The sequence below is a fragment of the Rhipicephalus microplus genome, chromosome 2, assembly GCF_043290135.1.
Source record: "Rhipicephalus microplus isolate Deutch F79 chromosome 2, USDA_Rmic, whole genome shotgun sequence".
Taxonomy (NCBI): domain Eukaryota; kingdom Metazoa; phylum Arthropoda; class Arachnida; order Ixodida; family Ixodidae; genus Rhipicephalus; species Rhipicephalus microplus.
Genome location: NC_134701.1, coordinates 79,452,285 through 79,524,373, shown reverse-complemented (window position 1 = coordinate 79,524,373; position 72,089 = coordinate 79,452,285). Strand labels below are relative to the sequence as shown.

General features: G+C 45.9%; 1 protein-coding gene across 1 annotated transcript; it reads right to left on the bottom strand.

Moving 5' to 3' along the window:
- Nucleotides 1–18,647: 18,647 nt before the first annotated feature.
- Nucleotides 18,648–64,127, bottom strand: LOC142790029 (uncharacterized). Its single transcript, XM_075885057.1, has 5 exons — nucleotides 64,121–64,127; nucleotides 63,885–64,028; nucleotides 48,904–49,071; nucleotides 33,741–33,963; nucleotides 18,648–18,972 (listed from the first exon to the last, which is right to left on the bottom strand). The coding sequence occupies exons 1-5, from the start codon at nucleotides 64,125–64,127 to the stop codon at nucleotides 18,648–18,650; spliced, it is 867 nt and encodes a 288-aa protein (XP_075741172.1).
- Nucleotides 64,128–72,089: the final 7,962 nt, after the last annotated feature.

The following is a 72,089-nucleotide window of genomic DNA, read 5'->3' as shown; positions in this document are numbered from 1 at the left end:
ATGTATTAAATGGTAGATGAGCTATGATCAAGTAAGTTTAACCACAGGGCAACGCAACAAATGCGATACCAACAAACTATTGTGTTACACGAAGTAAGGTTTACGGTTAACTTCGATTTAGACAACTGTCACTCCAAAAAAGGTGCGTTTTTACCCAGTTCCATTGTGGTGGGAGCGATGCTTATAGAAAGGTATACGAGCCGTTAGCAGGTACCTGCCGGCCAGTACACCGGGTGGGGTGCTGCTTCGCCTAAAGTTTTCTCGTTAGCCTAATGAACGTATCTTTGCCGTTAGTTTATGTATTAAATGGTAGATGAGCTATGATCAGGTAAGTTTAACCACAGGGCAACACAACAAATGCGATACCAACAAACTATTATGTTACACGAAGTAAGGTTTACGGTTAACTTCAATTTAGACAACGGTCGCTCCAAAGAAAGGTGCGTTTTTACCAAGTTCCATCGTGATGGGAGCGATCCTTATAGAAAGGTATACGAGCCGTCAGCAGGTACCTGCCGGCCAGTACACTGGGTGGGGTGCTGCTTCACCTAAAGTTCTCGTTAGCCTAATGAACGTATCTTTGCCGTTGGTTTATGTATTAAATCGTAGATGAGCTATGATAAAGTAAGTTTAACCACAGGGCAACGCAACAAATGCGATAACAACAAACTATTATGTTACACGAAGTAAGGTTTACGGTTAACTTCGATTTAGACAACGGTCACTCCAAAGAAAGGTGCGTTTTTACCCAGTTCCATCGCGGTGGGAGCGATGCTTATAGAAAGGTATACGAGCCGTCAGCAGGTACATGCCGGCCAGTATACTGGGTGGGGTGCTGCTTCGCCTAAAGTTTTCTCGTTAGCCTAATGAACGTATCTTTGCCGTTGGTTTATGTATTAAATGGTAGATGAGCTATGATCAAGTAAGTTTAACCACAGGGCCACGCAAGAAATGCGATACCAACTAACTATTATGTTACACGAAGTGAGGTTTACGGTTAACTTCGATTTAGACAACGGTCACTCCAAAGAAAGGTGCGTTTTTACCCAGTTCCATCGCGGTGGGAACGATGCTTATAGAAAGGTATACGACCTGTCAGCAGGTACCTGCCAGCTTGTACACTGGGTGGGGTGCTGCTTCGCCTAAAGTTTTGTCGTTAGCCCAATGAACGTATCTTTGCCGTTGGTTTATGTATTAAATGGTAGATGAGCTATGATCAAGTAGGTTTAACCACAGGGCAACGCAACAAATGCGATACGACTAACTATTATGTTACACGAAGTAAGGTTTACGGTTAACTTCGATTTAGACAACGGTCACTCCAAAGAAAGGTGCGTTTTTACCCAGCTCCATCGCGGTGGGAACGATGCTTATAGAAAGGTATACGACCTGTCAGCAGGTACCTGCCAGCTTGTACACTGGGTGGGGTGCTGCTTCGCCTAAAGTTTTGTCGTTAGCCTAACGATCGTATCTTTGCCACTGGTTTATGTATTAAATCGTAGATGAGCTATGATCAAGTAAGTTTAACCACAGGGCAACGCAACAAATGCGATACCAACAAACTATTATGTTACACGAAGTAAGGTTTACGGTTAACTTCGATTTAGACAATGGTCACTCCAAAGAAAGGTGAATTTTTACCCAGTTTCATCGCGGTGGGAGCGATGCTTATAGAAAGGTATACGAGCCGTCAGCAGGTACCTGCCGGCCAGTATACTGGGTGGGGTGCTGCTTCGCCTAAAGTTTTCTCGTTAGCCTAATGAACGTATTTTTGCCGTTGGTTTATGTATTAAATGGTAGATGAGCTATGATCAAGTAAGTTTAACCACAGGGCAACGCAACAAATGCGATACCAACAAACTATTGTGTTACACGAAGTAAGGTTTACGGTTAACTTCGATTTAGACAATGGTCACTCCAAAGAAAGGTGCATTTTTACCCAGTTTCATCGCGGTGGGAGCGATGCTTATAGAAAGGTATACGAGCCGTCAGCAGGTACCTGCCGGCCAGTATACTGGGTGGGGTGCTGCTTCGCCTAAAGTTTTCTCGTTAGCCTAATGAACGTACCTTTGCCGTTGGTTTATGTATTAAATGGTAGATGAGCTATGATCAAGTAAGTTTAACCACAGGGCAACGCAACAAATGCGATACCAACGAACTATTATGTTACACGAAGTAAGGTTTACGGTTAACTTCGATTTAGACAACGGTCACTCCAAAGAAAGGTGCGTTTTTGCCAAGTTCCATCGCGGTGGGAGCGATGCTTATAGAAAGGTATACGAGCCGTCAGCAGGTACCTGCCGGCCAGTATACTGGGTGGGGTGCTGCTTCGCCTAAAGTTTTCTCGTTAGCCTAATGAACGTATCTTTGCCATTAGTTTATGTATTAAATGGTAGATGAGCTATGATCAGGTAAGTTTAACCACAGGGCAACACAACAAATGCGATACCAAGAAACTATTATGTTACACGAAGTAAGGTTTACGGTTAACTTCAATTTAGACAACGGTCACTCCAAAGAAAGGTGCGTTTTTACCAAGTTCCATCGTGGTGGGAGCGATCCTTATAGAAAGGTATACGAGCCGTCAGCAGGTACCTGCCGGCCAGTACACTGGGTGGGGTGCTGCTTCGCCTAAAGTTCTCGTTAGCCTAATGAATGTATCTTTGCCTTTGGTTTATGTATTAAATCGTAGATGAGCTATGATCAAGTAAGTTTAACCACAGAACAACGCAACAAATGCGATACCAACTAACTATTATGTTACACGAAGTAAGGTTTACGGTTAACTTCGATTTAGACAACGGTCACTCCAAAGAAAGGTGCGTTTTTACCCAGTTCCATCGCGGTGGGAGCGATGCTTATAGAAAGGTATACGACCTGTCAGCAGGTACCTGCCAGCTTGTACGCTGGGTGGGGTGCTGCTTCGCCTAAAGTTTTGTCGTTAGCCTAACGATCGTATCTTTGCCACTGGTTTATGTATTAAATCGTAGATGAGCTATGATCAAGTAAGTTTAACCACAGGGCAACGCAACAAATGCGATACCAACAAACTATTATGTTACACGAAGTAAGGTTTACGGTTAACTTCGATTTAGACAACGGTCACTCCAAAGAAAGGTGCGTTTTTGCCAAGTTCCATCGCGGTGGGAGCGATGCTTATAGAAAGGTATACGAGCCGTCAGCAGGTACCTGCCGGCCAGTATACTGGGTGGGGTGCTGCTTCGGCTAAAGTTTTCTCGTTAGCCTAATGAACGTATCTTTGCCATTAGTTTATGTATTAAATGGTAGATGAGCTATGATCATGTAAGTTTAACCACAGGGCAACACAACAAATGCGATACCAAGAAACTATTATGTTACACGAAGTAAGGTTTACGGTTAACTTCAATTTAGACAACGGTCACTCCAAAGAAAGGTGCGTTTTTACCAAGTTCCATCGTGGTGGGAGCGATCCTTATAGAAAGGTATACGAGCCGTCAGCAGGTACCTGCCGGCCAGTACACTGGGTGGGGTGCTGCTTCGCCTAAAGTTCTCGTTAGCCTAATGAACGTATCTTTGCCTTTGGTTTATGTATTAAATCGTAGATGAGCTATGATCAAGTAAGTTTAACCACAGAACAACGCAACAAATGCGATACCAACTAACTATTATGTTACACGAAGTAAGGTTTACGGTTAACTTCGATTTAGACAACGGTCACTCCAAAGAAAGGTGCGTTTTTACCCAGTTCCATCGCAGTGGGAGCGATGCTTATAGAAAGGTATACGAGCCGTAAGCAGGTACCTGCCGGCCAGTATACTGGGTGGGGTGCTGCTTCACCTAAAGTTTTCTCGTTAGCCTAATGAACGTATCTTTGCCGTTGGTTTATGTATTAAATGGTAGATGAGCTATGATCAAGTAAGTTTAACAACAGGGCAACGCAACAAATGCGATACCAACTAACTATTATGTTACACGAAGTAAGGTTTACGGTTAACTTCGATTTAGACAACGGTCACTCCAAGGAAAGGTGCGTTTTTACCCAGTTCCATCGCGGTGGGAGCGATGCTTATAGAAAGGTATACGAGCCGTCAGCAGGTACCTGCCGGCCAGTATACTGGGTGGGGTGCTGCTTCGCCTAAAGTTTTCTCGTTAGCCTAATGAACGTATCTTTGCCGTTGGTTTATGTATTAAATGGTAGATGAGCTATGATCAAGTAAGTTTAACCACAGGGCAACGCAACAAATGCGATACCAACAAACTATTGTGTTACACGAAGTAAGGTTTACGGTTAACTTCGATTTAGACAACTGTCACTCCAAAAAAGGTGCGTTTTTACCCAGTTCCATTGTGGTGGGAGCGATGCTTATAGAAAGGTATACGAGCCGTTAGCAGGTACCTGCCGGCCAGTACACCGGGTGGGGTGCTGCTTCGCCTAAAGTTTTCTCGTTAGCCTAATGAACGTATCTTTGCCGTTAGTTTATGTATTAAATGGTAGATGAGCTATGATCAGGTAAGTTTAACCACAGGGCAACACAACAAATGCGATACCAACAAACTATTATGTTACACGAAGTAAGGTTTACGGTTAACTTCAATTTAGACAACGGTCGCTCCAAAGAAAGGTGCGTTTTTACCAAGTTCCATCGTGATGGGAGCGATCCTTATAGAAAGGTATACGAGCCGTCAGCAGGTACCTGCCGGCCAGTACACTGGGTGGGGTGCTGCTTCACCTAAAGTTCTCGTTAGCCTAATGAACGTATCTTTGCCGTTGGTTTATGTATTAAATCGTAGATGAGCTATGATAAAGTAAGTTTAACCACAGGGCAACGCAACAAATGCGATACCAACAAACTATTATGTTACACGAAGTAAGGTTTACGGTTAACTTCGATTTAGACAACGGTCACTCCAAAGAAAGGTGCGTTTTTACCCAGTTCCATCGCGGTGGGAGCGATGCTTATAGAAAGGTATACGAGCCGTCAGCAGGTACATGCCGGCCAGTATACTGGGTGGGGTGCTGCTTCGCCTAAAGTTTTCTCGTTAGCCTAATGAACGTATCTTTGCCGTTGGTTTATGTATTAAATGGTAGATGAGCTATGATCAAGTAAGTTTAACCACAGGGCCACGCAAGAAATGCGATACCAACTAACTATTATGTTACACGAAGTGAGGTTTACGGTTAACTTCGATTTAGACAACGGTCACTCCAAAGAAAGGTGCGTTTTTACCCAGTTCCATCGCGGTGGGAACGATGCTTATAGAAAGGTATACGACCTGTCAGCAGGTACCTGCCAGCTTGTACACTGGGTGGGGTGCTGCTTCGCCTAAAGTTTTGTCGTTAGCCCAATGAACGTATCTTTGCCGTTGGTTTATGTATTAAATGGTAGATGAGCTATGATCAAGTAGGTTTAACCACAGGGCAACGCAACAAATGCGATACGACTAACTATTATGTTACACGAAGTAAGGTTTACGGTTAACTTCGATTTAGACAACGGTCACTCCAAAGAAAGGTGCGTTTTTACCCAGCTCCATCGCGGTGGGAACGATGCTTATAGAAAGGTATACGACCTGTCAGCAGGTACCTGCCAGCTTGTACACTGGGTGGGGTGCTGCTTCGCCTAAAGTTTTGTCGTTAGCCTAACGATCGTATCTTTGCCACTGGTTTATGTATTAAATCGTAGATGAGCTATGATCAAGTAAGTTTAACCACAGGGCAACGCAACAAATGCGATACCAACAAACTATTATGTTACACGAAGTAAGGTTTACGGTTAACTTCGATTTAGACAATGGTCACTCCAAAGAAAGGTGCATTTTTACCCAGTTTCATCGCGGTGGGAGCGATGCTTATAGAAAGGTATACGAGCCGTCAGCAGGTACCTGCCGGCCAGTATACTGGGTGGGGTGCTGCTTCGCCTAAAGTTTTCTCGTTAGCCTAATGAACGTATTTTTGCCGTTGGTTTATGTATTAAATGGTAGATGAGCTATGATCAAGTAAGTTTAACCACAGGGCAACGCAACAAATGCGATACCAACAAACTATTGTGTTACACGAAGTAAGGTTTACGGTTAACTTCGATTTAGACAATGGTCACTCCAAAGAAAGGTGCATTTTTACCCAGTTTCATCGCGGTGGGAGCGATGCTTATAGAAAGGTATACGAGCCGTCAGCAGGTACCTGCCGGCCAGTATACTGGGTGGGGTGCTGCTTCGCCTAAAGTTTTCTCGTTAGCCTAATGAACGTACCTTTGCCGTTGGTTTATGTATTAAATGGTAGATGAGCTATGATCAAGTAAGTTTAACCACAGGGCAACGCAACAAATGCGATACCAACGAACTATTATGTTACACGAAGTAAGGTTTACGGTTAACTTCGATTTAGACAACGGTCACTCCAAAGAAAGGTGCGTTTTTGCCAAGTTCCATCGCGGTGGGAGCGATGCTTATAGAAAGGTATACGAGCCGTCAGCAGGTACCTGCCGGCCAGTATACTGGGTGGGGTGCTGCTTCGCCTAAAGTTTTCTCGTTAGCCTAATGAACGTATCTTTGCCATTAGTTTATGTATTAAATGGTAGATGAGCTATGATCAGGTAAGTTTAACCACAGGGCAACACAACAAATGCGATACCAAGAAACTATTATGTTACACGAAGTAAGGTTTACGGTTAACTTCAATTTAGACAACGGTCACTCCAAAGAAAGGTGCGTTTTTACCAAGTTCCATCGTGGTGGGAGCGATCCTTATAGAAAGGTATACGAGCCGTCAGCAGGTACCTGCCGGCCAGTACACTGGGTGGGGTGCTGCTTCGCCTAAAGTTCTCGTTAGCCTAATGAATGTATCTTTGCCTTTGGTTTATGTATTAAATCGTAGATGAGCTATGATCAAGTAAGTTTAACCACAGAACAACGCAACAAATGCGATACCAACTAACTATTATGTTACACGAAGTAAGGTTTACGGTTAACTTCGATTTAGACAACGGTCACTCCAAAGAAAGGTGCGTTTTTACCCAGTTCCATCGCGGTGGGAACGATGCTTATAGAAAGGTATACGACCTGTCAGCAGGTACCTGCCAGCTTGTACGCTGGGTGGGGTGCTGCTTCGCCTAAAGTTTTGTCGTTAGCCTAACGATCGTATCTTTGCCACTGGTTTATGTATTAAATCGTAGATGAGCTATGATCAAGTAAGTTTAACCACAGGGCAACGCAACAAATGCGATACCAACAAACTATTATGTTACACGAAGTAAGGTTTACGGTTAACTTCGATTTAGACAACGGTCACTCCAAAGAAAGGTGCGTTTTTGCCAAGTTCCATCGCGGTGGGAGCGATGCTTATAGAAAGGTATACGAGCCGTCAGCAGGTACCTGCCGGCCAGTATACTGGGTGGGGTGCTGCTTCGGCTAAAGTTTTCTCGTTAGCCTAATGAACGTATCTTTGCCATTAGTTTATGTATTAAATGGTAGATGAGCTATGATCATGTAAGTTTAACCACAGGGCAACACAACAAATGCGATACCAAGAAACTATTATGTTACACGAAGTAAGGTTTACGGTTAACTTCAATTTAGACAACGGTCACTCCAAAGAAAGGTGCGTTTTTACCAAGTTCCATCGTGGTGGGAGCGATCCTTATAGAAAGGTATACGAGCCGTCAGCAGGTACCTGCCGGCCAGTACACTGGGTGGGGTGCTGCTTCGCCTAAAGTTCTCGTTAGCCTAATGAACGTATCTTTGCCTTTGGTTTATGTATTAAATCGTAGATGAGCTATGATCAAGTAAGTTTAACCACAGAACAACGCAACAAATGCGATACCAACTAACTATTATGTTACACGAAGTAAGGTTTACGGTTAACTTCGATTTAGACAACGGTCACTCCAAAGAAAGGTGCGTTTTTACCCAGTTCCATCGCGGTGGGAACGATGCTTATAGAAAGGTATACGACCTGTCAGCAGGTACCTGCCAGCTTGTACGCTGGGTGGGGTGCTGCTTCGCCTAAAGTTTTGTCGTTAGCCTAACGATCGTATCTTTGCCACTGGTTTATGTATTAAATCGTAGATGAGCTATGATCAAGTAAGTTTAACCACAGGGCAACGCAACAAATGCGATACCAACAAACTATTATGTTACACGAAGTAAGGTTTACGGTTAACTTCGATTTAGACAACGGTCACTCCAAAGAAAGGTGCGTTTTTACCCAGTTCCATCGCAGTGGGAGCGATGCTTATAGAAAGGTATACGAGCCGTCAGCAGGTACCTGCCGGCCAGTATACTGGGTGGGGTGCTGCTTCACCTAAAGTTTTCTCGTTAGCCTAATGAACGTATCTTGGCCGTTGGTTTATGTATTAAATGGTAGATGAGCTATGATCAAGTAAGTTTAACAACAGGGCAACGCAACAAATGCGATACCAACTAACTATTATGTTACACGAAGTAAGGTTTACGGTTAACTTCTATTTAGACAACGGTCACTCCAAAGAAAGGTGCGTTTTTACCCAGTTCCATCGCGGTGGGAGCGATGCTTATAGAAAGGTATACGAGCCGTCAGCAGGTACCTGCCGGCCAGTATACTGGGTGGGGTGCTGCTTCGCCTAAAGTTTTCTCGTTAGCCTAATGAACGTATCTTTGCCGTTGGTTTACGTATTAAATGGTAGATGAGCTATGATCAAGTAAGTTTAACCACAGGGCAACGCAACAAATGCGATACCAACAAACTATTGTGTTACACGAAGTAAGGTTTACGGTTAACTTCGATTTAAACAACTGTCACTCCAAAAAAAGGTGCGTTTTTACCCAGTTCCATTGTGGTGGGAGCGATGCTTATAGAAAGGTATACGAGCCGTTAGCAGGTACCTGCCGGCCAGTACACTGGGTGGGGTGCTGCTTCGCCTAAAGTTTTCTCGTTAGCCTAATGAACGTATCTTTGCCGTTAGTTTATGTATTAATTGGTAGATGAGCTATGATCAGGTAAGTTTAACCACAGGGCAACACAACAAATGCGATACCAACAAACTATTATGTTAAACGAAGTAAGGTTTACGGTTAACTTCAATTTAGACAACGGTCACTCCAAAGAAAGGTGCGTTTCTACCCAGTTCCATCGCGGTGGGAGCGATGCTTATAGAAAGGTATACGAGCCGTCAGCAGGTACCTGCCGGCCAGTATACTGGGTGGGGTGCTGCTTCGCCTAAAGTTTTCTCGTTAGCCTAATGAACGTATCTTTGCCGTTGGTTTACGTATTAAATGGTAGATGAGCTATGATCAAGTAAGTTTAACCACAGGGCAACGCAACAAATGTGATACCAACAAACTATTGTGTTACACGAAGTAAGGTTTACGGTTAACTTCGATTTAGACAACTGTCACTCCAAAAAAGGTGCGTTTTTACCCAGTTCCATTGCGGTGGGAGCGATAATTATAGAAAGGTATACGAGCCGTTAGCAGGTACCTGCCGGCCAGTACACTGGGTGGGGTGCTGCTTCGCCTAAAGTTTTCTCGTTAGCCTAATGAACGTATCTTTGCCGTTAGTTTATGTATTAATTGGTAGATGAGCTATGATCAGGTAAGTTGAACCACAGGGCAACACAACAAATGCGATACCAACAAACTATTATGTTACACGAAGTAAGGTTTACGGTTAACTTCAATTTAGACAACGGTCGCTCCAAAGAAAGGTGCGTTTTTACCAAGTTCCATCGTGGTGGGAGCGATCCTTATAGAAAGGTATACGAGCCGTCAGCAGGTACCTGCCGGCCAGTACACTGGGTGGGGTGCTGCTTCGCCTAAAGTTCTCGTTAGCCTAATGAACGTATCTTTGCCGTTGGTTCATGTATTAAATCGTAGATGAGCTATGATCAAGTAAGTTTAACCACAGGGCAACGCAACAAATGCGATACCAACAAACTATTATGTTACACGAAGTAAGGTTTACGGTTAACTTCGATTTAGACAACGGTCACTACAAAGAAAGGTGCGTTTTTACCCAGTTCCATCGCGGTGGGAGCGATGCTTATAGAAAGGTATACGACCTGTCAGCAGGTACCTGCCAGCTTGTACGCTGGGTGGGGTGCTGCTTCGCCTAAAGTTCTCGTTAGCCTAATGAACGTATCTTTGCCGTTGGTTCATGTATTAAATCGTAGATGAGCTATGATCAAGTAAGTTTAACCACAGGGCAACGCAACAAATGCGATACCAACAAACTATTATGTTACACGAAGTAAGGTTTACGGTTAACTTCGATTTAGACAACGGTCACTACAAAGAAAGGTGCGTTTTTACCCAGTTCCATCGCGGTGGGAGCGATGCTTATAGAAAGGTATACGAGCCGTCAGCAGGTACATGCCGGCCAGTATACTGGGTGGGGTGCTGCTTCGCCTAAAGTTTTCTCGTTAGCCTAATGAACGTATCTTTGCCGTTGGTTTATGTATTAAATGGTAGATGAGCTATGATCAAGTAAGTTTAACCACAGGGCAACGCAAGAAATGCGATACCAACTAACTATTATGTTACACGAAGTAAGGTTTACGGTTAACTACGATTTAGACAACGGTCACTCCAAAGAAAGGTGCGTTTTTACCCAGTTCCATCGCGGTGGGAACGATGCTTATAGAAAGGTATACGACCTGTCAGCAGGTAGCTGCCAGCTTGTACACTGGGTGGGGTGCTGCTTCGCCTAAAGTTTTGTCGTTAGCCTAACGATCGTATCTTTGCCACTGGTTTATGTATTAAATCGTAGATGAGCTATGATCAAGTAAGTTTAACCACAGGGCAACGCAACAAATGCGATACCAACAAACTATTATGTTACACGAAGTAAGGTTTACGGTTAACTTCGATTTAGACAATGGTCACTCCAAAGAAAGGTGCATTTTTACCCAGTTTCATCGCGGTGGGAGCGATGCTTATAGAAAGGTATACGAGCCGTCAGCAGGTACCTGCCGGCCAGTATACTGGGTGGGGTGCTGCTTCGCCTAAAGTTTTCTCGTTAGCCTAATGAACGTATTTTTGCCGTTGGTTTATGTATTAAATGGTAGATGAGCTATGATCAAGTAAGTTTAACCACAGGGCAACGCAACAAATGCGATACCAACAAACTATTGTGTTACACGAAGTAAGGTTTACGGTTAACTTCGATTTAGACAATGGTCACTCCAAAGAAAGGTGCATTTTTACCCAGTTTCATCGCGGTGGGAGCGATGCTTATAGAAAGGTATACGAGCCGTCAGCAGGTACCTGCCGGCCAGTATACTGGGTGGGGTGCTGCTTCGCCTAAAGTTTTCTCGTTAGCCTAATGAACGTACCTTTGCCGTTGGTTTATGTATTAAATGGTAGATGAGCTATGATCAAGTAAGTTTAACCACAGGGCAACGCAACAAATGCGATACCAACGAACTATTATGTTACACGAAGTAAGGTTTACGGTTAACTTCGATTTAGACAACGGTCACTCCAAAGAAAGGTGCGTTTTTGCCAAGTTCCATCGCGGTGGGAGCGATGCTTATAGAAAGGTATACGAGCCGTCAGCAGGTACCTGCCGGCCAGTATACTGGGTGGGGTGCTGCTTCGCCTAAAGTTTTCTCGTTAGCCTAATGAACGTATCTTTGCCATTAGTTTATGTATTAAATGGTAGATGAGCTATGATCAGGTAAGTTTAACCACAGGGCAACACAACAAATGCGATACCAACAAACTATTATGTTACACGAAGTAAGGTTTACGGTTAACTTCGATTTAGACAACGGTCACTCCAAAGAAAGGTGCGTTTTTACCCAGTTCCATCGCAGTGGGAGCGATGCTTATAGAAAGGTATACGAGCCGTCAGCAGGTACCTGCCGGCCAGTATACTGGGTGGGGTGCTGCTTCACCTAAAGTTTTCTCGTTAGCCTAATGAACGTATCTTTGCCGTTGGTTTATGTATTAAATGGTAGATGAGCTATGATCAAGTAAGTTTAACAACAGGGCAACGCAACAAATGCGATACCAACTAACTATTATGTTACACGAAGTAAGGTTTACGGTTAACTTCGATTTAGACAACGGTCACTCCAAAGAAAGGTGCGTTTTTACCCAGTTCCATCGCGGTGGGAGCGATGCTTATAGAAAGGTATACGAGCCGTCAGCAGGTACCTGCCGGCCAGTATACTGGGTGGGGTGCTGCTTCGCCTAAAGTTTTCTCGTTAGCCTAATGAACGTATCTTTGCCGTTGGTTTACGTATTAAATGGTAGATGAGCTATGATCAAGTAAGTTTAACCACAGGGCAACGCAACAAATGCGATACCAACAAACTATTGTGTTACACGAAGTAAGGTTTACGGTTAACTTCGATTTAGACAACTGTCACTCCAAAAAAAGGTGCGTTTTTACCCAGTTCCATTGCGGTGGGAGCGATGCTTATAGAAAGGTATACGAGCCGTTAGCAGGTACCTGCCGGCCAGTACACTGGGTGGGGTGCTGCTTCGCCTAAAGTTTTCTCGTTAGCCTTATGAACGTATCTTTGCCGTTAGTTTATGTATTAATTGGTAGATGAGCTATGATCAGGTAAGTTTAACCACAGGGCAACACAACAAATGCGATACCAACAAACTATTATGTTACACGAAGTAAGGTTTACGGTTAACTTCAATTTAGACAACGGTCACTCCAAAGAAAGGTGCGTTTCTACCCAGTTCCATCGCGGTGGGAGCGATGCTTATAGAAAGGTATACGAGCCGTCAGCAGGTACCTGCCGGCCAGTATACTGGGTGGGGTGCTGCTTCGCCTAAAGTTTTCTCGTTAGCCTAATGAACGTATCTTTGCCGTTGGTTTACGTATTAAATGGTAGATGAGCTATGATCAAGTAAGTTTAACCACAGGGCAACGCAACAAATGCGATACCAACAAACTATTGTGTTACACGAAGTAAGGTTTACGGTTAACTTCGATTTAGACAACTGTCACTCCAAAAAAAGGTGCGTTTTTACCCAGTTCCATTGCGGTGGGAGCGATGCTTATAGAAAGGTATACGAGCCGTTAGCAGGTACCTGCCGGCCAGTACACTGGGTGGGGTGCTGCTTCGCCTAAAGTTTTCTCGTTAGCCTAATGAACGTATCTTTGCCGTTAGTTTATGTATTAATTGGTAGATGAGCTATGATCAGGTAAGTTTAACCACAGGGTAACACAACAAATGCGATACCAACAAACTATTATGTTACACGAAGTAAGGTTTACGGTTAACTTCAATTTGGACAACGGTCGCTCCAAAGAAAGGTGCGTTTTTACCAAGTTCCATCGTGGTGGGAGCGATCCTTATAGAAAGGTATACGAGCCGTCAGCAGGTACCTGCCGGCCAGTACACTGGGTGGGGTGCTGCTTCGCCTAAAGTTCTCGTTAGCCTAATGAACGTATCTTTGCCGTTGGTTCATGTATTAAATCGTATATGAGCTATGATCAAGTAAGTTTAACCACAGGGCAACGCAACAAATGCGATACCAACAAACTATTATGTTACACGAAGTAAGGTTTACGGTTAACTTCGATTTAGACAACGGTCACTCCAAAGAAAGGTGCGTTTTTACCCAGTTCCATCGCGGTGGGAGCGATGCTTATAGAAAGGTATACGAGCCGTCAGCAGGTACATGCCGGCCAGTACACTGGGTGGGGTGCTGCTTCGCCTAAAGTTCTCGTTAGCCTAATGAACGTATCTTTGCCTTTGGTTTATGTATTAAATCGTAGATGAGCTATGATCAAGTAAGTTTAACCACAGAACAACGCAACAAATGCGATACCAACTAACTATTATGTTACACGAAGTAAGGTTTACGGTTAACTTCGATTTAGACAACGGTCACTCCAAAGAAAGGTGCGTTTTTACCCAGTTCCGTCGCGGTGGGAACGATGCTTATAGAAAGGTATACGACCTGTCAGCAGGTACCTGCCAGCTTGTACGCTGGGTGGGGTGCTGCTTCGCCTAAAGTTTTGTCGTTTGCCTAACGATCGTATCTTTGCCACTGGTTTATGTATTAAATCGTAGATGAGCTATGATCAAGTAAGTTTAACCACAGGGCAACGCAACAAATGCGATACCAACAAACTATTATGTTACGCGAAGTAAGGTTTACGGTTAACTTCGATTTAGACAACGGTCACTCCAAAGAAAGGTGCGTTTTTACCCAGTTCCATCGCAGTGGGAGCGATGCTTATAGAAAGGTATACGAGCCGTCAGCAGGTACCTGCCGGCCAGTATACTGGGTGGGGTGCTGCTTCACCTAAAGTTTTCTCGTTAGCCTAATGAACGTATCTTTGCCGTTGGTTTATGTATTAAATGGTAGATGAGCTATGATCAAGTAAGTTTAACAACAGGGCAACGCAACAAATGCGATACCAACTAACTATTATGTTACACGAAGTAAGGTTTACGGTTAACTTCGATTTAGACAACGGTCACTCCAAAGAAAGGTGCGTTTTTACCCAGTTCCATCGCGGTGGGAGCGATGCTTATAGAAAGGTATACGAGCCGTCAGCAGGTACCTGCCGGCCAGTATACTGGGTGGGGTGCTGCTTCGCCTAAAGTTTTCTCGTTAGCCTAATGAACGTATCTTTGCCGTTGGTTTACGTATTAAATGGTAGATGAGCTATGATCAAGTAAGTTTAACCACAGGGCAACGCAACAAATGCGATACCAACAAACTATTGTGTTACACGAAGTAAGGTTTACGGTTAACTTCGATTTAGACAACTGTCACTCCAAAAAAAGGTGCGTTTTTACCCAGTTCCATTGCGGTGGGAGCGATGCTTATTGAAAGGTATACGAGCCGTTAGCAGGTACCTGCCGGCCAGTACACTGGGTGGGGTGCTGCTTCGCCTAAAGTTTTCTCGTTAGCCTAATGAACGTATCTTTGCCGTTAGTTTATGTATTAATTGGTAGATGAGCTATGATCAGGTAAGTTTAACCACAGGGCAACACAACAAATGCGATACCAACAAACTATTATGTTACACGAAGTAAGGTTTACGGTTAACTTCAATTTAGACAACGGTCACTCCAAAGAAAGGTGCGTTTCTACCCAGTTCCATCGCGGTGGGAGCGATGCTTATAGAAAGGTATACGAGCCGTCAGCAGCTACCTGCCGGCCAGTATACTGGGTGGGGTGCTGCTTCGCCTAAAGTTTTCTCGTTAGCCTAATGAACGTATCTTTGCCGTTGGTTTACGTATTAAATGGTAGATGAGCTATGATCAAGTAAGTTTAACCACAGGGCAACGCAACAAATGCGATACCAACAAACTATTGTGTTACACGAAGTAAGGTTTACGGTTAACTTCGATTTAGACAACTGTCACTCCAAAAAAAGGTGCGTTTTTACCCAGTTCCATTGCGGTGGGAGCGATGCTTATAGAAAGGTATACGAGCCGTTAGCAGGTACCTGCCGGCCAGTACACTGGGTGGGGTGCTGCTTCGCCTAAAGTTTTCTCGTTAGCCTAATGAACGTATCTTTGCCGTTAGTTTATGTATTAATTGGTAGATGAGCTATGATCAGGTAAGTTTAACCACAGGGCAACACAACAAATGCGATACCAACAAACTATTATGTTACACGAAGTAAGGTTTACGGTTAACTTCAATTTAGACAACGGTCGCTCCAAAGAAAGGTGCGTTTTTACCAAGTTCCATCGTGGTGGGAGCGATCCTTATAGAAAGGTATACGAGCCGTCAGCAGGTACCTGCCGGCCAGTACACTGGGTGGGGTGCTGCTTCGCCTAAAGTTCTCGTTAGCCTAATGAACGTATCTTTGCCGTTGGTTCATGTATTAAATCGTAGATAAGCTATGATCAAGTAAGTTTAACCACAGGGCAACGCAACAAATGCGATACCAACAAACTATTATGTTACACGAAGTAAGGTTTACGGTTAACTTCGATTTAGACAACGGTCACTCCAAAGAAAGGTGCGTTTTTACCCAGTTCCATCGCGGTGGGAGCGATGCTTATAGAAAGGTATACGAGCCGTCAGCAGGTACATGCCGGCCAGTATACTGGGTGGGGTGCTGCTTCGCCTAAAGTTTTCTCGTTAGCCTAATGAACGTATCTTTGCCGTTGGTTTATGTATTAAATGGTAGATGAGCTATGATCAAGTAAGTTTAACCACAGGGCAACGCAAGAAATGCGATACCAACTAACTATTATGTTACACGAAGTAAGGTTTACGGTTAACTACGATTTAGACAACGGTCACTCCAAAGAAAGGTGCGTTTTTACCCAGTTCCATCGCGGTGGGAACGATGCTTATAGAAAGGTATACGACCTGTCAGCAGGTACCTGCCAGCTTGTACACTGGGTGGGGTGCTGCTTCGCCTAAAGTTTTGTCGTTAGCCTAACGATCGTATCTTTGCCACTGGTTTATGTATTAAATCGTAGATGAGCTATGATCAAGTAAGTTTAACCACAGGGCAACGCAACAAATGCGATACCAACAAACTATTATGTTACACGAAGTAAGGTTTACGGTTAACTTCGATTTACACAACGTTCACTCCAAAGAAAGGTGCGTTTTTACCCAGTTCCATCGCGGTGGGAGCGATGCTTATAGAAAGGTATACGAGCCGTCAGCAGGTACCTGCCGGCCAGTATACTGGGTGGGGCGCTGCTTCGCCTAAAGTTTTCTCGTTAGCCTAATGAACGTATTTTTGCCGTTGGTTTATGTATTAAATGGTAGATGAGCTATGATCAAGTAAGTTTAACCACAGGGCAACGCAACAAATGCGATACCAACAAACTATTGTCTTACACGAAGTAAGGTTTACGGTTAACTTCGATTTAGACAATGGTCACTCCAAAGAAAGGTGCGTTTTTACCCAGTTCCATCGCGGTGGGAGCGATGCTTATAGAAAGGTATACGAGCCGTCAGCAGGTACCTGCCGGCCAGTATACTGGGTGGGGTGCTGCTTCGCCTAAAGTTTTCTCGTTAGCCTAATGAACGTACCTTTGCCGTTGGTTTATGTATTAAATGGTAGATGAGATATGATCAAGTAAGTTTAACCACAGGGCAACGCAACAAATGCGATACCAACAAGCTATTATGTTACACGAAGTAAGGTTTACGGTTAACTTCGATTTAGACAACGGTCACTCCAAAGAATGGTGCGTTTTTACCCAGTTCCATCGCGGCGGGAGCGATGCTTATAGAAAGGTATACGACCTGTCAGCAGGTACCTGCCAGCCTGTACACTGGGTGGGGTGCTGCTTCGCCTAAAGTTTTGTCGTTAGCCTAACGATCGTATCTTTGCCACTGGTTTATGTATTAAATGGCATATGAGCTATGATCAAGTAAGTTTAACTGCAGGGCAATGCAACAAATGCGATATCAACAAACTATTATGTTACACGAAGTAAGGTTTGCGGTTAACTTCGATTTAGACCACGATCACTCCAAAGAAAGGTGCGTTTTTACTCAGTTCCATCGCGGCGGGAACGATGCTTATAGAAAGGTATACGACCCGTCAGCAGGTACCTGACAGCCTGTACACTGGGTGGGGTGCTGCTTCGCCTAAAGTTTTGTCGTTAGCCTAACGATCGTATCTTTGCCACTGGTTTATGTATTAAATGGCAGATGAGCTATGATCAAGTAAGTTTAACTGCAGGGCAATGCAACAAATGCGATATCAACAAACTATTATGTTACACGAAGTAAGGTTTGCGGTTAACTTCGATTTAGACCACGATCACTCCAAAGAAAGGTGCGTTTTTACCCAATTCCATCGCGGCGGGAGCGATGCATATAGAAAGGTGTACGACCTGTCAGCAGGTACCTGCCAGCCTGTACACTGGGTGGGGTGCTGCTTCGCCTAAAGTTTTGTCGTTAGCCTAACGATCGTATCTTTGCCACTGGTTTATGTATTAAATGGCAGATGAGCTATGATCAAGTAAGTTTAACTGCAGGGCAATGCAACAAATGCGATATCAACAAACTATTATGTTACACGAAGTAAGGTTTGCGGTTAACTTCGATTTAGACCACGATCACTCCAAAGAAAGGTGCGTTTTTACTCAGTTCCATCGCGGCGGGAACGATGCTTATAGAAAGGTATACGACCCGTCAGCAGGTACCTGACAGCCTGTACACTGGGTGGGGTGCTGCTTCGCCTAAAGTTTTGTCGTTAGCCTAACGATCGTATCTTTGCCACTGGTTTATGTATTAAATGGCAGATGAGCTATGATCAAGTAAGTTTAACTGCAGGGCAATGCAACAAATGCGATATCAACAAACTATTATGTTACACGAAGTAAGGTTTGCGGTTAACTTCGATTTAGACCACGATCACTCCAAAGAAAGGTGCGTTTTTACCCAATTCCATCGCGGCGGGAGCGATGCATATAGAAAGGTATACGAGCCGCCAGCAGGTACCTGCCGAGATAGCAAGCGCCAGCGTTCGCGACCATGCCCTTTGAATCACAGTTAACTGCAAATGCTCGACTCCCCCCATCGCTTTGCCTGCGTCCTTCGCTTTAGCAGGCTCGTTGACGAGTATGCTCGTGCAAGGTGGGCAAGGCGTTTCCTCTCTCTTTGAGCTGCAGTTGAGGACAAGTTTACTGCGTGGGCAAACATTATCCAGTGTGTCTGAGGAGTTTACGAAGTTAGGTCGGTTTGTCCGGTCTCTGCTTCATTGGCCACATTCACATGCGCTTTTACGCGTTCCTTGGAAGGTACAATGCACGGTGGAAGTTACTAATTTGGAATTGATACGGAACATGATGGCAAAGGTTAAAATCTGTCGAGAGTGTGCACAGGATTGCTATCACAATAAAATGTTCTACAGCCGCAAAATAGGTACCCACCCGTAATGCATCAGCCACTGTTGCCACATATATTGAATGGTATCCTGGAAAGTCATGGGCCTCACCCACTAGGGCATAATGGTAGACCCTGTAGTCGTCCCACAGCTCGTGCAAGTATTTCTTCGTCGAAGGGTCGTTCAAAAATTCCGTGATTGCAGTAGCGTTGGCAATAATGCTATGAATGAAGCAATATGAACAATTCCCGTCTACTACAAAAACAAACACGTCAGACACACGGCATATTAAGAACTACTGCAATAATCAGTAATATTGAAAAAAAGACGGCTGATGCACTCACTATAGAGGGATGTGCTCGCGGTACAAAAGTTCAATAAGTTGCTCTTGGAGGTCGGGTCCTGGACCGTCATTAAAGTTATTCCTACCGAATTAATGTCTATGTTTTCGTCTAGCATTAACCGAGAATGCAGCTGTAAGAAATGACACTATTCCGTTATGTACGCTATTTCTTTGCAATAATGCCAAAAGTAAACCACTAACACAATAACTTCTTTGCGAAAATTTCGACAGACAGACCCTACGCATTGTTTAAAGTGTCTTCTTGCCCCCGCCCACATTTTTTTGCTTCACCCAAGCGTTACCGAGTGCGCAATCTGTGTAGTTTGAGTGCGGTGGGCTTATCAGGAAAGCTGAGTACACCTTAAGGAGTATGGTCAGCTGGTACAATGGTACGATGCAAGATAATGTGATGCATGCAATTTCAGCCCTCGCTACAGAAGAGAGAGGTATATAATGATTATTTTGGTTCCGTGTGGTCAAACTACAGCATGAGTGCCAAGCATACAGTAGTTGACGGCTTTATGAAATTAGACCACCTCAAATTTCTTAATATGCACTAACATCGTTAATGTGCGCCGACAGTTCTTCGGACGCTATCTTATCACCTCCATCAGGATGCGACCGCCACGGTAGGGATGAATCACGAGACTTTGGGTCTGTAGTCGAGCATTGTAAGCAGCCTGCTGCTGAGGCAGCCTCAATAGCAATTGTGATTTTAAGTGTGTAGCTCTGTATGGGCCTGGCTTGTTGTATCCAATAAAAGCAAACAATGCAGTGACATCACTACTGCCGCACCACCCCTTATGAGTATATATTGCGAAGCAAGATGCTGGGTTACCTGGTTAAACTTTTCGCCACGAAACGTGTTACAGCTGCCTTCTTGTTCCCGAGCTACAACAACTTGTGACGGAGATGTTGAAACGAATCTCCATTGAAAAGGGGCGGATCCCGTGAAGGACTGAAGCAGGGCAGAGCGCACTCACGGCATGGTCAAGATGCGGGAGACGGTGCTTCGTGTGTGGAAAGATGCGAGCACTGCGGCCAAGTAGCCAACGTACGTGTACAAGAGAAGTTCAAGAAGTTGGTTTTCAGAAAGGCTATTGGCAAGAACGCGTACAAGACGCTCAAAGATTTGCTTCTACCGGTGACCCCTGCGGAGAAGAGTCTCGTAGTCCTGATCAAGGTATTGAGTGACCATTACAATTCTGCAAGCTGAATCATCGCAGAGCGATTCATATTCAACAGGCGGTACCAAACGCAAGTTGAGTCAGTAGTGACGTTCGTAGTTGCACTGAAGCACAAGACCGTTAAATGCAAGTAGGACACATTCCTTGACGAAGCAGTGCGTGACCGGTTTGTCACTGGATTGCTAAATCCAGGAATTTAGACGGGTCTACTAAAAAAAAAGGAGCTGTCGTTTGAATCTGCTTGCGACTTCACCAAAAGCGCTGAAATGGCGGAACCAAGCCTTTTTCCCCTGGCAGTGGAACGGAAGCGAATGCCCAAGCGATAAGGAAGCCTGGCAGAAAAGTCACATTTGAAGTCATGCAAAGCAAGCAATACCAGGCGAGAAAGGCAACGTGTCTTATTGCGGGCAAGGACACGACACTATTTCTTGCCGTTATCGAAAAACAATGTGCAACAGCTGCCATCGCACGGGTCACTTTGCTCAGAGTATGCCATGAGCGCCCACAGGGTGCGAAAAAGATTCCTGCCATTGCTGGCCAGCAAGAAAATAATGAGATGATGCTCAAAGCCATACATCACGCCGGCTTGTGAAGCAGCCGTAGGAGGTACAGGTTGTGCTCAGAAAGAAGCGCTTGGAGATGGAAATAGACACAGGAGCTGCCGTTGTTCTGATAAAGAGCAACTAGGACACAGTATCTGGCAGTTTCAGAAAAGGTCAACACAGAAATGCTTCGGCAAAACAGTATTTTACGTTTCCAGCAAATAACTGATTTCGCATTTACACAATTAAAAATTCTCGCTTCAATGTGACGCCAGTTTTTCTGCTCAATGGCAAACTCAGTGAGTTGTTAAAAACGTGACACTCCCTTTTTTGCGAAACCTGTTGTGTGATGCCCTCTTATCTACCTCAGTGCTAATAGTGTTTTATCTGATCTCCAAATGGCGCAACTATTCAGCGTAGCAATAAGCATACTCTCAAGTTCCGTTTAGCGTTGTCGAATTCAAGTACGCTTCCACTTTGGCGCCTCGTTTCTCCAGCTTGCGGAAGTGCTGTTTGCGTGCGGCTCGAGCACCAGGATCATGGCCACCATGGTTTCGATGCCAGGCCTTTCAGATGTGAGGCATCTCTTGCTCGGGTCCCACGGTGTTGGCCCCGTCCACACGCATACTAAGAACGCGCAACTCTCCTCCTTGCGTCTCTTCATTATCTGCGCGTTACTCTCTCCACGTTTGTCTTACCACCTGCATGTGCTCGCTCCCACAAAGTTTCCTAAAATTAACTATTCCCATGCTCACTGAAGCGCCAAGCGTCGCAGCTGCAGCAAACACTAGTGCCAGAGTTCCCTCGAGTGTATATTGTTACGCCTGAAGTAGGGGTACGGGGGTTTATTGAACGGAAGCTGGGATGGCGAGGCCGCACCGGATAAAACTGGCGAGAGATCTTCTTCTTCCCAAGTCCACACTTCTATTCCCTCTTATCAATCCGGCACATACACGTCGTAATATTTCCCCCTTCGCAGACGAAGCGCACCGCGCGTTTCATGCATCGTCCCGCAGTCTAAAAGCTTTGAGGCGAGCCACATGGGTAACCTCGATCTTGGTTGATCGTCTCCCACTAGCTGTCAGTCGTGCTATTTTATAATCTACTGCACTGAGGCGCTCAAGGACAACGAATGGGCCAGTGTAGTGGGCGAGAAGTTTTGTGGACAAGCCACGCTTGCGGATAGGCTTCCACACCATTACAAGGTCTCCCGGTTCATATGTGACGTGGCGGTGTTTGCTGTCGTAGCGGAGCTTTGAGCGGTCTTGCGATGCTATAGTACGCAGGCGGGCAAGACGCCGAGTTTCTTCTGCAAGGCATAGTGTTTCAGCTAATGAAGGATCGTCATTGTCATAAAACGAAAAGATAGTGTCCAGGGTATAACGAGGGGGTCGAACGTAAAGAAGGAAGAAAGGGCTGTGGCCGGTGGTTTCGTGTTGGGCAGTGTTGAAGGCATACGTGATGAACGGTAAGACGTCGTCCCAGTTCTTGTGATTGGACGCCACGTACATTGAAAGCATATTCACCAGTGTCCGGTTCGTTCGTTCAGTAAGGCCATTCGTCTGTGGATGGTAAGGTGTCGAATGACGAAGTTCCGAGCCACACATACGGAGCAGTTCCTCAACAACGTCTGCCGTAAACTGACGGCCGCGGTCGCTTATTATGACGCGAGGAGGTCCGTGGCGCAGTATGATAGAGTGCAGGAGAAAGGAGGATACTTCGCCAGCAGTCGCAGATGGCAGGGCGGCCGTTTCGCAGTAGCGGGTCAGGTAATCGGCGCACACTACAATCCAACGGTTGCCTTTTGCCGAGCGTGGAAAAGGGCCCACGAGGTCAATGCCAACTTGCTCAAAGGGAGTGCTGGGAGGCGTCACAGGCTGTAGAAGTCCAGCCGGAGCAGTCGTGACTGATTTGTGCGTCTGGCATTGAGTGCAACTGGCCACGTACTGCTCAACTGACTGGCGCATGCGTGGCCAGTAAAATCGCTCCTGTGTACGAAGGAGTGTTCGCGTCATTCCCAGGTGACCCGAAGTTGCGTCGTCGTGCATGGCGCGCAGGATGGAGGAACGGAGTGTGTGTGGCACCACCAGCAAGAAGCGGGAACCCGTGGCCGAGAAGGTCCTCTTGTAAAGTAATCCTTCACGAACGCAAAAGCGTCCGGCCAAAGTGGACGCTCGTGCTTCAGCAAATAATGGCTCCAAGCTGACATCCTTCCGCTGTTCATTTTCAAAGGTGGTCTTGTCCGGGAATACTGGAGTCACTGACGCAATTAGGTGATCGAAATTGTCGGCATCGCAAAGTGTTGTAGTAAGCGGCATCCGCGAAAGGCAGTCAGCGTCAGCGTGCTTCCTGCCACTCTTGTATGACACCGTGAAGTCATACTCTTGCAAGCGGAGGGCCCAGCGTGCCAGGCGGCCAGATGGGTCTCGGAGGCTTACAAGCCAGCACAAGGAATGATGGTCTGTGACCACTTGAAAGGGGCGACCGTACAGGTATGAACGGAATCGCTGTACAGCGAAGACGAGTGCCAAACATTCTTGCTCAGTCACTGTGTAATTCCGTTCTGGTTTACTTAAAGTTCTGCTGGCATACGCAATGACATGTTCCTTTCCACTGTGTCGTTGTACTAGAACTGCACCTATGCCAATGCCACTGGCGTCAGTATGAACTTCGGTCGGCGCCGAAGGGTCGAAGTGCCGGAGAATGGGCTGCGATGTGAGTAAGAACTTGAGTTGGTTGAAAGACGTCTCACAGTCATGTGTCCATTCAAAGCTAGTACCTTGACGTAGCAGATTGGTCAAGGGGAAGGCAACGTCGGCGAATGCAGGAATAAATCGGCGAAAGTACGAGCACAGGCCTAGGAAGCTGCGAAGCTCTTTCGTTGAGCGAGGTGGTTTGCACGCTTTCACAGCTGCTGTCTTGCTCGGGTCAGGCCTGATCCCATCTTTGTTCACAAGGTGCCCAAGTACTAAGGTTTGTCGCTCGCCGAAATGACACTTCTTCGAATTAAGTACAAGGCCAGCGTTTCTAATGCATTCCAGAACAATGTCCACGCGTTCGTTGTGCTCACGAAATGTGCGCCCAAAGATCACGATGTCATCTAGGTAGCACATACAGACATTCCATTTTAGGCCACGCAGAATGGTATCCATGAACCTTTCGAATGTGGCAGGAGCATTACATAATCCAAACGGCATCACGTTAAATTCATAAAGTCCGTCTGGAGTTATGAAAGCAGTCTTTTCCTTGTCCGCTGGATGCATGGGAATCTGCCAGTAGCCTGAACGTAAATCGATAGACGAGAAGTATGACGCCGAATGGAGACAGTCCAAGGCGTCATCAATTCGTGGGAGAGGATAAACATCTTTCTTCGTGATGGAGTTCAAACGGCGATAGTCGACACAAAATCTCCAGGTACCGTCTTTCTTTTTCACAAGGATCACAGGAGCTGCCCAAGGGCTCGATGATTCTTGAATGATGCCCTTTTGGAGCATTTCACGCACTTGATTGTCTATTATCTTGCGCTCGGACGGCGATACTCGGTACGGTTTTTGTCGGATTGGCTGTGCTGTTTCTGTATTTATCCTATGGCGTATACGAAATGGAGGAATGGAAGGCGTATGGTCACTCTGGGAGAAATCAAAAACTTGCAAGTACTTTAACAAAACGTCCACAAGCATTCTGCGCTTGTCGGCAGTCAGCGCCTTATCAACCATAGGTAAAACTTTCGAACTGTCTGAGCAGGCGGTCACTTGTTCATCCCGTCGAACGTCACTGAGGACAGCTACTGTTGTTGGCGAGTATTCTTTAAACGACGCTAGCTTAAGTCCTCCTGGTAGCAGCACCGGTTCGTTTGAATAATTCGTTGTCCAAAGGTCTGAACGACCTTCACTCACTGAAACTATGCTGTGGGGTACCAACGTGTTCTTCTTTATACAACTTAGATGGAAAGGCTCCACTAGCGCATCGAAACTGGTCTTATTGTCGTTAATATGCGAAGAAGCTACTGGAACGCGCACAGCACAGAAGGCCGGGATAACGGTATCTTCATAGACTCGGAGCGCACCGCTTTCCGTACCCGAATTCTCGATAAGTCCATGAGGAACAGCGTCACTTATGATAACTTCGCCATTTCGACAGTCTACAGTGGCTCCGCACATTCGCAAGAAATCTATGCCTAGAATGATGTCATGAGTGCTCCGCGGAAGAACCGTGAATTCTGTCACAAACACTTGATCACTCAGTAACACTGCCGCGGTACAAACACCAATCGGACACAACGAGTTGCCGCCCACGCCACAGAACGTTATCGCTTTCTCCAACAAAAAGGTCACCTTTCTTCCCAAACGAGCTTTGAACGCAGCACTCATGATCGACACAGCGGCTCCAGTGTCCACCAAAGCCATCGTATGTACACCATCAACAAAAACTTGCACTTTGTTTTTAAACATAAGCACCGGTGGAGGTATCTCTTCTTGCAGCGAATCACCAGCGACCTCACCCCCAGCGGCCGCGCTGCCTAGTTTTCCGGAGGCGGCGAAGGGTAGCGGCGCCTAGGAGACGGCGACCGATTGGAGCGAGGGGCTGGCGGGGGTGTCAGACTGCGGTCAGAGGCTGGAGAACGGTTTCGCAGCGGCCTTGGTGTCTCGTAAGATGCGCTTCCAGGGAACGTTGGTGCTTGTGCAAAGTCGGACAGGTGGGATCTCGGTGGGCAGTCGTACCTCGGCGGCTGCCGGTAGTTACAGTACCTGGCAATGTGGCCTTCGACGCCACAGTTGTAGCAGATGGGTAGGGGTCGCTCGCCGAACCACTGCTGAGAGCGCTGGGCTGTGTAGGGTCGCCTAACCGAACGGGGTGGAGCAGATTGCTGAACGGGAGCTGCGCGCCTCTGTGGGGCGGGGCCGGGACGAAGACGTTGGTCATACCGCTGGTCAGACGGGAATGAGTCTCGGCGTGGCCACGAAGCCCTAGCTTCGCGAACGTCTGTCACACATACTGATGGTGGCAGAGGAGCTGACGGGGCCGGGTAGTAGGATGAAGAGGTAGGCGTATGACGGATGGTGTCGTGGAACAGTGTGTCTTGTCGCTGTAGTTCTTCCCGCACTATTGTCCGGATAGTGGCGGCAAGGTCGGCGGGCGGGCTCACGTCGACGCTGGCGACCGTTGTTACATTTGCCAGCCTACCAAATTTCGGGGCAATACGACGGGTCTTTAGCTTCTCAAAAGTACGGCAGTGGCGTTGGACGGCGGAGACGGAAGTGAGGTCTTCCCTGCCTATCAAAAAGTTGTAGACGTCCTCTGCTATACCCTTCAGAAGGTGGCCGACCATGTCCTCTTCAGTCATGTACGGGTCTATGATCTTGCAGAGCATCAGGACCTCCTCGATGTAGGTGGTACACGTTTCTCCAGGAGTCTGAGCTCTTTGAGCCAACGTGCGCTCCGCGCTCTTCTTTTTTGAATCAGAGTCGCCGAAGCATTTCTTGAGCTCTTCAGTGAAACGATCCCACGTTGTTAAGGAATCTTCGTGGTTTTCGTACCACATCAGAGCTGTTTCCGTGAGAAACAGCGCGACATTTCCCAGTTGGTCGGTGGCATCCCAGCAGTTGTACCGGCTCACCCTTTTGTACTGTGTCAGCCACGCATCCACATCTTCTCCTGCTCTTCCCGCAAACGGGCGGGGTTCCATATAGTGATATCGAGGTGCAGCTGGCACTGACCTTTGTGTGGTTGAGAAGGTGTGACCTTCGCTCTCGGCCATGGCAGTTGGTGTCGGTGGCAGACCGGCAATACGACGGCTCCGGCGAAGTTCGAACAGCTGTGGCTCCGTGGTTCGTCGACGTATACTGTACCCAGCACCTTCCACCACTCTGTTACGCCTGAAGTAGGGGTACGGGGGTTTATTGAACGGAAGCTGGGATGGCGAGGCCGCACCGGATAAAACTGGCGAGAGATCTTCTTCTTCCCAAGTCCACACTTCTATTCCCTCTTATCAATCCGGCACATACACGTCGTAATAATATTTAGAAAACTCTATGCTCGTTCTCCCCTCTCTTTCTTCTAGGCATCTCTCCCAGTGGCGTTAAAACCACCATTGCTCAAGCGTAGCCCCCTTCTCTCTCCTACACCCCCCCTGTCGCCTCGCAATGCCGACGCAGGCAGCGTCTGCTAGCGAGTTTATTATTATTATTATTATTATTATTATTATTATTATTATTATTATTATTATTATTGAAATCAGTGATTGCTCGCGATGAGGTACCGGGAGCAGAGGAAGGTTGGGAAAGAGACGGAATGTTTAAGTTGCGTGGCATTGTTCAATTCTACCAAAAGTGCAGGCACATATGTCCGCGACCTACCTTCAAGTTAGACAGGTTTCAGGAGGTTGACTAGAAGCGACGTCAAAGCAGATAATTTGCCAACCCGGTGAATCTACCCGAACTATACCCAGATCACTCGAGTAAGCTATCTAGCATGAGACAAGCCACCCTACACACCATATTTTATGGTAATACGCACAGATACACGATGTCAGTGATGTTTCCCGAGAACAGCTTGGGGTGCGGTGGAGAGCCGCGCTAATCAACTCAGATCGGGCAGATAAATGATGGGCCACCCAGCGAGCACAGGAGGTGGCCGATAGACAAAGTCTCTCCACCCCCCCCCCCCCCGGCGCGGCATAGACCCACGCCCCACCGCTGGTTTGAATAAAGTTTATTCACTCACTCACTCATGCTGCACAACCGTTAACTGGCCACACCGTATATGTAGGCACTAGATCTGCACTCCCAAAGTATTGCTGGTAGGAGATTTCTCGTGTGCGTTGTTCAACAATAAAAGTTCGCAGCGCGCGCGTTAGCTAAAAGCGGACTGCGGGTATCTGTGTCGAATGGGCGTGTTCTGTCTTTCACGGTCTATTAGCAGTGATTGGCATGATTCAGTAAAAATATCCGTTGCATCACTGCTTGTTTTGCGCCTCCCTAGGTTGCTCTCGTGCGCAATGCCGCCATGAGCGTCAACGTCACCGCAAGTATAAGCGTTAGTGCCCACTGCTTCGCATCAACACATGGATCCTTTCAGCGGGAGATCACGTAATTGTTTAGATGCAAAGAAGCTTAAAGTGGCCCTGCAACGCTTTTTGAACATAGTCAGAAAACGCAGCCGATCGATAGTAGAGCCTCCCGACAACACGCGAGTCAAATATAAAGCGCAACACGCGGCCTGGCATTCACAATAAATTATCAAGGTCAGCTAAAAATAGCTCCCTCTTCTCTCGAAAAATAAACGGAAAACAAGCCCAGTAAGCCCATATATCAGCTATCGGCTGATTTGAACATGGCGCGCTCGGTTGTAACTGTGGTCGCCGCGAAAGGCCGTCACTTGTCCACGCGTGCGCGCGCAATCGCACTGAAGAAGCCACGTATTCGGAAAAAAAGAGAGAAAAAAAATTTCAAGGTCACGAGGGCCGAGTAGCGTTTTTTGTTTGCCCCTCCCATCCCTCCCTGCTCAGCTTCTAGCGCTTTCGTCGGGACAGGAAAAGAGATAATGTGGTTGCAGCGTGCGACTTATCTTTGTAACTCCACTCGTACTGGACGGTTTCCTAAAATTTTTCCGGTGTTCAATTTGTAAGATAATACACTCTAAAAAAGAACAACTAAAAAAATTGCCCGCAGCTTCCCTCGGGGGAACACTGAGGAGGATGCGGAGCATATAATTGGTTAACGGGGTGTTAAAGTGCGACTTACTTGGGTCGATGGCTAAATTGGTTAACGTGGTTGTGAAATGGGGTGTTAAATTGCGACTTACTTGGGTCGATGGCTAAATTGGTTAACGTGGTTGTAGGAGGGGGTGTTAAATGAGTGAACACGTACACACGTATGCGAAAGGGCGGCGCTGGTCGAAGGGACGTCGATCATTGTGTTTGTGGATTCGTTGGAATTCATTTCACCGCGACCTTGGACGTCGACGCGCCGTACAAACCAACCGACGAGCGGCAACTGAGCGAGCGAGCGCCGACCTTGAGTATATATACAGCTCGACGGCGCATGCACTGTCAGCTGTTGAATGTTCTCGAAGCGCGACGCCACATGCGCGTCCACTGGAGAATCAGGAGAATTGTAGATGTCGAACGCGGTGTGTAGAGGAGGAAGGGTGCACAGATGGTGGAGGAGTGAAGCACGCGCGGTGTGTAGAGGAGGAAGGGATGCACAGATGGTGGAAGAGTGGGCGACGGCGCGACGGCGCATGCGCGCGCGTGAGCTGTCGAATGTTCGAGAAGCGGTGCGGACGGTGCGGACGGCGCGGACGGCGCACTACAAGGCGCGAGTATAAGATGCTTCCGCATCTAAAAGGGTGTCTGTCCCGCAACGATAATCGTCATCTATATTGCGTTCCATCCTTGCGCTATCGCCCCGAGCCCGGTACATTCCGGTCACGATCGACATGCCCATTATCAGGGTTACATTGCATTCTCGATAGGAAAGTGGCCAGCGCCGAGGTTTCAAGAAAGGAAGCGCATGCATGCCTGATGACGATTATTGTTGTGGGAGAAAAAGACACCCTTTTTACTCAATATTTTTTTAGAGTGTACGCTTTTTTATTGAATTTCATGGTTACTCAAAAAAGGGTTTCATGGTCTCTTTAGGGTCGATTTCAATCTGGTGTGTGGCGTAACCACCCTTACAGCGCATGCGCGTCCGCTACCCCTCTCTCCTATGCTCCACCATCTCACCTTGCAACATTCATTCATATGTGGGGTTTAACGTCCCAAAACCACTATATGATTATGAGAGGCGCCGTAGTGGAGGGCTCCGGAAATTTAGACCACCTGGGGTTTTTTAACGTGCACCCAAATCTGAGCACACGGGCCTACAACATTTCCGCCTCCATCGGAAATGCAGCCGCCGCAGACGGGATTCGAACCCGCGCCCTGCGGGTCAGCAGCCGAGTACCTTAGCCACTAGACCACCGCGGCGGGGCTCACCTTGCAACATCGACGCAGGGAGCGTCTGCCAAACTACGCGCTCCCCCGTCTTTCTCCTCTAGACATTCTTCTCTGGACATACCCCACAACGTTTACACCTCCCGGCGCATGCGCGTTTCATCATCTTTTCATTCCTCCCCTACGCTGCCCCCTCTCGCCTGGCAACGCCGACACCGGCAGCGTCTGCTAGCGAGTTTGTTGCCACGCGCCCTCTTTCTATTGGCCGCGAGACCGAGCAGAGTCGCCGCTTGGCGGCAACTGGCCGACGGGTTGAAGTGTCGTCCGTGCGTCGTGCGTCGTCTGCTACCCACGTCCCGTTTATATGTCCGCGCACGTCATGCACGTTCTCAAAGTGTGGTTTGTCCAGTCAGGTCAGCGCGAATGTGACTGTTTCTACGTATGCCTGAAACGACTGATTGATAAGTGGGGTTTAACGTCCCAAAACCACCATATGATTATGAGAGACGCCGTAGTGGAGGGCTCCGGAAATTTCGACCACCTGGGGTTCTTTAACGTGCACCCAAATCTGAGCAAACGGGCCTACAACATTTCCGCCTCCATCGGAAATGCAGCCGCCGCAGCCGGGATTTGAACCCGCGACCTGCGGGTCAGTAGCCGAGTACCTTAGCCACTAGACCACCGCGGCGGGGCTATGCCTGAAACGACGTACAAAAGCATTTGCTCTTGCTAGGCTGCTATTGCACTGTAGTAATATCGGCAAGTGCAACTTTCCAGAGAGCTGTTTACTGTCGTCGTACCCCACATTTACCAGAATAATTTCAGAGTGGGTGCCGCTTTCTGTCTCAAGCTCATCGCCAAATGCTCTTGGTATCCTCCCAAACATGAGGATTATTTGTTGGTGTGTGAATGCAGCGTTTCATAGCATCTCGGTTTTAAAAAAACACGCTCTAGGCCATGCACTTGCGTGCTGTTGGTAGCTGTACAGCTATGGCGTTGTTGTGACTCGAGTTTACCGATGATGCGAGGAGCCTTAGTTGTGTTTATCAGGCCATGATATCATTACATAGGAAAGTGTGATTATTACTATCACATAATTTGTGACATATCTGTACTTAAACTGTACTTGAGGCAGAATTACCATGTGCAGCCGTGTGCTTAGATTTAACAACAATTTAAAGCGGCCAGACATTGAAAATTATTTCAGACGACTTGTCTTATACAATATGCCGTATAATATCACTAATCATTTCATATTTTTACATTGTCTCATCATTTTTGTGGTATTGTTTGTGACCGACAGAAAGCAGCGGTCAATTTTTGTCTGAAAAAAAAAACATGCTTGTCGTATTAACCAAGCCTTTGTTGTAGTACTGTCATGCAAGTAATCTAGCGATGTTTTCTGCTGAACTATTATATAATTTTTAAAATATTATTACTGGTGCAAAAAGATGTGCGTACACGTGCTAAACGAGTGTAGCGCAAAGCGCCGTCAGCCACTAAGCTTTCCTTACTATAGACTTATCGACTGTTCCACATTTCATGGTGAACCGAATGAGAGAAAATGAAGATATATGTTTAAGGTGTTAACGGTGGTACTGAACTAGTTGCACAATATGCGGGTTTTCTACAATCTTTCTTTCTTTTTTGTTGTATGCAGAAGACAAATATGTAAACAAAAAGTTCAGTCATGCTACAGTAGTGCGTAACAGGCAGAACACAAGCTAACGACGTACAAACACAGCAAAGGCATGATTTAGTGCGGAAGCGTGAAGAGAGTCACCCAGTGCGAGCATCCCTATGAAAGGCAGAATGTGCTTTACTCGCTGGTAATGTTGACGTCGCATAGACGTCATGCATCGATTCAGTAGAGAAGAGCGTAGATATAAAGAGTAAACTGTGGTCAACGCAATTTATCCGCCGGCAATCAGCTTGACCGCACGCGACGAAGCATCACTGCGTGTATTTGTATACGTGCCGCCGACAGCTGATCCCCACTTTCGTGGGGACGGTGCTGCCACCTATATATAGCCCGATTTCCCCGCGAATAGAAAGAGAGGGCGCGTGGATACGCGAAGTACAAACACATATCGACCTCCATTTATTTGGTAGTGGGAAGCTGCCTTACGCAGCTTGAAACCCGACGTCGAGGAGGTCATCATAGGTTGGGTAGAGAGGGTTGCGGAGGTCTACCGAGCGTAGCGACCTCTCCTCATCTCTGTCCCATTGCCCCTTTCTTTTACAAAGGAAAAATAACGCTTTTACCTACCTACTCTAAAATTTAGAGACGAAACAGACCCACGCTGTCCTCGCTGTGGTCATTCGAGTTCAGCTTTAAACACATGCTGTGGCAGTGTCACGAGTTGCGTGAGGGCTCAGGGTCTACATCCACTGAGGAACCCTGGCTCCAGCTCATCACCAGCTCCGCAAAGGAGCAGCAGCTCAGTGCTGTCCAGAGAGCTGGTGAAGTCACCGAGAGCCTGAACCTCCCGACGCCATCGTGAGTGGGGCCCTCAGACGATTCCTCGTAACGGGGGATTCTCGTCGTCTCAGGTCCAAATAAAGTTCTTTGACTGACTGACTGACTGACTGACTGACTGAAGCTGCGTGCACACTCTCTCCGTAGGTTAAGGGGCGTGGCTCCGCGTCAAAATTGCACACGTAGCGACGGGTGCGTGTGGTCAGGCTTTAGGCCTCAGCGCCTGCTGCTTCGCATTTACTTATGGATTCCCTTTAGCGTAAGATGGTGTAAATTTTTGTGTGGTGGGAGCCGTGTGCCAGATTTCCCTGTACGGAGACACGTGTCTAAGCTTGCTCGAACAAGCCCCCCCCCCCCCTCTCACGGCACGCTAGTGCACGTCACGGTGCTTCGCCAATCTTTATTGGCCGGCCGTGACAGCCTCTCTCCTTGTAGCTTGTGCCCGCCCGGCACAGGCCCACTGAAAGGTGGATTAGCACCGGCCTGCAAGAAAGATAGACGCGCTGCTCTAGCAGGCGGGTTCTCGAATGCTCATGCTACCCTTCGTGTAATAACCATAGCGGCTGTGGGCAAGCGTACACTCGGTTGGTCTTGCAGAGTTTGCCTGCCGGCCAGAAAGCCCATGATCGTCGCAGTGTGCCGTTTTTTTGGGTAAATAAACCCGTATTTGTCGACGACATGCCCCGAGTGCCTTCTCTGCGCAAGGTCGCCGAGTCGATGAACGTGACCGCAGCGTCTTTGTGCGCGATGGCTGTGGAGAACGTCGCGTCCCTTCCCAGTCGCATCGTAGGGTAAGGCTTTCCCAGACCTATCTCCACAGCGCATAGTTGTTAATATTAAAACTGGCATTACATTTCCAGATCCATTTCCAGATCCATTTCCTCATAAGGTCTGCCCGGCTTGGGTTTGCTCGGCTCCAAAACTACCGACTTTGCATGGTGGCTGTCTACATCGTTGTTCTTATCATCGTTCTTTTTACAGCGTTGTGTTCAGCATAGGTTCCGGAAACCATGTACACACATGCCATGTAGGGTCCCAATTGAGCGGTTAATATCTCCCAAGAGAAGCGTACAAAAGAAGCGAAAAAGTTTTTATACGTACGGCTGTGGAATATATCAAGCCATGCAGATCCCTGCAAGTCATATATATTGCGCATAGAAAGGACCACGCCACGTCAGTTCATGAAGTTTTTTTAACAATGACACTTTTTACTGTTAATTATTTTATAGGAACACGAGTGAGTGGAATTCTCCTCCTCAAATTATTGTAGAAATATAATTTATTGAAGATTTCAACACGGTTTGTGTGATGAATATGAATGACTGTTCTTTTATTATGCGCATACCCTCCCATAATGCCTGGTAATGGGGATGCAGATACCTAATAAACACATAAATAATTTAGTAAAACGAATAAAGCAGACCTGCGCACTTCTACGAGTCCATACATTTGAAAATACCACTTCGATAGTAGACACTGGGATCAATCAAAGGCACTCACCTTCTGTGAATGCCGATGCTAAATTCAGATTGTCGTGCCTTCTTGGCTGTTTCCAAGAAGTACTCGAAGTCTTTGGGGTAGGGTGGTGCCAATGATGCATGCTTACGGTACAATGAGTCAAACGTAATTATATTGCAGAGACCGTCGGGTGGAAACGTGTACGTTGTCTTCTGGAAACCTTGACCAATGGTGCATAGAAGCGATCCTGGTTGCATCGGCTCTTCTGCAAAATGAATAGCCCAGTGTTAAGAGCTTATATGGCGTGTACATGGACAACAAGTGGCCACTAACCCGCAGAAAACACAAACCAATAGAGTGATGACGGGGCCAGCATTGACAGAGAGTGGCGTGAACCATGAGAGGTTGGTGTATGTGGGGTCCTGACCCTGGTTCTGCTCATGCTGGGAAGACACGCCATGAGGTTTGTATTTAGAACTGCCATTTGTTGACAGAAAAAATATTGCACAGTTTTTATGAAACTAACTTTGAAACGAAAGGCTTTTAACATGCAGAATACAAGGTTTCTGACTTAAAGAAGAATGGCTATTTGGCCTAATTGGTAAAGGTGCGTATCAAAAGGCTTTGCAGTGCAAACACGGAAGTGCTGAAGAAAGCGCATACCAGCGAGGAACGGAAGGCGAACATGAACGAAGAAACGCTGATTATTAACCGATTTATTGATCACGACACATATGCGCATATACATGAAAAGGAGCCCCGCCGTGGTGGTCTAGTGGCTAAGGTACTCGGCTGCTGACCTGCAGGTCGCGGTATCGAATACCGGCTGCGGCACCAGCATTTCCCATGAAGGCGGAAATGTTGTAGGCGCATGTGCTCAGATATGAGTGCACGTTAAAGAACCCCAGGTGGTCGAAATTTACGGAGCCCTCCACTACAGCGTCTCTCATAATCATATGGTGGTTTTGGGACGTTAAACCCTACATACCAATCAATCATCATGAAAAGAAATAAAACGTTTTATGAAGTAGACGGCAGTAACGATACATTTTGGTGGAGTGTCCGATAAAACAAAGGTGCAATGATAAGGATTAAGAGACCAGAACTTATCCAAAAGCGAATTTTTTTTTTCATGTAGAGCCACTGAAGGCTGACTCACGCACTCATCGTTCATTTTCCTAACTCTATACTTGTCGGGAATTTTCCGTGTTATTTTGCCTTCGTGGTGTTTCAACACATTCCCAGTCCCCCTCCCCCCAAAAGGGGGGGGGGGGCTGGCAGCCACAAATATTCTAGGGCAGCACAATGTTGAATCGTATTCCTTTTGATAAGTCATCCTTACACTCTCCGAAGCTCTTATTCATAGAAAATTCATTTTGTCCTACATACCTTCACCTATACCTTAAAGAAAGCCTGTACACCGCGCGCACAGAGAATTCTACAAATTTATTTTTATGTTTTGTTGCCCATGCTAATCTTCTTATGCTTGATATTTTAGTAAGGCATTCGTGAGTCATCCTTTTATTCTGGTAAACGTGGCGAGGGCTGGTAAAACACCATATCGCAACCCAGCTTTTTTCGGGCCATGATTTGCATTGTGGGAATATGGGATAACAGGCACTTTTCGAAATGCCAATGTATTTCTTAGTCGGGCTATGTCAGACATCCAGCGGCATCCAAGCGCCAGAAGCTGTTATCTCTCCACTCTCACTTCTTCTCCCATGGTAACAGCTGGGGCCGCACGCTTATCTTCGCCCCTAGCAACCGGAGCAGGTGGTGCGGGTGGAGTAGCAGACAGTGTGAGGGCACTCGCATTCCGGGAGCTCGGTTCGGACTGGCATGGTGAATGGACGTGTTTTTCGAGCGCTCCTTATCGACTGCGCAGATAAGTGTTTTTACATGTTTTGAGCTTGCTTTTATAGTTATTAAGGCAGCATTATAAACCTATCCTATTTAAAAAAAACAGCGTTTTCAGTAACACCCCGTGCGTTTCAGCGCGCTGGGTGACACTGGAAACGCTGTACATTGTGTCCCAGTGTACTACACCATGCTGCGAGGCACTGAGACACAGTGTACAGCGTCACCAGCGTCGCCCATGCGCTGAAACGCACTGGGCCACACTGTGCAGCGTAGCCCAGTGTCTTAAAGCACGGTGGGAGACGCTGGTCATGCTGCACACTCTCTACCGCACACCGATAACGTTAGGGGTACTTTGGAAGAAACTAGGCGTGATCAGCGCACCTTCTGTAAGACTTCACATTGAATCGCGAGATGTCGAGCGTAACATTTACCGAATATGATGATTCTCTCATCTATGTGCTACACATATATAGCTTTGTTTTAGTTAGGCAATGGCTGCAAGTACGCTCAAGCATTCGTATGTCGAGTGCGCGGATAAGGGGTGCCGCCAGGATTTTTCTGGTGGGACCAAGAACAATTGTGTCCCTGCAGGGAAGCAGGGAGGCACAGAACTAATGCCAGTGTGGTTTAAGTATGCTTGCTCCTGGGGGGGGGGAAAGGGGGGGGGGGCATGCAAGAATTTCGGGAAAAAAGGCTACAGCTCACCCATGAATGCTCCTCCTGGCGCGGGAGCGCTTTCGTTGATGTTTGATCGAATTTCGTCAATGTATTTCCTAAACAACATCTATAAAACTGATAATTGGGAACACAGTATGACAGTAGTATCAGCCTGATAATCAAGACCAAGCTACCCCAGCATTGAGTCGTTGCTGCTCGTACCGTAGGGAGCTGCACGACCCCGGCAGCAGTTATCCGCTGCAATGCCCAATTTCGGTGTTGTTAGCTTCTCATTTGTGTAGTCGAAGTTGAAAATATGACCACTCAGGGCCAGTTTTGATCTAAACTACACTTTAACAATTATTAGATTCTTTCTAACTGAATATCTACGATCTTCACTGCAACCGTGGCACAAGAAGTACGGCCTTTAGCCTAATGGTCACTTCGGTTAAAATAAAGTGCTGCGGCTGTTGTACGTGCAACGTAGATGAGGAGAACAGAAAGTACTTCCAAAATATTGAGGGACAAAAACTACAGTGTTCACTGAGCTGTACAGATCAACGCTGCTTTCTACATAGGCATTACTAGCCGCATAGCGAGTCACTACGATGGCCGTGACTTATCTGCAGCTACGCAAACGAGAGAGAGAGAGAGAGAGAGAGAGAGAGATAAAGATGCAAGGAAAAACAGGGAGGTTAACCAGATGCACATCTGGTTTGCTACCGTGCACCACAGAAGGGATCAAGGGGAGAAAAGTGGTTGCGGAGAGATAAGAAGATACACACGATCACGAGCACACTCGGGGGAGCACGCACAGTCTACAGGTGGTCGCTCAGGTTTGTTGTCTTCAAGTAAAATAGGTGTGCTTTAGTCGCTTTCTGCGCAACTGAGGCAGATGCCCAAGGTCCCAGAATCTTCTGCACACAGAATGGTCTAGGGTCAAGTTGATTCAAAACCATCCGGAGCTGGCATCGCTGTGTGTAGTAGCAAGCACAACTGCACAGTACGTCTTCAATGGTTTCTTCAGCTCCGCAGAAGTCGCATGTAGAGGTGTCTGCCATACCAATGCGAAAAGAGTACACCTTTGTGAATGCAACGCCCAACCAAAGGCGGCATAACAGTGTCGCATCGGAGCGGGAAAGTTTTGATAGTAGCTGCATCTTGAGCGAAGGATCCAGTTCATATAAGTGACACCTTTGGAAGCTGGTAGACGACCAGAACGTGCGTGTAATGTCTCGAGCCAGCAGGTAAAGTTGTCTTGCTGCATCATTCCTTGATAGAGGAATTGGGACCACACGGGTTCTTTCATGGTCTGAGTCGGCTACTTAATTTCCGGTAATACCGATATGTCCAGGCAGCCATTAATTTATAATATCATGCCCTCATGCTAGAGCTTCATGATGGCAATGTTTCATTTCATGTACCAATTATTCATGATTCCTCCTACGCATAGCAAACTGCACACTCTGAAGTGCGGCCTTCGAATCACAGAATATGTCCAATTTTCCTCGACGCTCTTAAACAAGATATTGTAAAGCAGCCCTTATAGCAGCAAGCTCTGATGCCGTAGACGTAGTCATATGCGACAACTTAAATTTGATTGTCATTGCTGCAGCCGGAATTACAGCGGCACCTGATGAGCTGCTGGACGAGGCGGACTCATCAGTGTATATCTGCGTTCGGTCCAAGTACAACTGATATAATATTCACAAAGGCTTTGTGGCAAAAGGTTCCAGATGAATGTGATCTAAGGCAAACCGCAAAAACTAAGTGAACAATCACCTGTTTAGCTCGAGCACGAAGAGAGGAAGCACTGCATATGTAAACGACAAAATAAAAATATTGGACACCTGAATTTCTTCCAAGATGAAGAAAAATACACTCATTCTCGTCTTTCAGGTGTTGAGTAGAGGGCAGCGTGTCAAGCTCAGACTGTGGGATATACTTAAGTAGTAGGTTCAACTCCGACTCACTCACTTTGTTTTTATTTTTTCATTTTCCTTTTTTCACTGCGCGCGTTTCAGCCTTGATTATGATGTGCGCATGACCAAAAATTTTAAAAAGAATTGAAAAGCCAGATTTCGACCGATAATAGCTGTCCCAGTGTGCAGCGCCAGCGTTTCTCGTGCAGCGTGACACTGTCTCAGTGCCAGCGCCACACTGGTCCAGTAATCAGGTGTGGCCGCTGGGCCAGTGCCACTGGTTTTTGCGATAGGCTATATAGCGCTTATTACATTGTACAGCTTTTTTGGGGATGAGTGACTAGGTGTTAACTTGTTCATGTGTGGTTTTTGTTTCCTGCCACCCCGTGGTGGAGGTGCACCTAAGCCGAACACGCAATTTTTTGCAGTAAAGCTTAGACTTTTTTGCTTAAGAAAGGGTTCATCGGACGCAGTGTTTTGTAATTACCAAATGGGACCATTCATGAGGACAATTGCTGTCAAAAACATGTCAAAAGACCGTAAAATGTCCAAAATGCTAGGAGGGTTTGAAAATGGAGGCTAATGCGGAGGCGAATGCAGAGGATTCTAAAGCCAAGTGCAGGCGATGTGAGGTCGCGAGAAAATATGGGGAAATGATGGTTCCCAGAGTGAACTGCTGGTGAGAATCACAAAGCTGGAGACTGCGTTGACGACTGAGCAAGAAAAAACGACAGCTATGGAAGAAAGGCTTAGCTCAGCCAAGGAGGCACTAGCAAGGGTGAACAAAGGAGTGGCCGATGAAGAGAACGGTAGTGCACCGGCACGCAAAACGGCGCTGGGAAAACACGAAACAGGTTCGGAAAAAACAGGTTCAGCTGGTTCAATGGTCTAAAGACCCACTTTCAGCAAAGTAGTGCTGGGGGTGACAAGGGGCAAAGCATACGGCGTTACAGTTGTAAGTAACCTCCAGGTGCGGGACACTCTAGCTGAACAGTAACATGATGTGATCATCGGTGGGGACTCGAATTTAAATTGTTGCATAGAAGCAATAAAAGAGAGGGTAAGACGTTACAAAAGTGTTTCAGAAGCAACGTTCTCAGGGTGTAATCTAGAAGCAGGCATGAGGCAAGCGAGTGCGAAACTCACAACTAAAACTGGTGGATGAAACCTCGTGATAATTTCTCAGGTACAGGTAGTAATATGCATGATACCGGAGGTACCGGTGCATGACGGCAAGTTGCAAGGAGCGGTTGTCAACGAAAACAAAGAGATATAGTAGATGAGTCGAGAGAAAGGCTTCAGGTAGTCGAAATAGAGAGGTGCATAGGTGGGGGGGGGGTTTCAAAGAGACAGAATTCACTTGGATAGAAGTTTAGGTCATGAGAAGGGTTGGCCACTTGAAGGACGCGCAACAGCTTTTTTGGGGGGCATGGTGGCTTTTCGGGGTCCAGGATAGCTAGTAACAAACAAGAAAAACGTAGGGGGCACTTCTTGACCGGAGCATCTCAGCTTCCTTGAAACCTTTTCAGTGATAGGTGACTCTATAAATTATACGGGATGATCGGCTTCACCGTTGTTCTGAGGGTTTTGATTGTGTGGTCCACTCGCTTGTTGCTTTGTAGCCACAGTCTGAGGACTCGCCATTTCTGTATCTCTTTTATCTTGTGGTCTCCTAGAAATAGGTTGACCGGCTCGTGAATGCGATGGCCTCTACCTCGAATTCTAATAAATTCACATTTATCGGGGCACAGCTCATTCCGCTGTGATAAGCGAAGTCGTCAACAGTGGTCACTGCGTCTTGTAGGATTTGCAATTTTTGTCCCAAAGAGCCACTGTTGGCCCACAGGGTAATATAATCCACACAGAACGCGTACCCTAGCCCTGAAATGCCGCGTAGTCTTCTAACTAAGCGTCTCATGCCGATGCTGAGGAGAAGAGGGGATAGTATCGCCCCTTGTGGTGTGCCTTTATTGGGCATAGGAAACTGATAGACATGGTATACAGGGCATGTGGAGAGGAGAAGGAGACGGCTGAACATTTTATAATGTTCTGGAATGAGCTCCATCCTGCAGTCCAAGATAATAGCGCGGAACGTTTCAAAGAATATGGGTTCAGGAACATTGAAGGCAAAATAGACTCAAAAAGGGTGGAAATAACCAAGAGGAGGCTAAGTGATTGGTGGCTACAATCAAGGCGCGAGTGAAATACTTACACACATAATAATAGTTCTTAACTTTATCCGCCCGGCCGTCCATCCATCCATCCATCCATCCATCCATCCATCCATCCATCCATCCATCCATCCATCCATCCATCCATCCATCCATCCATCCATCCATCCATCCATCCATCCATCCATCCATCCATCCATCCATCCATCCATCCATCCATCCATCCATCCATCCATCCACCTCAACAGCTATGCAACCATAGCTGTTGAGGAACTTGGCATGTGAAGTCCAGCCTGTTCTTTTTTGCTTTCAAAGCACCTGTCTGAACTTGTATGGAAACACTGCGCTTGCACACGCAACGCCCAAACCACGGTGACGTTCAGCGCAAACGCGGGCGTTCCGTGTTGCTGGGGTGGTACCTTTCTCTTTCAAACCGCGCGCGCGGGCGGTTTTGTGCAAGCATGGTGTCGTCTGCATGAGTTTATCTTCGCCGCGTCGTCTGCATGCGTTTAGGCAGGATAATTTTATTTCAGAAAAACATGTATTGATTAACACAACCTTCCATACTAGACAGACCCTGTGCGTAAGGTTGAGAGAGAGAGAGAGAAATGAAAAATACGTAACTTCTGCAGCCCTAAATGGGAGCACGGCTCAGCACCTATAGGTGCATTATGTTGAAGAACTTGCATCTGGGGTGGAATCGTGTTGAGTCTGGTGATATGTCGGCGTGTGTTCAAACGTGCATCAATGTCCCGGCAGGATAATGAAGTAAATTTAGAGTGTGCAAGCATCATTTGCATTCAGAGGTATCGCGTTATGTTATTCATCTTTTTCTCTAGATAGGCTCGCGCAACCGGTGTCTCATTGATGGGCCCTGCGACCAGTGGCTTACCATTTGCTTCACGTGTGGGGAAGGGGGGGGGGGGCTAGGTTTTTCCACTCCATCGACCGTGTATATATATTGTTACGATGGGGGTATTTATTGAAGAGCGAATGGCGAAGGGTAGCCAAGCCGACACCGAGCTGCTTCCAAAACAAACCACTTCGTTCTCCTCTTCATCGCTTCACACGTTGCCGCTTCAGCGTAACACTTCCCTTTTCCCAGATGAAGCCCCCTGGACGAGCATCAGTCACGAGGATGAAAGCGCTTTAGGCGGGCGGCGGGAACAAGCTGCGTCTGCCTAGAACGGTAACCGCGAGATACGAGACGAGCGATTGAATATGTCACATCACTTAAACGATCGACGATGACAAAAGGACCGGTGTAACGAGCCAGGAACGTCCAATACAGACCACTCTTGCGAAAGGGTGTCCATACCCATACTTTCTCTCTTTCTTTAGTACGACACGTTCTTCTGCCATGAATCATAGATGAACTTGGAGTGGTCTTGGGTTTTTAAAGTACGGAGCTGAGTTAGGGGGCGTGCTTCCTCCCCGCGGCAAAGAGTCTGGGCAATGGAAGAGTCCTCATGCACATGAAAGGGCAGAATGGTGTCAGGAGATTGGCGGGGTGGTCTGACATAAAGAAGATAGAATGGGCTGTAGCCAGAGGTTTCATGCTTTGCCGCGTTATAAGCGCAGATGATAAATGGCAAGATGTCATCCCAGTTCTTGTGCCTGGAGTCAACGTACATCGAATGCATGTTGGTAAACGTTCTGCTGATGCACTCGACGAGGCCATTTTTCTGCGGGTGATATGGTGTCGAGTGGCGAAACTGGCAAGCACAGAGATGCAAGTGTTCTTCTACAACATCGGCTACGAATTTTCGACCACGGTCACTCAGAATAATCCGAGGTGGTTTATAGCGCAGTATCACAGAAGAGAGGAGGAACCTCGATACATCGATGGCCGTGACTGTTGGTAGCGCTTTGGTTTCACATAACATGTCATGTGGTCAACGCAGACTATGATCCAATGGTTGTTGTTCAATGAGCGCGGAAATGGTCCAAGAAGATCCACTCCAACCATTTCAAAAGGAGACGAGGAAGACATCAAGGGGTGGAGTAGACAAAGCGGGGTAGTATTTTGTCGCTTGAAGTGCTGGAATTTATCACAACTAGCCACATACTTTTCTGTATTGCGTCGCATGGTAGGCCACTAGAATGAAGCCAGCAGGCGGTAATACGTTTTGGCGAGCCCCAGCTGCCCCGCTGATGCCTCGTCATGGATAGCATAGAGTACGTGCGTTCTCAAATTCTTGGGGACCACTAAAAGAGGGCGGGCATCATCAGCCGCGTAAGTTTTTTTGTAAAGTAAGTCATCTCAGACGATAAAGCCATGGCTATCTATCGGTTGAACCGCTGAGTCAAAGAGATCATCCAAGCTGCGGCCGTTGCGCTGTTCTTCCCGGAATGTGGCGAGGTCAGGAAAAGCAGTATCGTCGATGGCAGCTACAAAATCGTCAAAATTGTCGGCGTCACATAGAGTGGTTGGTAGGGGAAGCATCGAGAGACAGTCGGCGTCTGCATGATGGCGGCCACTCTTGTAGCATATTGTAAAGTTAAATTCCTGCAAACGTAGCGCCCATCGCACAAGGTGACCAGAAGGGTCACGGAGACCAATCAACCAACATAGTGAATGGTGGTCAGACACGATGGTGAAGTGCCGCCTGTAGAGATATGGGCGAAACTTTTGCACAGCAAAAACCACAGCGAGGTACTCTTGTTTAGTAACGGTGCAATTCTTTTCGGCCTTGCTCAACGAACGACTGGCATAGGCGATGACATGCTCGGCGTCATCGATGCACTGGATGAGCACGGGGCCGAGACCAATGCCACTCGCGTCGGTGTGCGATTCTGTCGTAGCAGACGGGTCGAAATGGTGCAGGATGGGTCCAGACGTGAGAAGAAATTTAAGTTCACGAAAAGAGGCAACACACTCCGCTATCCAGATGAAATCTTCATCTTTGCAAAGCAGCGAAGTCAATGGGTAGGCAGTATCAGCAAACTTGGGCGCAAATCGGCGGAATTATGAACAGAGACCCAGGAAACTCCTTAGTTCACGTTTTGACTGCGGTTGTTTGAAACGGGTAACTACAGCAACCTTCCGAGGGTCTGGGCGCACACCATGCTTGTCTACAAGATGACCAAGTACAAGTGCTTGTCGCTAACCGAAGTGACATTTCTTGGAGTTCAGGGTAAGGGCAGCTTGTTCAAGGCATGTTAAAACAACCTCAAGTCGATGGTTGTGTTCAGCAAAAGTACGTCCAAAAATGACGATGTCGTTGAGGTAACATAAACAAATCTCCCGTTTGAGACCACGCAGTACCGTGCCCATAAACCTTTCGAATATCGCAGGGGCGTTGCACAAACCCAACGGCATGACATGGAATTCAAACAAACCATCTGGAGTGACAAAAGTGGTTTTCTCTTTGTCGGCGGAATGAATAGGTACCTGCCCATAGCCCGATCGGAGGTCCACAGATGAGAAGTAAGACGTCGAGTGAAGACAGTCGATAAGGTCATCTATGCGGGGAAGCCGATACACATCCTTTTTTGTCACCGAGTTTAGACGCCGGTAGTCGCCACGAAACCTCCAGGACCCGTTATTTTTTCTTCACGAGAATGACTGGTGCAGCCCAGGGGCCAGAAGAGTCTTGAATGACGCCCTTAACCAACATGTCTTCCACCTGTTCGGCGATCACCTTGCGCTCCGATGCAGACACACGGTATGGTTTCTCCCTTATAAGATGTGCGGTCCCCGTGTCAATCCTGTGGCGAGCCCGCATATTGGGAACACGAACTTTGGTAGCGTCCTGGGTGAAATCAAGCAATGAAGCATGCCTTTTAAGGACACTGACCAGAGCTTGACGCTTCTCAGAGGGTAGTGCCTTGCTGATCATGTTCAAAAATGGCGAAGAGTCTTTGGGGCACCAGGGCTAATCTCATGCGCCCGGGTTTCATTCAAGGCGTGATTGCTTAAGGCGTCGATATTAAGGCACGTATCCGCTTCAAACGAGGCAAGTCGCATACCACTTGGAAGCGCCACAGACTGGTTAGACAAATTTTACTCCCACAATGTGCCTGTGCCACAGGCCACAGATACAATACAGCGAGGCACAAGCACACCCTTTTTTGCGACGATTGATGGCATCGGCTCGAGAACAACGTCGAATACATCGTTGTCGGCACTAGCAACAGCAACCTGAACGCTGGATAACGAACGGGGCGGTACGACAGAATCTTCACAGACGGTGAGGGTGTGCGAACAAGCAACAGGTTGGTCGGCAACAAAAGGAGAGACAAAAAGCTCGCCGGTACCGCAATCAAGAGTGGTACAACACTGTTGCAGAAATTCTAGACCCAGAATCACATTATGCGTTGATTTAGCGAGCACTGTGAATTCGGCCTAATAGATGTTATTAGAGAAATAGACGTTCGCGGTACACACACCAAGAGGTCGTAGTAATTCTCCACTCACAGCACGAAATGTGCTCGCATTATGCCATTTGAACATCAGCTTATGACCTAATTGGGTTTTGAAATCCATGCTCATAATGGAGACGCTTGCTCCCGTGTCCACTAAATCTGTTGCGTAACATTGTCCACAGAAACACAAATCTTGTTATGACGCATAATCACTGGTGGAAGCGTAGCGGCGGGTAGCTGAAGATGACTGGAGACTTCACCTACATCGGTTGCGCCGCCTAGTTTCTCGGCGGCGGTGAAGTGGGACGTTGTTGAAGAGATGGAGATCTTCGGTAGCGTGAAGGCGGTGGCTTCAAGCTCCACACAGACGCCGGTAAATCACTGCGGTGATTCCCCCGATGGCTTGGCCTGCTGTCAGAGTCTGAGGGCCAGGGTGTACCGTCAACGTGCTGATTGCTGCGCCCGTAGAAAGTGCGCAGTCACCCATAGGATGGTGCTGCCGTGCGACGGCGATCGGGGCAGAATCGGGCGACATGACCGCGGATGCCACAGTGAAAGCATATAGAACGTTCGCGGGGTGCGCTGATGTCAGCAGAAGGATGAATGGCCCGGCCGTTCCATGCTTGATAACCAGTAAGGGGTCTGCGCGCGTATTCGTCATCCAATATGGACGAATCGTTTGGCTTGGTCCTCGAGGACGAGGCGTATAGTTGTAGGCATCAAGGGAGGCGGCGTTGATAGTCGTAGCGTTTAAATCGCAGGGAGGAAAGGGTTCCGGTCATTAGGTGCCGGCCGAGAAGCCGCCTCGCGTAGGTCGAGCTCTTCGCGCACTACTTGGCGAATCATGGGTGCCAGATCCGATGGGTTTGGATGCACGTCGACACTGGCGACATTAGTGACGTTGGGCAGGCGGCCGAACTTTGTTGTAATTCACCGTGCTTTCAGCGCTTCAAACGTAGGGCAGTGCTTGACAACGTCACTTACACGCTCCAAACTTTCTTTTGCGATAAGGAACTGGTAAACGTCCTACACCATCCATTTAGATGACCAACCTTGTCCTCTTCTGTCATCCAGAAGTCCCGTGCATTGTACAACTTGAGCACCTCCTCGATATACGTCGTGCAGGTTTCCCCGGGGACTTACGCTCGTTGCATAAGAGTTTGCTCGGCACGCTTCTTCTTCGCTGCCAGATCCCCGAAGCACAACTTGATTTCATCGACGAACTTCCTCCACGTCGTCAGGCTTTCTTCATGGTTTTCAAACCATACAGATGCGGTTCCTTTGAGAAAGAGTCCCACATTATTGAGCTGGCCGGTGGCATCCCAGCCATTAAACTGACTCGCCCGTTAGTAGGAGCTGAGCCAAGAGTCGACATCTTCTGCAGCTTGTCCAGCGAAGGATGGAGGCTTGATGTAGGGCTGCCACGGAATACGGGTAGCAGGTGGCTCGCTGTCATTGTTGTCGTGAGACGCCATCGCAGGTGGCAGACCAGCAAGTCATCGGCTTCGGCGAAGCTCCATGTATTGCACCTCAGCGGTCAATGAGCCGCCGTTCGTCGGGGCGCCGTTATTGTACCCAGCACCTCTCACAAAATCTGTTACGATGGGCGTATTTATTGAAGAGCGAATGGCGAAGGGTAGCCGCACCGACACCGAGCTGCTTCCAAAACAGCCCACTTTGTTCTCCTCTTCCTCGCTTCACACGTTGCCGCTTCATCGTAACTATATATATATATATATATATATATATATATATATATATATATATATATATATATATATATATATATATATATATTTATATATATATATATATATATATATTGTTTTTATCACACCGCGTTGTTGCCCAAGTTGATGTATCTTTGAATGTGCGATATCATATACAAAATAACAATAGACATGTTTTTAGAGCCCGCAATGTATATAAGCAGTACATTTCACGCTTGCAATGTATTCCCCAATCCGGACTTGCTGCTGGAACTATTGTTTGCGTCCATTCATTTGTTGATCAAACAAATTTTTATTCATCCGTGAGACATAATCCGCCGAAGACACTCGCGTGATATATATATATATATATATATATATATATATATATATATATATATATATATATATATATATATATATATATATATATATATATATATATAAGAGAGAGATAGAGATAGAGAGAGAGAAAGAGCTAGGGAACCTCGCCCTGAATCCAACGTACAGGCAGAGTGATATCCGTTCACAAGAATTTTTGTTTATGAGAACGTTGTTCAAAAGAATTCAGCAATAAATTTCAATAACTGGGTTACACGAACAATTATGAAACAATAGCTTGTACTGATGCTTTGTGCAGTGTGCTGCCAGGCTTGCTACTTTATCATTACGTTCCTATGTTTTGTAGCGTTTGCGTAATGTCGCAATGATGCACCTTCCGGTTCCTCTGATATAAGTACCATCCCAACCAGGAGAATCTAATAGAACTCATAATCGCGAACGCGTATGCAACCACAATATCATTGTGCTCAATAGCTGAAAGTTTCAGCACTACGTGTGTTTCTTCGCCGTCAGAATAGTATTTCGCTCTATACAAGTCAAGTTATGATAAAGGATACGTCCTAAGCTTTGGCATGGTATTCTAGATGGGTTTGTTTAAAAAAAATTGGGTGCTAAGCGAAAATAACACACCAACAGTATAACAGAAAGGATACAAAAAGGTCAAAACAGATGTCTGACCAACGCTATGACTACCCTGCACCCTTTTTTATTAAAAAATGCTTATAAAACTTAACGTATCCCTCTATTTTCACTCCTACCCGGTATCTCATCATCGAGAAACCTTAGCAAGGTTAAGAACATGTCCCTCTGCAGAACTTGTTCATTCGCCCTTTACATTAAAATGAACAGTTAACAACTCACCCAATTATGAATGCAATGAATGTGTTTTCCGAAATGATCCATGCTACTTTTGACGTACCACAAATGTCAGTTGCGCTGGGATTTCACATGGGAAATTAATGAACAACATGCCACCATAATTCATGTCGATTATTTGTTGGAAGCCATTCAGAATGAAGTGCATATGTAACTCCTTGATTGGGATTGTGTTACTCTAGGAAAATCACCAGCGAACATAAACGTTCTTAACAAAAACGATTCCAAGGGCAAATCATAGGAGGTATTTCTAACAGAATGTTATGCGATAGGAAAATTCAGTTGAAGCTGCAGAAGAACTAGCTCTATGTGTTATCACTAAAGAAGGGCTAGCATTCTTATTTCGTGGTTTAATCCGAGTGACATAGCTGAATATATGCGACAGCCTGCCTATGAGTTGCGCTTTTAAACCAACTTTCGTACGCTTGTATACTATTGGGTTACTAAGATTGTTTCTGTTTATTTTGTTTTGAAAGCATGGCTCCAATTTTGGCAGAACTAAAACAAAGCACAGTTATGGGAGCAATATGGCTGCTATTGCGAGATGCGCGTCACCTCTTTATGTTTTTCCTGCATTTATGCCACTGTTGGCTGATAAGTCTGGTTCTCGAAATAGCCAGTGAAATTCGCCTTGATGTTGTTGCTGATCATAACCATATGTAATGTGGACAGTGAATAATGGAGTCGCTCGTCTTTTGTCAGGCCCAGCCCTAGAAGTGCTAGCCTGGTACAATTTCTCGCGTACTAGCTGTACCGTGACCACCCTGCCCGTTCTTTGGTCTGAACTTTCAATACTTATTATTGTGCTCGACAACTTGATGGCTGAAGTTTATAAGTGCCGTTGACTTCCTTGCATTTTGCATGAGTCTTTCTCGTGTTTTTAATTTATTCATCATTCGTTTCGAATAACTAGCCATCCTATTGTTAACTTGTTATGCGTCAGAGCGTTACAATAATGTGTAGCAACTTTCCAGGTGTGCCTTGTACTGTTTCACAAACTCTTTCCTCTTTTTTTTCATTTCTTCTTGGTAGCAGCATGCGTTTTGTCTCCGTGGAACTCTCGGGGCAGAAGCGCGCGTTGCGATGCTGCGTCATGCTGAAAACTGCACTTCGAACGCCAAAATAGTTTACCATTGCCAGACTACACCGCACGCATCTAGAAGGTGTGCGCGAATACATGTTAACAAGTGTTACTCAGCTACATATGCCGGAAATACACTCGCACTGAACTCATTCTCGTTGTGAACGATGTGCTTAAACAATGTTGAATTTTGCAGGCTACATGAATGACCAAACTTACGCTCGGTAGTTCTTGTAGGAACCGTCGGAGTCGTTACGGTGGATTGACTCGCAGTAGATGTTATCAGAGGCGCTAGCGTTGTTGCTGGTGGCATAGTTGGCACCGTCGTAGGTGGACTTGAGCTCGTCGATTTCGGCTGTGTTGGCGAACTTGTGGCTGCCTCAGAGTCTGGTGGGTAGGAAATAAAAAAATACTGCACTGTTTTTAATAAGTACAGGTTGTACAAATACATTTTAGTTATATTTAGGAAGTTACAGTTCGTGCCTTCACGACACAAAGCAATAATTTTTTTCGCCATGAAACATAGTAACTTTCATGAACCTCAAGCGAACCATGAAGTTCCAATAATCGAGTAAGCTTCCTGAAAAACAGAGGCGCATCACGTATATAATTATCACTGCTGCATACGTGTTTCGTGATTACATCTCGTAGAGGCTTAATGAAACTGAGTGTATATGGAAGATAAGCTGCACTCGTGGTCATGTAAAATCATCGTGGTAGACACAGCATGTTGCCAGTCTTGTTACAATAACCAAGATTTTATCTCTCTTGTTCCAGAAAAATGACTATTTTCAATCGCCTGCTCTTTTGTACCGCTTTCATTGGTGAAGGCAACCAAGAAAGCGCTGATAGAACAATTAAACCACGAAACTTGGAGGAGCATTCACAAAACAGGGCTGAAAAGTGGGGACAGTCAAAAATGCAAGGCTTGCCCAAACCGAAAAAGTAGAATTCATTACCAGAGCAAGAAAACAAAATTATCGGTACATCAACGGATATGTGCGCCAACATACACCGACACTTACCTTAATCATTGCGCTGTTACGCCAATTTGTTTTTAGGGTGATTGATTCCAGGAAGTTTGATAGCTCAGGTCACTCCGTTGCACACCAAGAAATCTCTCCCGCCCCCCCCTCTAGACCAATATCACTATCAATTTAGGCCAAGGTTCAAGTCGGTGAGAGGCTATAGGGAAGCAATTTCCCGGAGGAACATTCGATAAAAACGAACTGCCGCTGGAAACCATCCGGGCATGAATGAACGAGTGCTTCTGTGCAGGCTGCATGTGCACCTATGGCTTAATCTCGCCCACAAGAGTTTAATCTCCTGTTTTCGCACCAAACTCTCACAGTAGCCAGTGGGATCTGCGCCTCGCAGGCATTATTTGGGAGGACCAATTCAGTAGCATAGGCAAGGGCTGGCACACCAAGCATGCGACCCACCCAAAACTTCTTTGTGCCATAGGGCACAAATAACAAACTAGCACTCTCCCACATTTCCCTGCGTGGCACCCACTTCAGGATAAAGACATGATTCCACCAGAACAAATCTCTGCCTACGCTACTAAACCACTTCGCTCTTCTCTACCAAGTCCCGACTGCCGCTATCACCTGTAGGTTTCCGAATTGAAAGATCCATTCCATAGACCTGTGTTTTATGAGACTACTCTTAAAGAGCCTACAGTGCGGAGCAGCGTTGGTGTGTTGTCATCCCATGCAACTCATTAGCGAGTATTTGAAGCGTCTGGATATCTCGTCAGCCTTGCTTAAGTACAGACTGCGAGGTAACGAAAGGTTCTCGCCGATCATGTCGCGCGAATTGTTCTTGGCCATGTAAGAGTGTTGATCCTGTTTTTCGTTTCATGCGCACCACTTATTACAACACAGCATTACACCCTGTCTGGATGTTGCTTAGCCACAACCAGGCATGGGGCAGAAGCATGAGTAAAGGGAATGCCAAGCTGTGAGGCTCACAAGCGATCACTCTTCAAACTTATTTAGTGGTGTTTAAGAAAAGCAATATTGTTGTTGAAGCTATATTCACCAACATATTTAGTGAAAGTTGACCAACAGACGTCTCGACTTTGCACTACATTATCAAATATTCTCCACTTTCTCTGGTGTCTGCTCTTTAATACACCTTAAAGCAGTCGAGTTCAAAAAGAAGAGGCTGACGGTTGCAGTTTCGACAATATCATGCAACGTGAAAGTAAGCTGTACCCTTCTGTTAGTTATTGCAGTGACCGTTTGCAGAGGATCTGTGGCCATACCCTATGAACTTGCCAAAACTCTGCGCAAGTAGACGCTTGGAAAAATTATTGCCCTTTGAAGTATGTATTCCTTGATTTTCTCTTCATTTTGTAAGGCCCCCATATTATATTTGTCCTAGTAGGTCACCGCAGTGTTCATTTGTCGTTTAAAGCTTTGGCTGACATATTGATAGCGACCTTTCTTGGAATTGTCACTGTCACCGGAAAGAAGAAGACGTAGATGATGAAGTGGAAGGAGATGCTTGCGGGACAGGCACGAGCACGTGCAAGGCGTATAACTTTGATCGTAGCACGTGACACAAGCCGTCATGCAAGAGGAATGCGCGATAAGCTGAATTTTGCTTGCGTGGCTAGGGAAGAAAATGGTCGCATCGGTAGCTACGTTCTACTGACGGGTGCAACAGACGTTCGACTTCGGAGGCCACAACGCCGGCACACCTTGGTGTGGCCGTTGAACTCGGCGACACTCGGGCAAGTCTCCTCGGAGGTGCTGCAGCATCTTATAGCTGGTCTGGACCAAAAAAGTTCAAAAAGTTGCGGGAGTGGAAACTATCGCCCACCAGTGAAGCCCGTACTCACCGTAGGATCGTGGCTGCGGCACCCATCTTACTAAGGGCATGATGAGCTGTTGGCATTCAGCGATTGAGAAAGAGTGCTTTACTTGCACGGCCAGCCAGTCTAACGTGCCAATCTTTTCTGGTCAGATAGTGTTAAGTGCGTACTTCTGTTACTAGTTTTTTTTATTAAGCCTAGAATGTAAGACACATTTTATTGAATATTAGGTCACCGAAACTCGTCTCTGCGGGTTATGCTATCAGAAACAACTATGTTTTAATTTATGATTAACGTAGCCTTAAGACTAACAGGTCAAAGTCACTTGATGTGTGAATGGGCAGGAGCAGTAAATAGCACGTTTCTGAGATTATTGAGGGCAAAAGCTGGCTTCAATATTGCTGGCAAAGCATAGCGGGAGCTGTTAATTCAATGTTTTTAACCTACTCTGTCCGGACGCATACACCGCGTCACCCTTCGAACGTCGGCCCGCACTAGTCCACAGGACACCACGTTGTCACTTCGAGAGGGCCGGTCTCGTACAAAGACCAGCGGACGACAGCAAGGTGCCATGTCACCGACTGCGACCTGGGACAGGCTTGCGCAAGCTCAGCGGAACAGTGATACAACGGAGTGCCGATTACGGCAGGGTCGTCAGCAACAACGGCGTCGGACAAAGCAGTTTAGACGTAACATGCAACGGAGCCAAGTAAGACAATTCCATTAGAGCTACGATCAGACGACGAGGCCTAGGTGGCGAGACTGAAGTTACGAATAGCAGTAACCCTGTAGTTAGGTGTAGCTGAGATTTAAGAGTGTACACTTAAAATTTTATCAGTGGTGTTTTAAGTTTTCACTGTTTGTTGTTTGTTTATTCAGTGTAAATTTTTCCTTCTGGTTTTTCTCCTTGTTAGTAAACCATGTTTGCTGTTCAGACCAGCGCCCTCACGATATATCTCCACTAACATCGCCTCCAAGATCCGTGATAATCATCTCATCTAGTTTGTGACAGACACAGCGCTGTGTCATGTCTGCTATACAATATAAGTCGCTACATGTTTATAACATACAACAGGCTCATTGTGTGTTCGTTTGTAATCCCAGCATAGGTTTGATTTGGGGTGATTTTTCGACACCGGAGTTGGTTGAGGTTGAGCTGAGCTGTCGTTATCAGCCATTGAGTTATCAGCCAGAGCTTATAACTCAATGCAGCTATGTCAGGCGAAGTGTAAGCATCGCATAGACATGCACAGTAGAGCAGCAGCTGAGAAACGGAAGGGCGGGTGACAGGAGTGAAGTGAAGGTGAGGAGAAAGGGAGTGTGTAGAGCTTAGCATAGCCAAGTATAGCATGAGTTGACAAATGTATATGAAGGTGAAGAAAATGAATGGGCAGAAGAACGAGGTACATTGCAGCAGAGCCATGCACACGACTGTATAGCCACTGGCGGAAGAAAGAGGTGAAGGTGAGGGGTGACATAAATGGGGGGGGGGCAAAGAAGGAGGGGGGTAGAGTATTCCATAATTTAGCGAAAGCAAGTGGAGGAGAAGGCGAGTTCAAGGTTGGAGACATGCGGGTGGTCAAGCGCAGATGAGGACAGGATGGGTGAAGGAGCTGCAGTGCAGGTGCTAGGGTGGAGTCGGGCGCAGTACTAAGCAATGTGGAGCAGCGCCCAGCGCATGCTGGGTAATGATATGGATGACGTTCTAGCTTTGCACTATCTTGCAGTCCATCGATGAGGCTTCTCCCCGGCACATCTGTGCCTTGTCTTATACGACGTTAGGTGAGTTAAAGAGATGTATTATTTGTGCATGTTTGTTTTAATGTCACATTTGTATTCTTGAGACGCGTGACTCATCCAGTATGGAATTGATTGTTTACCAACATATCTGTGTTAATTTTTGTAATTTTTATCCTTTTCAGAAAAAAAATTGTCCTACATGTTAAAAATTGCTTTTAACTTCTATTTGTGTGCTTTGTTGCTGCTGATATAATGTGTATGCTTTCTTTTTTTACTGCCTTTCTGTAAGCCTAAGTGGACTGCTAATAGTGACAATTTTGATTTTTCGTTTACCTTCCACTCATGTCACTGTAGATTTTGCAAGCCTAATCACATTTGCTATTGAATTTAAGGCAGTGAAAAATTTGTTACGGGGGGATGAGAGAAAACCAGCGTATTTACAATATTTGCGATCCATAGTATTGCGGGCTAAACAACCAAGATGGCGAGAGCAGGCACCACCCAGCCCCCTTTTTCTTCGTCCTCTAGGTGGGCGGCACATAACATTACCATTTAGTGGCGAAGGCACCGACTCGGTGCAGCCGGTGACAGACGGTAGTGAAAGTGGTCACTATACATGTACGTTGGTGGAGTCCGGTGTTCGATGAGGCTACAGACGGACAACGTGAACGATGTCAGGGCAGGGTTGCGTGGACGAGGACGAAAATAATTGCTCAATTTCATACGTGACATTGGTTACTTGGCGGCGCACAGGGCATGGTCCGGATTACGGGAACAGTAACTTCTAAGAATTCATAATGGAATAATTGGAAGCGCAAACCAACGGGACACAAGAGAAGAGACAGACAAGCGCAACTGAAACTCAGTTTATTCAGAGAAGAAGTTATATATCAGAAAGATGGGAAAGGGAAACAACTGGGGAAAAGGTTCCACCTTGATCAGGTGTCGTCCAGAAACGATGTTTCACAATCTAACAGTGATATAGACGGTGAACTAACACAACTATCAGTATTCTTTCTAATAAAAAAAGGCTTCCGCAATCTCTCTATTTTTTGTGTCATGATGGCTGTACAGAATTGACGTGCGTGAAAAATCAGGAACGCAGCCACACTTTTTGCAATGGGCGGATAAATGTAAACCCGGGGCGGGTTTCAGCGCGTTGTAGTGTTCTCGCAGGCGAATATTCAAGCAGCTCCCAGTCTGCCCAATGTATAACCTGCAGCAAGACAGTGGGATACAGTAAACGACATTAGATCGACATTTGGTGAAGGAATTGACATGCTTGACACCACAACCTTTCTTCAGAAGACCTGCTTTCATTCTGCTTTGTAATTCAATTCTAGAACACATTTGCTGCAGTTTTCCACGTGCGGAAAACACAACGTCGAGGTTGAATTTTTTCGCACATTTTTTTATCTTATGCGAAAAATTGTGCACATATGGGACTACCGCAAACTTACGTCGGTTATCTGCCTCCTTTAAGGGGCATCCCTTGCCTTTCTTCATACGCAGTACCTTCTGAGCGGCGAAAATGAGGACATTGGACGGAAAGCCTGGCTCTCGCAACCTAGTTATTTGATTAGAAAAAACACGCGCCATTTTGCGGAAACATGATTTCGTTACAGCTGAATTGGGAAGGTTAATTGCAATACCCGATTTTACCACTTTACAATGCGAAGAAGAGTAGTCCAAGGTTGGTTTCCTTGAATGGGGAGAGTAGGACAACATAGATGATCTGCGCGAAAAGATAACTCAAGATCTAGAAACTGCAATATCCTATCATGGGGAACCTCGTGTGTGAAAGGTAAACCATGCCCACTTTTTCGAAGGTTTTATTAATCTTGTCCCGGTTTTTATCCCAGGAAGGTGAATGAACGAGCGCAAGGTAATCGTCCACATATCTGAAGACAATGATTACGAGGCTGCTTAGTGCCGTTTGCAATGCCCTATCCAAATACCTTAAGAATATATCGCACAGGACCGGTGCTACACGAGAGCCGATACAAATGCCAGACTTTTGCACGTAATACTTATTGACCCTTAATACAAGAGTAGAATTGACATAAAAAAGAGTAGTTCTATGAAGCTCTCAACCGACATCCTACATTTGTATTAAAACCTTCGGAAAAAATAGGCATGGTTTACGTTTCACACACGAGGTTCCCCATGATAAGATATTGCAGTTTCTAGATCTTGAGTTATCTTTTCGCGCAGATCATCTATGTTGGTCCTAGTCTCTCAGTTCAAAGAAATCAATCTTGGACTACTCTTCTTCGCATTCTAAAGTGATATAATCGGGTATTGCAATTAGCCTTCTCAATTCAGCTGTAACGAAATCATGTTTCCATAAAATGACGCGTGTTTTTTCTAGTCAAATAACTAGGTTGCGAGAGGCAGGCTTTCCGTCCAATGTCCTCATTTTCGCCGCTCAGAAGGTACTGCGTATGAAGAAAGAGAAGGGATGCCCCTTAAAGGAGGCAGATAAACGACGTAAGTTTGCGGCAGTCTCATATGTGCACGATTTTTCGCATAAGATAAAAAAAATGTGCAAAAAAATTCAACCTCGACGTTGTGTTTTCCGCACGTGGAAAACTGGAGCAAATGTTGTCTAGAATTGAATTACAAAGCAGAATGAAAGCAGGTCTTGTGAAGAAAGGTTGTGGTGTCAAGCATGTCAATTCCTTCACCAAATGTCGATCTAATGTCGTTTACTGTATCCCACTGTCTTGCTGCAGGTTATACATTGGGCAGACTGGGCGCTGCTTGAATATTCGCCTACGAGAACACTACAACGCGCTGAAACCCGCCCCGGGTTTACATTTATCCGCCCATTGCAAAAAGTGTGGCTGCGTACCTGATTTTTCACGCACGTCAATTCTGTACAGCCATCATGACACGAAAAATAGAGAGATTGCGGAAGCCTTTTTTTATTAGAAAGAATACTGATAGTTGTGTTAGTTCACCGTCTATATCACTGTTAGATTGTGAAACATCGTTTCTGGACGACACCTGATCAAGGTGGAACCTTTTCCCCAGTTGTTTCCCTTTCCCATCTTTCTGATATATAACTTCTTCTCTGAATAAACTGAGTTTCAGTTGCGCTTGTTTGTCTCTTCTCTTGTGTCCCGTTGGTTTGCGCTTCCAATTATTCCATTATGAATTTGTACCAACTAGCCCGCCTGTCAACCCTACAGCTTCTAAGAAAGCCCAATACGACTTGCTTGAGACCACAGAAGGACAAGAGAAATGGGCGTTTCAGTGACGGCTGTCGTAACAAGATTTTTGCCCGCTTGCGAGTCAGTTAGCCGTACGCGCGCAAGTTGACGTGCATGGTTGGCGCGAGCTATAGCTTCTTGAGCGTATTCAGTGGGTTGGTACGTCGAAGGAAGCATCATAGTGTTCTTAGACAACGGTGGTTTTCGGCCAGATAAAAGAAAAGCGAATAGACAGCCGTCTCGTGCCGCGACGTATTGTAGGCGAACGTGACAAAAGGCAACGCTGCATCTAAATCTTGGTGGTCGGCAGACACGTACATTGCCAGCATGTCAGTAATCGTTCGGTTCATCCGCTCCATCATGCCTTTTTTCAGTAGACGGTAGGCCACAGTTAGCCTATGTTTGGTCGAGAAAGACATTAAAATATAATTGATGACCCGAGATTGTAACTACCTTTCATGGTGCGTCAGTTTTTCGAGGAGGGATAGCGTGAGAAAGGCGAAGGAGAGTGACGGGTCATAGGTGACCGAGAACGACACTGGGTGTGGGGGGACGGCGAGCGCTCGTAACGTGAGGTCGATGTTCGGGCATTAGAGTTCGGTGGGTCCTCATGGCTGAGCAAGAAAGAGGATCTGGTGTCGTCTGGACGGTACGATGAACGAGGGGACGATGGCTGACGACAACGACAATAGCGGGAAATGTGGCCGATGCCATTGCAGTTGAAACATATAGGCCTGTAATCACGTGTGCGCCACTGTTTCGGATCACGGTATCTGTAATACGTCTGTTGCGACTAGTAGTATGAAGCAGGGCTGACCGTGGGACGGCTTGGGGCACATACTGGCTGGATGCCTGCAATTGCAGTTCATCGCGCACGACGGCTTGGCTTAGTGACCCTGTTGGGCTGACTTCCTTGTGAGAATGAGCCTGGAGAGCAAAGGGAGTTGCTGCCTCGATCTCTCGGCGCACAAGACGCAGAAAGTTTTCGACACCGGGTGGCGGCTGAATCTGCACGTCTTCGCACGACGACGTGGCGGCAGTTTTAGGGAGCCGAGCAAATTTCTGCATGACTCGTTGGTTATTTGCTTTTCCAAGCCATCGGTACTCCCTGACAATGTCGTCAGTGGTACGAGCAGTCTTTATATAAAAGCAAGTGAAAGGCGTTGTCAGCGATGCCTTTGAGAATGTGGCTGACTTTGCCGGCTTCGGGCATTTGGCTATCAACTTGCCGGCACAAGGCTAAGACATCTTGAATATACACCATGTTTGGCTCCATTGAGGTTTTGGCCCAGCACGAGAGTTACTTCAGGGCGGCTCGTTGGCGTGCAATGGGCTTTCCGAAAAGGTGTTTCATATTTTGTTTGCATACGTCCCAGCTCATCAGCTCCTCCTCGTGCGTGTCGAACCTCACACAGGCCGTGCCCCTAAGGTAGTAGCTGATATTTGCGAGCATTAAAGTCGGATCCCATTGATTGGTCTTGCTGGTGCACTCGTAGTCGGCCAGCCACTTCTTCACGTGCACGTTATCAGTCCCGCAGAAAAAGCCAAGATCTCGGCGGTGGGTCGCAACAACGTTGCTCGATGAATTCGGCATAGTGAGGGCTGCATTGACGGCATTGTCTGTCGACATGATGGTCTGTCCAAGAAGGTGCCCGCTGCGAAGTTCCGTTTTGCATGAAGCGGGTACCCGGCACCTCCACCAATGATGTTACGGGAGGGATGACAGAAAGCGGGCGTATTTACTATACTTGCAGCCTACAGTAGTGCGGGCAAAAACAACCAAGATGGCGTGAGCAGGTACCACTTATTCCTCTTTTTCTTCGTCCTCTAGGTGAGTGGCACATAACAATCTTGTTATCATGCTTAAGTGCCCACGCATGTGCGAGGAGGCAACAAAACGTTCTTAGAAAATTTTGTAAAAACATTTCAGGTTGAGCTCACTGAAATCACGTCTTCTATTTTTGACTGCCCTAACTTTCAGCTCAGCGGTACCATTACGCCAAGTCTGACTAAATATTTATGGTAATTCTACAATTATATAGAAAAAGAAAACAGTGAAGCAGGACGCATACGTAGACATATCACCCCGACTAATACGCAAGGCACCTCGTGCTACTACGCGACATGCTTCTTTTTAAACGCTGGAAGCAGTAAGGCCATGCACATTTGTTTCCATTGTCTAATGAAATATGATGGTTTTTTGGGAATATTTTTATAAAGGCAGTGATGCTGTAGAAGTGTTTTGTAATGGGACTCTCCGAGCGTTGTTTCATTGGAAGCGTGGTAAGTCTAGCTTCCTGGTAGATGGTCATAATGTAACCGTGCAAAAAGAAAAGAAAAGGGGGGGTGGACACAGAAAAGGGAGAAGAAATTAATTGATACTAAGCGTCTATTAGGGATGTCATCTCGTGTATAATGTTCTCTAACTAACTGTTTTTTTGCGATATTACATAGTAATATTCCGTGCTTGAGCGGGCGATTGAACTTCAGGATAGCTAGAGTAGTGTTTCTGAAACACCTCAGCGGTAGGCGAAAATAAAGTGGTACACATCGCCCCAAAAGCAAAATTGAAAAAAGAAACCTAGCCGTCGTAAACATCCGATGTAGTGTAGTTTTAAATGAAATAAGCAGGAATACAAAAAAAATGCGGCGTCAAGCGGGAATGTCTCCGGAAGGAAAGCTCACTTTCACAAAGACGTCATACTGATGGTTAATGTCATGCTATTTAAAAGGTACAATTAATACAAATTCATGTGCACCTATTGCTTTCGCAAGGTGTGTTACATTTCTGTTTTGAGCCCCGGGAAGCGATATTCAGGAAAACAAAATGTGGTCGCAAAGCTGCTTAGTGCGCATTTAGCCCCGCAGCGATGATCGCTTTCGATACAAGCGGGTAAACTTTCGGGGTATTCCACAGCTCGGAACTTGCCGCAATGCTTGGAACATGAATACGGGAAAGGAAGCAAGACAGATGAGTGCCTACTACCAACATTGTCTTCCTTTCCAGTCTTCGTGTTTGCAAGCATTGAGCCAAAAAATAACATGTTTAACAAACTGGCACACCAACTCACCCAGGAAAAAGTACTAGAATACACCGTCCACCTATGTCAAGGGAAGTCAGTAGTTGCATCGTTTTGACGTATTTATTCATTCAACAAAATGAATGTTGCTTTTGGTTCTATGCGCATGACCTAACTTTGTAGTATGGCTTCATTATTAAATGCGAAGCATTTCTTAGCGAACTTCAGTGACTCTATCTATCTATCTATCTATCTATCTATCTATCTATCTATCTATCTATCTATCTATCTATCTATCTATCTATCTATCTATCTATCTATCTATCTATCTATCTATCTATCTATCTATCTATCTATCTATCTATCTATCTATCTATCTATCTATCTATCTATCTATCTATCTATCTATCTATCTATCTATCTATCTATCTATCTATCTATCTATCTATCTATCTATCTATCTATCTATCTATCTATCTATCTATCTATCTATCTATCTATCTATCTATCTATCTATCTATCTATCTATCTATCTATCTATCTATCTATCTATCTATCTATCTATCTATCTATCTATCTATCTATCTATCTATCTATCTATCTATCTATCTATCTATCTATCTATCTATCTATCTATCAATCTATCTATCTATCTATCTATCTATCTATCTATCTATCTATCTGTCTATCTATCTATCTATCTATCTATCTATCTATCTATCTATCTATCTATCTATCTATCTATCTATCTATCTATCTATCTATCTATCTATCTATCTAGCCGCTTATGACTTTTAGCCCTCCTGGCCATTTCGATAACGGTATTATTACCAAACTTGGTACAGCATAACATGACTGTATGAAGAATATATTTGACTAGTCGTGACATGAAAATCTTGACATGTATGTCATTAATGTCATAATTTACATTTCATGGTCTTGCTGCTCTTGCGGTGGTTTTGTTCAATGACAAGTTGCAAAACTAGCATGGTATGATTGATTGCATGGTGAACACAAGCGACTAAGCCTAACAAGAAAATCATGACATGCGTGTCATGTAGCAACATGACTACATGCCACGCTCATGATGGACTCGCGGCCGTTTCGCTAGCGTCACATATAGCAACTTTTATATTACGGTACGTGAATGGTTGACGAAGGTATGTGACTGGTAGAAACATGTTAATCATTAGATGCGTGTCATGTAACAACATGACTACATGCTACACTCATGATGCGCTCGCGCCCGTTTCGCTAAATTCACATATGCCAAATTTGGTATTACATGATGTCAATGGATGACGAAGGTATGTGACTGGTGCTAACATGATAATCATGAGATGCGTGTCATGTGGTAGCATGTCTACATGCCATAGTCAAGGCGCCAATACATTTTGACGTTATGTGGTGCGCGTACTTGCCGGCATTCATTTTGTCGCGTCACGCCGGCGCTGTCACGCCAGGCACCGGTCCTGTCATATACTCGCAGAAGCGCGGCGTGCTACGTTTCTTTGACGCATGCGCGTTTCAGCGCGTCCGGCGTCTCTCTGTCTCTGTACTCGGTCCCCTACTATTTTTGATATACAGTAATGATGTAGTAAATTGTGTAAACCCACCTGTTAACGTTCGACTTTTTGCAGATGATTGTATTCTGTTTAACTCGATAACTAGTTCTAATGACCAAGCAGCTCTCCAGTCCACTCTAAACAATATATGTCTATGGTGCAATCAATGGGGGATGAAACTAAACTTGGATAAATCAGTTCTGCTCCGTGTCACTAACAAGAAAAAGCCAGTACTAACTGACTACACGCTCTCTAACCAACCTCTTAAAGATGTTAAGGAATACAAGTATCTTGGTGTCACTCTAACGAACAATTTAAGTTGGAATTCCCACAATAAACAAGTTTCTTCCGCAGCTTTCCGCAAATTATGCATGCTAAGGCACAAACTTAAGGATGCTCGTATGCTCCTAATTTTTAGCTTACCAATTCTTCATTCTTCCTAAACTAGAATATTCATGCGTTGCCTGGGATCCTTATACTAAAACTAACATTGATGCATTAGAAAAAATTCAGCGGAGGGCAGTTCGTTTCATTTATTCTCTTTACAAGCCTGGTAGTTCTGTAACTAGTGTAATGCTTTCAAATGGTATCACATCCTTGCAGTCGAGACGCAGATTCTTACGTCTCAAATTTTTGTACTTTCTAACCGCAAATTTGCTCTGAACCCTGACCCCTACCTCACACCACTAAGAACACGCCAGACTCGGCATTCACACGCACTTTCTTTAACACCATATTTTGCTCGTACTAACTTGTTCAAATTTTCCTTCTTTCCTCGTACCATTGAAGAGTGGAACGATTTGCCTGCAAGCAGTTTACACTCTCCCGATCTTATTTACGCTGAAATTTAAAGTTGTTTTTTAACTATTCCAACTATTTCCTTTTTTCCCTCCCCACTCTTTCCTTTTGTTGCTTTTGTATAAATAAGTCACGCTTTCCACTTTTTACTCTCTTTATTGTTGATGTTGTTTTGAAATATGTATGACAACTGTATTATCTTGCCCCTCCTGCTTTGACCTCTGGCCAGCAGTATTTGTAAATAAAATAAATAAATAAAAGAGGGGGACACAGTGTTGTCTGAGTAACACATCAGCGCGAATTTTGCGCCGGTTGCCGTCGGGCCACGCCGACGGACGCTGGGGGCGCCTGACGTTGGACTATTGGGTGCTCGCGTTTTGCTAACGTGGCGTCGCTGTGCCCAGTGTGCGCGTGCGTCAACGCTGCATTGGAGTATGTAAGGTGGGCCCTTTATGATGCGCTCGCGGGCGTTTTACTGGCTTCACATATACCAAATTCGGTGTTACAGGAGGTCAATGGATGACCAATTATATTACTGGTGGAGATACGATAATCCTGACACGCATGTCATGTAAGAACCTGACAACAAACCACGCTAATAGCATGCTCACGGCCGTTTCACTAGCTCCACACATTCTATATTTGGTATCACGTGGCGTGAATAGATGGCGAAGCTAAACGACATATCTAAACATGATAATGATCACATGGAAGTCATGTACGGCCTTATTTACCCCCACCTCGTAACGTTGTGCTGATTTGAAAGTGACATATCAACCTTTCTCATTCGTGCTTCGCATATCATTGATTCGCACTAAACGTGGGATCTGTAAATTTTTTGCTTCAAAAATTTCTACTTCTTTCCACATAACATTTTATTTGAACCCTTCTATGGTCTCGAATAACCATAGAAAACTATTCATTTGATTATTTATTGATATGTGGGGTTTAACGTCCGAAAGTCACCATACGATTACGAGAGGCGCCGCAGTGAAGGGCTCCGGGAACTGCAACCACCTGCGGTTCTTTAGCGTACACTCCAATCTGAGCACATGGCCTTACAGCATTTTTGTTTCCATCGAAAATGCGGTTCTGCAGCCGGCATTCAATCCCGCGACCTACGGGCCAGCAGCCGAGTGCCTTAGCCACTAGGCCACCGCTGTGGGGTGTGAAAAATTGTTAACGTTCTCATTTTTTTTAACAATGATTCCTTTTGGAGGACAACATTTCGAACAAGGCAGTGGGAGACCTGTATTGGCAGCAATTATTGAGAAAGACAGCTGTCTCTGGATCAACAACCTGCGATTCGCAAAGGCCAGTGGACTTCTTGACTGAGGACCCAGTCCACTTGCCCAGAAATTTGCCGCCAATAAAATCTTTCACTACTACTTTCTTTACTCCTTCATCCTTCTTTGTGCTCTTTGTTGAGCTGATGTAATGATTCAACACGTACCCTCATTCCGTACAAAGAATTTCTTTTCTGACACGAGAGCTGCGATAGACGCAGCACGTGCGCGTCAACAAGTGTGAAATCATAGACACACATACTACTCAGACGACTTGTCAAAACTTGTGATGTGGCGAGATGGTGCATAGTTGACGGAAAATTGAGCGCAAAAAAGACACATTCTCAAGAATGAGAGGGCAGAACAGGCGCATATTACTAGCACCGATGATTTCAATCAATCAATCTATTATTCAATCAATATTCAAACAATCAAATCTTTATTTCGGCTTGTAGATATAACCTTGGGATAGCAAGATAAAGTCAGCGAAACTTAATGCCACTTGACGGGCCTTGCCATCCGTACATGTCAGCAGTAGGCAAAAAGCAGAACCCAGTTACTGCATGGAAGCTTCGTACAAAGTACAATGCATTCACAGAACAAAACAAAGAAGAGATAAATATCTAGGTACGTCGCAGCATGCCCCGCGCTAGAAAGCATCTACATAGATCGGATCTACAGCAACATAACAACGTGAAGCAAAGTACGTGTGGCTTCAGGGGACAGGGTGACCAATAAAGTTCTGCTGTTCCTACCTGTGGTTGTCTCTGTAGTCTTAGGCAGGTCATGAATAATGGGATCAACATCAAAAGGCACCCCACGTCCAGATCCATCACCGCCAACGCTTCCACCACCACCGCTGCCAAATACGTCGTCGGTGTCGTCTTCTTCGTGTTTCGCTGTAGAAGCTGGAAAAATGAGCTCAATGAGTAAACAAGTGATGAGTCCGCATCAGGACACCTGGGTGCCTCTGCCGCCTGCGAAGGTTTACCTGCCATTCCGGCCCATTTTGCCTTTCCCTGAGAAGGTCAGGTTTCGAACGAAGCGTAACAGACGGGCTCTTTCACCGAAAGAATGCGCAGGCAGAACTTACACGCCATAATATATATAAAACGTAGAAACAAGCTTTAACTCGAAATAAATTTCTCAGCAGCACACTGACCAACAAACGTAATGCGCATTCCAATAATTACGAAATCATTTTTTACTTAATATACCACTTATTGCAACTATACCCTTTTCGCCTACTTGTATTCTGTTTGCATTCGATACCCTACAGAGCCAACAGCCTCACTGTGCTTGTGTAGATGGGCAAACTCAGCATGCTACAGGCAATTGTCATGGCAGTAATTAATACATTTCCACGAGAAACGACTTACTATCGAAAAAGTGCATCAGATTCAGCACACCAAGACGTGTTCTCTTCAATATGGTAGATAATTATTGTCCTTTGCGCAATCTCAACGGAAAAATCCAAAACAATCATGCTGCTTCTCAATCTTCGCGGTGCGGTATACATCAAAATAATCTGCGTGGCACTGTGATTTAAAGGTACGCCGTAGTGCAGGGATTCTCATATTTCTAACTCATACGGCATTTAACACACACTGGCATCGTGCTGTGAAAGCGCCTTTAACATTTCACCTCGATCGAAATGCGACCGCCGCAGCCGTAGCGCAATCCGCGACATTAGGGTCAGCGTTGGAGCACCTTAAAGGAACACTAAAAAGAAACAAGGGCGTGCTTTACATTGTCGAGTAGCACTCTGAGAACTCTCATGCCACATGCTTCACTATAATAACTTCGTTACTAGTAGACAAAACGAAGGCTGAAATTTCAGTTTTGAATGTCGCGCTAGAACATCCGCGTGTGACTTCGAAAATTTCAAAATATGTTTCTGTGTTCTCGCAATACTCGCTTAGTACAATTTTCTGAATTACGAATGATTGGTCAACGAAACCCACATACCACAATTTACTTAATTATTTTTATTATTTATTACGTAGGAGCCAGTAGGCAGCTTCAAAATTCAAGATGCTATGGTGTTGGGCGCGGGAATCTCAAGGTGGCGTCTTTGCCCGCATTTTATTTATGTCTGTTTCTCGTTTACAAATCATCGTATCGCTGTAAGAGTGTCATTTTCGGGATTGTGGAACTGTACTTTACTAGTGTACGAAAACTTGTTTCGCTCTTTAGTGTTCCTTTAAACACTTCTCCACCACAGCTGACCGCAAGCGTCATTGCGTGAGGCTGCTGTAAAGGCAGATACATAGCTAATGCCAAAGTGCCTGTCGTTCACGTGAAATCCTTCGCAGCTAAGATTTTTGTGGTGTTCTAGTGCCCACCATGGACACATTTTTTAAAGCTTGTGGCACTTCGGTTTCTCGTCGGCTTGTCACACTACTAACACAACAGCTGCGCTTTCTTGTGGTTTCTACATCTTCAGATACAATTTAATGCGACTAATACAGCCTATAGACGAGCGCATTAGAGAAGTAAACAAGTACATACGTTATTTACCCATATTGTGGTTCCATGGATGTTTCTAGAGTTCATGAACATGATTGGATGAACAGATGGCCCTTCGTTTGTCGTGATCTGTTTGTCCAAATCCTGATGCTTGTTAACCTTTAACATCGCAAAGTTTAGCTGTTCATTTGAAAAACAGCTTAGGCGCAATATAGGTAGACAGCGGACGAAGAGGACACCAAGAACAAGCGCTAACTTCCAAGAGTAGTTTTATGGCAACGCACAATGAATGTGTACCTGTCACATGACATCATAATCATATGAATGAATGCACTATAGGGTGTAAAGACAGGCTAAAACAAATCAGCAGGGAAGGTTTAGAGAAAAAATACCTACCAGTAAGTTTACACATTAAAGTTCTTTTTTTTGTTAGTATGGTGAATGGTTTGCTGACGCAGCTTTGATTTTCTATTACAGCCGTCTCACTGAAGACTTTAGTAATATCCTTAGGGGTGGTAGCCAGCACTGTTGTTTCATAAAATAACGGCGTGCATTTGCATTCTGCGCAATGAGTCGTCAGGAGACCATCGAATTCTTTTAACATGAAAGTGTTTTATGCCGAAGTCCACTAAAACTTCAGTGACGTATTTTCCTAACGGAAATTACGTCGGAAGAACGCACAATCAGTAGGGAAAAAATGATCCGTCAACGTACAAAAGTCAAAACAATGATCTGTGGGCCCGCAAAAACGCATGCGAGCATGCTATCCACTACGCCACGGTCATATGCTTTGTAGGCTTTAAATATACGCCTTTCAATCTACCATAGTCCTATTACAGTTCTCTTGTTAAACTGCAGCAATGCATAATCACGAGTTTCGTCCCATTAGACGTGTTTCCAGTAGGAGAAATGTAACACTGTTAGCGCCTTAACAAACATCCATGTGGTGGCCTTAATCCAATGGTCGACGTTGCTCATAGCATCTATCCATGCAAAAAAGAAATAATATTAACTGTGGCAGCCGGCCAGCTTCGCCTGGTTTTAACTCTGCGATCGCCCCGCGAAGAGTCGTGGCAGGCAAAAGGGAAGGCACGACTACTATAGGATCTTGTTTTCCTCTGGTGAGGCAGTGGTGTTCAATGACTCTAACATGCCGTGATTAGGCGATCTTAGTCCAAGTTCGGCGTCCAATAAGTCGCGCTCTTTTCGCTGCCGCACTACTTTCTCTGGTTCTGCTCTCACCATTTACAACAGCTCCTACAAGGATCTATGGCCACAAGGGTTTGTTAATCAATAATGATGGACTTTAGTAATCAGTATGAACATGTATGTAACGTATCAACAAGGATTCGCTAAGTATGAGTATAAATATCGCATGCTCTTTTGTAAAGTCACGTTTACTTTAGTGTTTGTTGATGAAAAAGGAATCAACATGTTTTAGGGCCGAAGCTCCTTACGTCATGAGTCGTATGCCCCGTGTAGTCGTCGTGACCGTTTATCAGCCTCCTCTCGTTAAGTACTTAGCATGTCTGCAAGATGGCGGTACTTGTATATGATGAATATAAGATGAAAATATGCGATATGGCAGAACTTGAAGTGTTCACTTGATGAACGGATGGATGAATTGATGGACACACGGATGGACAGACAGACGGACGGACGCATGGATGGACAGATGGGCAGACAGTCAGACAGACGCATGGACGGACGGATAGATGGACGTACGGATGGATGGACGTACGGATGAACGGACGCACGAATAGATGCCCGGATGGAAGCAAGAACGAATGGTTAGATTGACTGATGCTTCACCCCACTCATCATCATTCACACCGTGGATATGTTATGATTTTTTTAACGTTTTGGTTGCGTTAAAGTAATCACACATTCAGGCATCTTCCTGTCTGTCCAATATATGTTTGACCATGTGTGTCAAAGATGTGTTATATACTACACTCCTCACACGTTGAATAAATTTCTTTTGGTGCTTACTTTTACACGCATTAGGAGGCCTTCCTATTGGACCGGTTTTTATTCTTCGCCTTGAACTACAAAATCTAACCACATGCACCACGCCCAGTAATACTGGTCTAGTTTCTGCATTCATAATTGTGCGTATTATCAATTAAAAAGCAAATGTTGCACATATCTGAGGCAGAAAATTAACACGTCAGTATACTGGGGCGTGTTCATGATCAAATTCATACATAAAAAATTCTAAGGAACGTAGCATTTATTACACTAAGCTGACAATGCAACGCTATATATGCAGGAAAAGGCGGGTGTTTCCTGCGCTTTTCCAAGACGATATGGTTGTGGCACATACCCGCTGGGCGCATAGAGGCCCTTTAACGCAGTGTCTCCAGACTCCAATTCACCGACTTTTTCACGCAGAACATCCAATAAATGTTTTATTCAGTCTCTCCGGACAGATGACTATTATCATTCGACATTTGCATTGAAACATGTAAATACGGGGCCATATTTTCCTGCATATTTTTCTTGCTCTTTAGTTTTAGATCGTCTTTTCACCATAGTGCATTGACTGATATAATTTTGATGTCATTTGACAAGGTGCGTCCCAACGCACTGCTGTGCGATGTAGTAAAAGTACACTTTGAAGCTGGCGGCTGTCCTCGTTATCCCCTTCGTCCACTGCCTACATATTTTTCACTTCAGCTGTAAAAATATGGAATACAAAGTAGCCCACTTTCACACTTTGCTTCAACTACATCTTTATTTTAGGTGAAAGTTTTCACGCCAGTGATGTTCTGGAATGCACATAATGAAAACTTTGCCAACGAAGTCAGAAAATACGCACACTTTGTGTGATCGAGCAGCGAATTAGGTGCTAAAAGCTATAATGTGCAAATTAAGCTCACATGTTGCACCACATATAATAGACCTTTTCCCGTAGTAGCGTGTGTTGTCCGGCGGCTTGAGTAAAGTAATAAGCTCGCATATATAGTACGCTCGATTTCATAAGAATAATCTATATAAAATGCGTTCCCGATTAACAAGAAAATACTTGAAAAATATATCTAAATATCAGTGCTCTACTGACATGCATTACCTGGCAAACTTACATCAAAAGCGACAAAAAATGCTCAGATGAGAGGAAACATGACGTAAAAAGGTTCTCTTGCCATCACCGCATTGTCTTTACGTTACCCCAGGTGTTCATTTGTCGTCAGGAGCCGCGCTTCTCACCTGTTAGCATCCTTTCTCATGTTATCACTAGCCACTTGCCCTCCGTACTTCGCAAGGCCTGATCTGATCAGTTTCACATTTTGATTTTAATATCTCTTAGGCTACCAAGCTAGCACTGGTTGTCATCTGCCACCCACTGTTGTCTCTGTTTCTGAGAGTTTCTTCTGTCATTGTTAGTTCTGTTGTGTGCTTTCTGGGCTCAGCTTGTTTTCGGGTGAGTTGCTCTCCAGGATTATCGCGCACATTTAACAACTGGCAATGCATAATGCTCATGCACTTCTGGCTTTGGTCTTTTGCATAGTAATGCGAATGATATTGACAATATACTCCTATAACAATGACAGCAAAGAATGCATTCTAGGAACTTTTTTCACTCACCCAGAGTCCATAAGGCCACCGCGACTACCGCAGTCATGATGAAGAGCAAACAGAGTGCCGGAAACACGAGCCAGGATATCATGCTGCTCCTGTATATTCATGTGTGCATACTTTATCGTTGCTTTTCTAGTGCAATAAAGAGTGCAGATCCTTGCGCGTGTATACAGTGCATGCGCATCAAATCTAAAGTCTGCTAGAATTTCTCTAAGCATTACGACGAAAGATTACACAGAGCAGCAGTGTAGCATGTATAGAAAGGACGTACAGGAACACGCTTAGGCATTTCGGTTACTGAGTGTTATTTTAGCATAGAAATATTGAGTTGTGTCATGCTATACATCGTAGTCCATGTATGCATGGAGTGTTCGCGAATGTAAACACTGTGGCGGATATTCTTCTTCGTATTATTATTAATATGATTTGAATTATTATTATTATTATTATTATTATTATTATTATTATGAGCTGCGAAGAACAAGAGGGAATGCTTCATTTAGACGATGAAGACGAATGCTGTAATAGCTCTGGCATTGTTGTTGTTCGTGTGCCGCCTTCTTGGCTGAAGGACTCCCAGTGGACATTGCAAATACATATAGTGCCTTCTTTCTTTATTTCGGGTATTCTCACTCCCCTGGCAATATTAATATGATGCTTTTCCAATACCACGTCGGTATTTAAGGTTTGTGAGATCACTGTTCTGTGTGTTCTTTTAACAGGATGCTAAATTTTACAGCTCACCCGAAACGTGCAGCCATACGAGGCCTTCATTCTTTAGGTTGCGCTTGCAGAATCACCGGAGAGTTTAGCTATCCTAAAGCCTTTTACGATTAGTTCACCGCAAGATGTCTCTCTCAGCTTCAGTATGCATGTGATCCAGATTAGTGTGTAGGGCCACCGACAGCGACAAAATTGCGCCGGGAAGGAAGAAGAGGACGAGTGTGATCTGGTGTGGTGAGGCAAAAAAGGTGATGTGGTTGGCGCCGGCGATACAGGTACGTGTCGAGTCGTTTCCCCATTTGTGCTCCACAATTGGTTTCCGAGGACACTTACATCATGTGGCATCTTGTACGTGATCAAACAGAAAGACGTGGAGCCATGTCAAGCAACCCGGCAGACGCCGGGACCACTTGAACCACTGCGGTTACTTTGAACACGATCCGACTACCCGAGTTCAGAAAGCGGAATCCCTCGGCGTGGTTCATGCAAGCAGAGGCCCGTTTTGAACTTTCGCGGATCACGTCCCAGACTCGCAAGTACCTCCTTGTGGTTGATACGCTTCCAGCGACTATCATCGATGAGATTTCCGACCATTTGTATTCGTTCGCGCACGACCAACCAGAATTCCCTTATGACGTCCCCAAGGCCGCTATTCTGCCCCGCTTGGTTCTCTCAGAACACGCGCGGTTGCAACAGGTGCTCTCAATTGAACAACTTGGAAATAAACGGCCAAGCCATCTTCTGCGTCGCTTCCTCAATCTTCTAGGTTTCTGCGCTGACACCACGCATAGCACATTAGTCCATGAGCTATTCCTTCAGCGCATGCCCACCCAAGTCCAGATGATGCTTGCCACTGCTTTAACCCAGTATTTGTCAGAGCTCGCTACCTTAGCCAAGAAGGTTATGGAAGTTGCGACTCCGCTTCCAGTAATTTCAGCTACACTTCCCACTTTAACATCGCATGCCACCAGTCCTTCACTACCAAAGCTGTCTGAACCATCACCAACATCCTTTCCGGTCGCCGAGTTCTGCGCTCGACTGGAGAAACTTCTCGTTTCAGCCAATCGTAGATACAGTTCTCCTTCTTGACATCGACGTCGCCATTCCCCTTCTTATGAACGCTCCGCATCAATCGAGAGCAAGCGTAACGGTCAAGCACAGCAGTCTGACATCTGCTGGCATCACCGCTATTTTGGTGCACACGCACGTCGGGGCATCCCCCCTTGCACCTGGTCGGAAAACCGTCCTGCCGAACGCTTATGCCGACGAGCAGTCATGAGCCTGCCTCATGTCGCCTCTATATGTGAACGACAAGGTCACTAGGCAACGTTTTCGCATCAGCGCAGGTGCACAGGTCAGCATCCTACATGCTACACGTATAGATCGTGCCGCAACTGCAATGCTGTTCTTACAAGCTGTGAATGGAACGAGGATTTCAGTATTTTGACAATGGTCGCTCATACTCAAATTGGAACTACGAAGACCATTCCGCTGGCTGTTCAAGGTCGCCGACGTTACTTCTGCCAATTCCCTCACTGACCATGACCTCATTGTCGACTTCAAGTGACAACGTCTCCTAGACGCCAGCACTTACCGTTCTGTGAAAGGCATCGCTGCGCCCGAAAACAAAGATTTAGCTCACTCTTGCGCTACAGTTTCCAGTCAACCCTTCGCGGCTTTGCTATCACCGCACCGCCCAAAAGAAAAAAAGAAACCAGTGTGCCACAACATAAGTCCTCACATCATTACTTCTGGACCTCCTGCGTTTTTTTCGGCCACCTCGACTTGCTCCGGACAAGCTCGAAGTTGCTAGTGCAAAATTTGAATTCCTGTGGCTGAGTCAGATATACCCAATACGGCCATTGAAAGTCCTTTCGGATTCTTCGAGTTTTTGCGAATGCTGTTTGGTCTCAGGAACGCTGCTCAGTCATTTCAGCGTTTCACTGACGCAGTCACGCGTGGACAACCCTCAGTCTTTGCCTACGCTCACGACTTGCTGGCGGCCACTATATGTGCTGAAGAGCATTTATAACATCTTCGCTGTCTTCTACAGCGACCGTTGGACCACGGCATTGATCAACGTCTCTAAAAGCGAGTTTAGTATCGCTTACTTGGTCTTTTTGGTACACCACCAGGACACCAGAGGCATCTGCCCCCTTTCATCAAAAATAAAGGCAGTACAGAGC

Coding starts and splice junctions, on each gene's coding strand:
- LOC142790029 (XM_075885057.1), bottom strand. Junction 49,072..63,884: donor GACTACAGAGACAACCACAG/GTAGGAACAGCA, acceptor CCTACCCACCAG/ACTCTGAGGCAGCCACAAGT. Junction 18,973..33,740: donor AGCATCGGCATTCACAGAAG/GTGAGTGCCTTT, acceptor CTTCATTCATAG/CATTATTGCCAACGCTACTG.